Consider the following 71,490-nt stretch of genomic DNA (forward strand, 5'->3'; position numbering starts at 1 on the left):
CATCCGGGCAAAATTACATTCCTGTAATGGCGTCGCTCGGGGTCCCGGGAAATTGCTCCGTGGGCTTTCAGCGGCGGTTTTTATCGCCGGCCGGGGTGTGCCTGGCTGCGGCTCGCCTCTCCTCCGGGACCGTAAAGCTGCTGCTGTGATTTATCCTCCCCTTCTCCCAAATCCGATTAAATGGAGGAGCTCGGGGCCGGGGCGCCGCGGGGCCGAGGGGCGGCGGGAAGGACGGGGCCAAGGAGGGAGGACAAACGGCCCCGCGGAGGGCGGCGGATTTGGCTTTATTTACAGCCGCGGCTTTCTTTTTATTTTTTATTCTTTATGGGGCTTGGTGAGCCTCCCGGCTCGTGCTGCGCCCGCGCGGCTCGGAGGCTGCGGGCTCGGACGGCGCCGGCAGGACGCGAGGCGGCCACGCCGCCAAGGGCGGAACCCACTTTCCACCCAGAGACTCCAGGGTGCCCGGGCAAGAGAAAGCCGGGCTCTCAGACCTCGTATTTCTCCTGCTACATTTTAGGGACCGAACCCCAACCTCCCACGTACGCTACTTAGCACGCATTTCTGAGAAGGCGCCCCGCCCCGCCCCCGTGTGACTGCGCGCATGCTCGGAAAGGGCTCTGCGGAGTGGGCTCGCGTCTGTGCTGGGTCGGCTCCGCCTGCCGTTTCCCTTTTAAACCGCCAGGTGGCGCTGCTGGCCGGAGGCCGCCTCGGAGCTGGCAGGCGGCGCTGTGGCGCCCGGGACCGGCCCTCGACGTGGCGTTCGCTCTATCCGCGGCGGAGCGACTCGGTGGCCCGGGCCGCGCATGCGCCGAGCCTCCCTGTCGCTCTTCCCGCCCCCTCCCCTCTCTGTCTTCTCTGCGCTGGGAGCAGGTAAGGCCTTGGGGCCTCGTGCCCTCTCCGCGCCGCGCAGGCGCGCGGGTTGCGCGGATGCGGTGAGGCCCTTACCTCGCTTGCTCCCACCCCGGTCCTCGCACCCTCCCGAGGTCCCGCTGTGCCCCCCACGTCTGAAAGCTGCCCCTCCCGCATGCCGGTGACCTCCAGCCGCGCGGGCCCGGCGCCATCTTGTGCTCTGGGGGGAGGGCGCCTAGGAGCGGGAGAAAGTCAGATCCGGGAGGGCTGGTTCTCACCTCTCCCGACCCAGCCCAGACGGGCGCTCTTGGCTTGCTCGCTCTCCTGCTCCTTCAGAGTTGTCACAACCCCCCCCCCCATTGCCCCTCCTACCCCGCTTTCTCCTCCTGACTCGTGCCTGAAACCTCCAGATTCGGCCCCAGGACCGCAGGCGCTGCGAGCAATGGAGATGGTGCATCGCCCAAAGCCGCCAACCCCCCTGGTCAGCATCCCTCAATTTAAAAAGTTCATTGTGAGCCGAGCGTGGTTGTGCACGCCTGTAATTCAAGTACTTGGAAGGCTGAGGCAGGAGGATGACAGGTTCGAGAACAGCCTCAGCAATTTAGTGAGGCTCATGGCAACCTAGCGAGACCCTGTTTCAAAATAGGAGCCGGGCGTGGTGGTGCATGCTTGCAGTTTCAGTACCTGGGAGGCTGAGACAGGAGGATCGCGAGTTCTCGTCCAGCTTCAGCAACTTAGTGAAAAACAACCGCAACTTACAGTAGAGACTTTCTTTTTTTAACTCACTAAGTTGCATAGGGCCCCACAAGTTGCTGAGGCTAGCGCGAACCTGCAATCTTGTCTCAGCCTCCCAGGTACTGGAATTATAAACATGAGCCACCATGCCCGGCCCTTCTGAGACCCTGTTTCAAATATAAAAAATAAAATGGGACTGGCGGTGTAGCTCAGAAGTAGAATGCCCCTGGTTTCAATCCCCAATACCATAAATAAATAAAATAGGGCCTGGGTGTGGTGGCATGCCCTTGTAATCCCAGTACTTGGGAGGCTGAGACCAGGAGGATTCAGGTTTGCCCCAGCCTCAGCAATTTGGGATGCCCTGTTTCAAAATAAAGAACTAAATAGGGCTGGGGGTGCAGCTCAGAGGTATAATGCTCCTAGTTTCGATCCCCAAATAGTCAAATAAGACTGGGGGTACAGCTCGGAGGTAGAATGCCTCTGGGTTCAGTCCCCACAATTGAAAAAAAATTTTTTTTCACCATCACACTAATACTCCTTAGTGTGCTGGTGAAAGTCAAGTAGTTTAATAGTCGTTACTTTTGAGAGTAATGAGAGTTCCTTATTGATCTGCCTTGTGCCATTAATTAATGTTGGAAATTAAAGTGTTTTGAGGAGTAATATACTTCCAAGCAATTCAGTAAAAAGATTTTTGGAGACCTCTAGTGTCTTTTTCTTGAGCAGTTACTTCCCAGAAGTACAGACTAGTCTGTAGGAGCTTAGAGTATGACTCTATGGAGAGCACTTGCCCAGTGTGCTCACAGCCCTAGGCTCAATCCCTAACACTGCAAAATATATGTTTATATTAAATATCATTAGGCATAGTAGTACCTGCCTATAATCCCAGGTGGCTAAAGAAGGACTGATTGGAAGTTTGAGGCCAGCCTGGGCAACTTAAGGGCAAAGATGTAGCTTCATGGTAGAGTGTCTGTGGGTTCAATCCCCAATACCACACACACACACACACAAAATGAAGCTGTGGAAATGGGGAACTGGTCTGAAATTGGTCACTAAGTGATTAATGGTTATATGTTCAGACCAGGTGAACATCTTTTTTTTGGTGGGGGGGGGGTCCTGGGGATGGAACCCAGGGGCATTTGACCTCCGAGCTACACTCCCTGCCCTATTTTTTTTTTTTTTTAAATTCTTTATTTTCAAACCAGGTCTCACTGAGTTGCAGAGGGCCTCACTAAGTAGCTGAGGCTGTCCGCGAACCACAATCCTCCAGTTTCAGCCTCCGGAATGCTGGGATTACAAACCTGTGCCACCACGCCCAGCTGAACATCATTTGATTATAAGAAAATCTTAAAAGTGAACTGGGAGTGGTGAGACATGCTTATAATTCCAGTACTTGGGAAGCTGAGACAGGAGGATTGCAGGTTCCAGGACAGTCTCAGCAAATATTGAAACTCATCAACCTAGGAAGACCCTCTTTACAAATAAAATAGGGAGCCAGGCATGGTGGCACACGCCTCCCAGTATTTGAGAGGCTGAGACAGGAGGATCACAGGTTCGCAGCCAGCCTCAGCAACTTAGTGAGACCCTGTTTCAAAATAAAGAACTGAGTCAGGTGTAGTGGTGCACGATTGGAAGGCTGAGACAGGAGGATCGTGCAGGTTTGAAGCCAGCCTTGGCTACTTAGAGGCTCTCAGCAGCTTAGTTAGACCCTGTTTCCAAATAAAATATAAAGTAGGTCTGGGAATGTCACTCAGAGGTAGAAAGCCCCTGGGTTCCATCCCCAGTACCACAAAAAATAAAGAATAAAAAAATAGGGCTGGGGGTATAGCTCAGAGGTAGAATACCCTGGGTTCAATCCCCAGTACCGCAAAAAAGATAAAGATAAAATTTTAGGGTTCAGAGTATAGCCCAGAGGTAGAATGTCCCTCCCAGTGCAATCTTTCTTTTTTTTTTTTTTTGCATTTCTGGGGATGGAACCCAGGAGCATTGTATCTTCAAGCTCTATTCCCAGCCCTACTTTTTGTTCTTTATTTTGAAACAGGGTCTCACTGAGTTGCAAAGGGCCTCACTAAGTAGCTGAGGCTGTCCGCGAACCACAATCCTCCTTGTCTCAGCCTCCCGAATGCTGGGATTCCAAGTGTGCGCCACCACTAAGGTGGAGTTTGTAGAGAAAATCATTTCAGGATCTGAATTTCATCTCTACTGGTCAGCTTTCTCTCTGGGTCAGTGACGTTTCCTAGAATACCTTTTCTACTACTAAGGATGTAGTTTAGGGGGCGAGGACAGTATTTACTCTGTTGCTTCTGTAATTCCAGCTCTCCTGCCAAGGCCCCTCACCCCCTGAAAATGTATGCCTGCTCCAAGTTCCTCTCCACCCCCTCCTTGGTGAGTACTTATCTTTTTTTATTTAGCACCTGCTTTTTTTCTTGGGAGAGTTTCATAAAAGGAGGGCCAGCCGGGCATAGTGGCTCACGCTTGTAATCCCCGTGCTTGGGAGGCTGAGACAGGAGGTCGCACAGGTTCAAAGCCAGCCCCAGCTACTTAGTGAGGCTCTCAGCAACTTAGTGAGACCCTGTTTCCAAATGAAGTATAAAATACTTCTGGGAGTATAGCCCAGAGGTAGAAAGCCTCTGGGTTCCACCCCCAGTATCACAAAAAAAAAAAAAAAAAGGAAGGGCATCTTGTTTCTTTGATATCAAATTGATTCTTCACACCAGGCTGGGTGGGGTGTGAATGAGATTCCGTGGTAGCCTGAAAGAAGAAAGTGAATGCTTGCCAGGGCACCCCCACGTTATCCTTTGGAAGCCAGTTAATTCTTACCAACCATGGCCAACATCACATATCTAATCCTGAAACTATTAAGTTTCTGTAAACAGGAACCCAAGCCAGGTTCAATGGCACACACCTGTAATCCAAGCAACTTGAGAGGCTGAGGCAGGAGGATCCCAAATTTGAGGCCAGCCTCAGCAATGTTCAAGACCCTGTCTAAAAATTAATTTAAAAGTACCAGGGATTTAGCTCACTGTTAAAGCACCCTTGTGTTCAGCCCCTAGTGCGGCAAAAACAAAAATAAACTGGAACCCAGTCAGAAGTGGTAAGCATAGAGTTGATTATAGCTGGGCAGGGTGGCACGTGCCTGTAATCCCAGTGCTTGGGAGGCTAAGTCAGGAGGATCACAGATTTGAGGACAGCCTCAGGATTGTAGCAAGATTTTCAGCAATCTATTAAGACCCTGTATAAAAATTAAAAAATTACAGCCAGGCATGGTTGTGCACACTCATAATCCTAGCATTCAGGAGGCTGAGACCAGAGGATCACCATTCGCGGACAGCCCCAGCTACTTAGTGAAGCCCTCCCCAATTTAGTGAGACCCTGTTTCAAAATAAAGAATAAAAAAAAAAAACAGGGCAGGGGATGTAGCTCAGAGGTCAAATGCCCCTGGGTTCCATCTCCAGAACCAAGAAAAATATATATATATTGCTGGGAGTTAGAATGCCCCTGGGCTCAATTCCCAGTTCCAAAAACTAAAAAGGTGGTTACAGCAGGACGTGGTGGCGCACACTTATAATCCCAGCGCTTGGGAGGCTGAGACAGGAGGATCGTGCAGGTTCGAAGCCAGCCTCAGCTACTTAGTGAGGCTCTCAGCAACTTAGTGAGACCCTGTTTCCAAATAAAGTATAAAATAGGTCTGGGAGTATAGCCCGGAGGTAGAAAAACCCCTGGGTTCCACCCCCAGTACCACTAAAAAAATACATACATACATATATACATATACATATACATATACATATACATATACATATATATATATATACACACACACACACACACACACACACACACGCGCGTGCGCGTGTGTGTGTATAAAAGGTGGTTACATCGTTTGGTCTGGAAAAAATAAATATATATAATATTTTGTCCTGAGTAAGCCTTAGCTAAGAGTTCATTCTAGGAACTTAAATTTGGTTGAAAAGCTAAAATACACATAAGTATATTGTATTTTTACAATACATTGGAAAAGTATTTGGCTCAAAAGCAACATGGAAAAAATTTTAATTAGATGGTTTTGGGCATGTTGATGCATGCCGCCTATAATCACAGTACAAGGGAGGCTGAAGCAGGAGGGTCACAAGTTTGCGGCTAGCCCCAGCAACTTAGCAAGACACTGTGTTTTTTGTTGTGGTGATGGTACTGGGGATGGAACCCAGGGGTGTTCTACCTCTGAGCTATATCCCCAGGTCTATTTTATTGTTCATTTTGAAACAGAGTCTCACCAAGTTGCGGAGGGCTTCATGTTGCTGAGGCTGGCCAGTTTGGCCAGTCTGGCCGTGAAGCTGCAGTCCTGTCTGGGAGGAAGAGGAGATTTTGCTTGTTTGTTTCCAAAAGAAAGAATGATGCCAAGCATGGTGGCGCACACTTGTAATCCCAGCATTTGGGAGGCTGAGACAAGAGGGTTGTAGTTCATGGACCGCCTCAGCTACTTAGTCCCTTTGCAACTCAGTAAGACCCTGTTTCAAAATAAAGAATAAGCTGGGCATGGTGGTTGCGTGCTTGGGAGGCGGAGACAGGAGGATCGCGCGGGTTCGAAGCCAGCCTCTCTGGCTTAAGAGACCCTGTTTCCAAATAAAAAAGTATGAAATGGGTCTGGGAGTGTAGCCCGGAGGTAGAAGGGTTTCCAGGAACCCCAGCACCACCAAAAATAGAAAGAAGGAAGGAAGGAAAAATAGGGCTGGTGGTGTAGCTCAGAGGTAGAATGCCTCTGGGTTCATCCCCAGCTTGGAGTACAGGTGTGTGCCATTGAACCTGGCTTGGGTTCCAGTTTATAGGAACTTAATAGTTTCAGGATTAGATATGTGATGTTGGCCATGGTTGGGGAGAATTAACTGGCTTCCAAAGAATAGGGTGCCCTGTTCTGAGGCTTCGCAAAGAATGCGTGCCCTGGCAAGCATTCACTTTCTTCTTTCAGGCTACCATGGAATCTCATCCCCCCCAACCCAAAAAAAGAGAGAGAAAGGGAGGGAGGGGCATAGTGGCACATGCCTGTAATCCCTGTACTTGGGAGATTGAGACAGGAGAATCACAGGTGTGAAAGCAGGTTCACAGCCAGCCTCAGCAACATAGTGAGACCCTGCTTCCAAATAAAAATGGGACTGGTGATCTGAAAGTCCTTCACGGCCTTCCATGACCTTTTGGTCCGTGTCATCCCACCAGGTCAGGAGCACCTCTCAGCTGCTGAGCCGACCACTGTCTGCAGTGGTGCCGAACCGACCACAGACACTGACAGATGAGGTACCTTGACAGGTGGAAATGGATGATGGTTGGGGGTGGGGTAGGCAGGGTTACCTGCCAGGACCAGTAGAGGGAGTGCTGAGGACAGCCATCTCCTTGGCTTTAGGCGGAGAGAAGTCACCATTGCACATGTTCTAGTGCTCTAGTTTTTGCATGCCTGTGTGTACTACTCCTAATTGTTGTGGCTTAGACTAGCCTACTGGCTTCAGGTCCCGGATACCAGGAACAGGCTAGGGTCTCTCTTACCATTCTAGTCTACACCTGAATGTTGAAGACATTTAAAGGGAGGGAGTGGCGTGTCCTGCCCGGCATGGTGGCGCACGCTTGTAATCCCAGCATTTGGGAGGCTAAGACCGAAAGATCATGGTTCACTGACAGCCTCAGCTACTTAGCGAGGCCCTCTGCAACTTAGTAAGAGCCTGTTTCAAAATAAAAATTAGGGCAGGGGTTGTAGCTCAGAGGTCGAATGCCCCTGGGTTCCATCCCCAGACCCGCAAAAAAGTAAAATAAGATAAAATTCATGTCCTGCCGGGAATCCCAGCATTCAAGAGGCAGAGACTGTAGGATGGTGGTTCACGGACAGCCTCAGCTACTTAGCGAGGCCGTCTGCAACTCAATTAGACCCTGTTTCAGAAATGAAAAACTAAAAAAGAAGGCTGGGGGGTAGAGGTACAGTGCTCCTAGGTTCCATCCCCACTACCACACACACAAAAAAAATTCATGTCCTAGTCAGATGTGGTAGTACTTAAGAGGCTGAGATAGAATTGCAGATTCAAAGACAGCCTCAGCAACTAAGTGAGGCCCTCTTCAGATTAGGCCCTGTTTCCAAATAAAATAATAAAATAGGGATGGGGGCGTAGCTCAGAGGTAGAATGCCCCTAGTGCCACGTACACAAAAAAATACTTAGCAGTATTGTAAGGAGTTTTCCATGGAGTCAGACTCAGACAGTTTTCCATTTTGGGGAAGAAGCCATTGGATTTGACAGCATAGAAGGGTATAAAGGGTAAAAAAGGCTTAGGCAAAGCTGGGATTTGCATAATCCCAGCATTTGGGAGACTGAGACAGGAGGATTGCGGTTCGTGGCCAGCTGCAGCTACTTAGGCCCTTTGCAACTCAGACCCTGTTTCAAAATAAAGAATAAAAAATAGGGCTGGGGGTGTAGCTCAAAGGTAGAATACCCCTGGGTTCCATCCCCAATCCTGCCAAAAATAAAAAAGATAAAAAAGGTTTAGGCAGGCATAATAGATACCTCTCATCTCCGTACTTAGCAGGCTGCGACAAGAGGATTTCAGGGTTCAGGGCCAGCTTCAGCAATTTAGTGAAACCCTGTTTCAAAATAAAGGGCTAGGAGTAGAGCTCAGAATGCCCTTAGGTTCGATCTTTATACAAAAAAAAAAAAAAAAAGATACTTTCAAAGCAAAAAACAGGGTCTCCAAAAATACTTTTACCTTTTACTTGCCTCTTCACAGAGCCTCAACAGCTTGGCAGTCTCGCGTCCCCTGACCTCATGTGTCCCTAGCCGCAGCTTCCAAACCAGCGCCATTTCACGGGACATCGACACAGCAGCCAAGTTCATTGGGGCTGGGGCTGCCACCGTGGGGGTGGCTGGCTCTGGGGCCGGTATTGGGACTGTGTTTGGAAGCCTCATTATTGGTTATGCCAGGTAAGATAAGTTGGGCCATCCATTGGCTCTAAAATGCTTTCCAAATGTCTGAGCAGAAATATTAGGCAGTGTAAACCGGGAGAGGTGGCGCGTGCTTGTAATCCTAGTGCTTGGAAGGCTGAGACAGGAGGATCACAGGTTTGTGATCAGCCTTGGCAACGTAGTGAGACTCTTTTCAAAGTAAAAAATAAAAGCCGGACGTGGTGGCGCACGCTTGTAATCCCCGCGCTTGGGAGGCTGAAACAGGAGGATCACGCAGGTTCGAAGCCAGCCTCAGCTACTTAGTGAGGCTTTCAGCGACTTAGTGAGACCCTGTTTCCAAATAAAATACAAAATAGGTCTGGGAGTATAGCCCGGAGGTAGAAAGCCTCTGGGTTCCACCCCCAGTACCACCAAAAAAATAATAATAATAATAAATAAATAAATAAAAATAAAATAGGGCCCAACTGGGAGTTAGAATGCCCTGGGGTCAATTCCCAGTTCCAAAAAATAAAAAGGTGGTTACAGCTGGGCATGGTGGCGCACGCTTGTAACCCCAGAGCTTGGGAGGCTGAGACAGGAGGATCACATGGGTTCAAAGCCAGCCTCAGCTACTTAGGCTCTCAGCAACTTAGTGAGACCCTGTTTCCAAATAAAGAATAAAATAGGGCTGGGGTATAGCACAGAGGTAGAATGGCCCTGGGTTCAATTCCCAGTACCACACAGAGAAAAGAAATATTAGGTAGTCTAGAGCTATTCTATCCTATGCAGAAGTGGCTTTTTTAACCCCCTTGGGTGAGTGGTACTGGAGATGAAACCCAGGGGCATTCTACATCTTAGCTATACCCCCCAGCCCTGTTTTTTTGGTTTTTTGGGGGGGTTTTTGTTTGTTTTGTTTGTTTGTTCAGGGGGTTTGCAGTACTGAAGATTGAACCCAGGGGCATTCTACCTTCATGCTACTCCCTCCCCACCCTCAGCCCTATTTTTTATCCTTTACTTTGAACCAGGGTCTTTTGAACTAAGTTGCAGAGAGCCTTACTAAGTAGCTGAGGCTGGCTGCAAACCTGCAATTTTCAGCCTCCCAAGTTCTAGAATTACAAGCATGCACCACCATGCATAGCTGAGACCCTGTTTCAAAGTAAAAAATAAAAATAGGGCTGGGGGTATAACTCAGAAGTAGAATTCCCCTGGGTTTGATCCCCAAAATCACACACATAACACACAAAAAAGTGCCATCCTGGTTTAGAGCTGGTTATCATGTGGTGACATTGCTCTCCTCCCATCTCTGGGATTCCCCTCTCTCCCTCCTGGGAACCTGCCTGTGTTGCCGGTCCTGCTGGTTCCTGGCACCTGGGACTATTTGGTCCCCACCAACTCTGGACAACTCACTATTAAAGATAATTAATCCTCTAGAGGCTAGCGAGTTCTCTTGCTGCCTTTGGGGAATAAGGTTATTATTGCAGGCTTGCAGTTGGGAAACCTGACTCTTTCTGCGTGAGATTCTGTTAAAAGTCAGTGGGTTTTTTTGTTGTTTTTTGTTTTTTGCCTTATCCATCAAGATTTCCCAAGGTGTCAGTAAAAGAAGTAGAGAATATGTATGGAAACACCATCAACTTTTTTTTTTTTTTTTTTTTTTTTTTTTTTTTGTAGTACTGGGGCTGGAACCCAGAGGCTTTTCTGCCTCCGGGCTATACTCCCAGACCTGTTTTATACTTTATTTGGAAACAGGGTCTCACAAAGTTGCTAAGAGCCTCACTAAGTAGCTGAGGCTGGCTTTGAACCTGTGCGATCCTCCAGTCTCAGCCTCCCAAGTGCTGGGATTACAAGTGTGCATCACCACACCCCGGTTTTTTTGTTTGTTTTTTTGTTTGGGGTTTTTTTTTGTTTTGTTTTTTGTTTTTTTTTTTTTTTTTTTTTTTTGGTTTTTTGTGGTATTGGGGATGGAACTCGGGCATTCTACCTCAGAGAGACACCCCCAGTCTTTTTTTTTTTTTTTTTTTTTTAATTCTGAAACAAGGTCTCACTGAGTTGCAAAGGGCCTCACTACATAGCTGAGGCTGGCTACGAACCTGGATCCTCCTGTCTCAGCCTCCCAAATACTAGGATTACAAGCGTGCACCACCATACCTGGTTCCCATTCTAACATCTTAAAGCCCAAGATCTTTTGACTATTTTGAAAAAAGAGTTGATCTCTGTGACTCTGGAAGTGTTTTTCTAATTATGTCTATAAAGTCCTAAGATCCTGAGGATATGCCTCAGAGACTGTCTTAGAGAATGAAGGGGAGACGGGACAAATATTTAAAATCCCCCCCTTTTGCACCACTGCAGTTTGCCTTCTGTGTGTCCTGTTTTGGGGTCCTACTTAAAATTTGAAAACACTACTCTCCGAGGTGCTACCACTTTGGATACCTCTTATATCTGTTCAGGCCCTTGGTGTTAAGTGTCCAGGCCTAGAGGTTTTAAGTTACAGTGATAAGAAGATGGTGTTTGTCCCTGGGCTGTGTTGCATAATTTGGGTGAGATGATTCTATCCTGAAGGCCTACTTTGGATGTTTGGCTTCTTTAGTGTGGACTAAAAAGTCAGTCTTCTCTCCGTCTCCCAGGAACCCTTCTCTGAAGCAACAGCTCTTCTCCTACGCCATCCTGGGCTTCGCCCTCTCGGAGGCCATGGGGCTCTTTTGCCTGATGGTGGCCTTTCTCATCCTCTTCGCCATGTGAAGGAGCAGTCTCCACCCCCCCATTCTTCCTCCCGTGTCTTGTCTGCCCTTGTTCCTTTCCCTAGACCTCCCCAAGCAGCCTGGGGAAAGTGGTTGGCTCAGGGTTTGACAGAGGGAAGACAAATAAATACTGTATTAATAAGATGTTTCTCAAGTCTCCTGTGTATTTTTCTTTTCCATGGTTGGCTGAGTGCCTTGGTGAGAGTACAAGTAATGGAAGGTAGTGATGGCTCTAAATTCAACGGGGCTCTGACTGCGCTCATGTTTTTTGTCGTTGGTTTGTTTTTTGTTTTTTGCAGTACCGGGTATTGAATTCAGGGGTATTCTACCTCCAAGTGACATCATCAGCCCTATCTTTTATTCCCTATTTTGAAATAGGGTCTTACTGAGTTTCAGAGGGCCAAAGTAGCCGAAGCTGGCCACGAACCATGGCTCATCCTTGTGCGGCTTCCTAAGTACTGGGATTACAAGCATGTGCCACCATACCCGCTCATTTGTTCTTATTTCTCTATTTCAGGAAAGCTTCATATAAAATCACTTTCCTCACCAGACGCAGTAGCACAAACTTGCAATCCCAGCATTCAGGTAGCTGAGACTGGAGGATCGCAGTTTGCGGACAGCCTCAGCTACTTAGACCCTGTTTCAAAATAAAGAATAAAAAATAGGGCAGGGGGTGTACCTTGGAGGTCAGGTGCCCCTGGGTTCCACCCTCAGAACCACACACAAATTGTACACACACACACACACACACACACACACACACACACACAGTAAAAGGGCTGGGGGTGTGGGTTGAAGATTTAATCCCCAGTATCTCACACACACACATATCCTTTTTAATAATTACCATGTGGCTTGGCCTCTTATTTGTTTTGGAGGATTGAGGTTAGTAGCAATTTACAGTGCTGTCTTAAAGTGATGACTGCTGGGCTTTATCTTTTGGTGGTACTAGGGATTGAACCAAGGGGCATTTAGCCTCTTGAGCTACACTCCCAGCCTGTTTTTATTTTGAAACAGGGTCTCCCTAGTTGTTGAGGTTGCTCTTGAACCTGGCATCCTCCTGTCTCAGCTTCCCAAATACTGGGATTACAGAGGTGTGCCTGATGGGTTCAACTACCACTCTCCTGGCTCAGGCCCTCATTGTCACCCACATGGTCAGTTGCAAAAACCTCTTAACTGGCCACCTGCCTCCAGTCTCTAGCTTTTCTACCCACCACTGGCTGGTGAATCTCCTTAAGTATGGGACTGGTTTTCATTGGCAAGAACAACTTTTTCAGGTTTATCTTTGTGTGGTACTGATGATTGAAACCAGGGGCATCTACCTCCAAGATACATCCCCAGCCCTATTTTCTTTTTATTTTTTTTTGTGGTACTGGGGGTGTAACCCAGGGGCTTTCTACCTCCGGGCTATATTCCCAGACCTATGTTATACTTTATTTGGAAACAGGGTCTCACTAAGTTGCTGAGAGCCTCACTAAGTAGCTAAGGCTGGCTTCAAACCTGTGCGATCCTCCTGTCTCAGACTCCCAAGCGCGGGGATTTCAAGCATGCACGCCACCATGCCCAGCTTCCCCTAGCCCTATTTTATTTTTATTTTGAGACAGGGTCTCACTAGGTTGGTGAGACTACTTGCTGGAGGGTATCCTCCAAACTGCACTCCTCCTACCTCAGCCTCTCAGTACTGGGATTACAAGCAGGTGCCACCAGCCTCAGCTCAGATTTATCTTTTTTTTTTTTTTTTTTTTGGTGGTACTGGGGTTCCTGGAAGCCCTTCTACCTCTGGGCTATACTCCCAGACCTATTTTTATATTTTTTTATTTGGAAACAGGGTCTCTTAAGCCAGCACAGCTGGCTTCGACCTGCGCGATCCTCCTGTCTCTGCCTCCCAAGCACAGGGATTACAAGCGTGCGCCACCACGCGTGGCTCAGATTTATCTTTTTTGAGAAGGAATCTTGCCCAGGCTGGCCTCAAACTTCTGGCAAAAGATCCTGCTGCTTCAGCCTCCTTGAGGAGCCAAAGTAACAGGCACCTTCCAACACCCAGTCACGTTGATCTTTTATTCCCAGACACTATCCCAAAATGAGTCATCTTTTAAATGTTTTTCCCGTCCTTACCATATCTTCCTCCCTTGCCCTTTTTCTGCTCTTCTCTGCTTTCTGAATCTGCTCACTTCTCTTTTTACACTCAGTCTGAAACTGAGCGTGATGGTGTACATTTGTACACCAAATGGATTACAGGTTCGAAGACAGTCTCAGCAACTTATGAGTCCTCATCTAGCAATACCCAGTTTTCAAATAAAAATAAAATTGGAGGCCGGGCTTGGTGGCACAGGTTTGTAATCCCAGCATTTGGGAGGCTGAGACAGGAGGATCGTGGTTTTTTTTTTTTTGGTGGTGGTGGTACTGGGGGTGGAATTCAGAGGCTTTCTACCTCCGGGCTATACTCCCAGGCCTTTTTTATATTTTATTTGGAAACAGGGTCTCACTAAGTTGCTGAGAGCCTCACTGAGTCGCTGAGGCTGGCTTTGAACCTGTGCAATCCTCCTGTCTCAGCCCCCCAAGCACAGGGATTACAAGCGTGTGCCACCACGCCCAGCGAGGATCGTGGTTTGAAGACAGCCTCAGCTCCTACTTAATGAGGTCCTTTGCAACTCAGTGAAACCCTGTTTCAAAAAATAAAGAATAAAAAATAGGGCTAGGGGTATAGCTCAGAGGTAGAATGCCCCTAGGTTCTATCCCCAGTACATAAATAAATAAATAAGGCTGGAGTATAGCCCAGAGGTAGAATGCCCCTGGGTTTAATCCCCAATGCCACAAAAATAGCCAGGCGTGGTGGCACACTCTTATAATCCCAGCATTTGGATGCCTGAGACAGGAAAATTATGGTTTGCAGACAGCCTCAGCTACTCAGTGAGACCCTGTCAAAATAAAGAATCAAAAATAGGGCTGGGAGCGTAGCCTGGAGGTTGAATGCCCCTGGGTTCCATCTCCAGTACCACAAAATAAATAAATTTGGTCTGTAGCCAGGTGAGGTAGTGCACACTTGTAGCCCTAGTACTTGGGAGGCTGAGACAGGAGGATGGGAGGTTCGCAGCCAGGATCAGCTACTTAGTGAAGCCCTATGCAACTTAGACCCTGCTTCCAAATAATAAAGAATAAGCCGGGCACAGTGGAATAAGCTTTGTAATCCCAGCATTTGGGAGGCTGAGATAAGGTGATCACGGTTCACAGACTGGGGGGTGTGGCTCCGAGGTAGAATGCCCCTGGCTTCCATCCCCAGTACCACAAAATAAATAAATGAAGAAAGAATAAAATATAGGGTGGGGGATGTAACTCAGAGGTAAAATGACCCTGGATTCCATCCTCAGTACCACACACAAAAAACCCAATTTGTTATCCTTAGGAGACTTAGCTACCTATTCCTTCCTTCCTTCTTTCTTCCTTTCTTTATTTCTTTTTTTCAGTACTGAGGCTGGAACCCAGGGACGTACTACCTCCAAGCTACACCCCAGCCCTATTTTTTTTTTTTTTTTTTTTTGGTGGTATTGGGGTTCCTGGAAGCCCTTCTACCTCTGGGCTATACTCCCAGACCTATTTTTTATATTTTTATTTGGAAACAGGGTCTCTTAAGCCAGCATGGCTGGCTTCGAACCTGTGCGGTCCTGTGTCTGCCTCCCAAGTGCGGGGATTACAAGCATGCGCCACCATGCCCGGCTCCAGCCCTATTTTTTATTCTTTATTTTGAAACAGGGTCTCACTGAGTTGCAAAAGGCCTCATTAAGTAGTAGCTGAGGCTGTCTGCAAACCACAATCCTGTCTCAGCCTCACAAATGCTGGGATTAAAGCATGGACCAAAGAATTAATAGAAAGATGAGAATATGTGTGTGTGTGTGTGTGTGTGTGTGTGTGTGTGTGTGTGTGTGTGGTACTGGGGTTCCTGTGAGACCCTGTTTCAAAATAAAAATACAAATACAAAAAGTAGAGCAGGGAGTGTATCTCAGAGGTAGAATGCCCCTGGGTTCCATCCCCAGTACCACAAACAAATAAAAGCCATGACTTGGTTCTCTAGGTTACCTAGGTAGAAAGTGATAAAACAGAGAGGAACTTTTTTTTTTTTTTGGTTGTACTGGGGTTCCTGGAAGCTCTTCTACCTCCGGGCTACACTCCCAGACCTATTTTTATATTTTTATTTGGAAACAGGTTCTCTTAAGCCAGCACGGCTGGCTTGGAACCTGCAGCATCCTCCTGTCTCCGCCTCCCAAGTGGGGATTACAGGTATGCATCACCACGCCCAGTGAGAATTTTCTTGTATTCTCTAAAGGCCTAACTTTAGCCAGGTATGGTGGCGCACACCTGTAATCCCAGTTTTTAGGAGGTTCAATGACAGCCTCAACAACCTACAAAGACCCTGTTTCTCAACGAGAAATAAAAAGGGCTGGAGATATAGCTTGGACAGGCTCTGACTTCTGACCTCTCCTGCCAAGAATTGGTGGGAGAGTGGAATATGGTGGTGCCTGTAATCCCACTAATTGGGAGCCTGAGATAGGAGGATTTAAGGCTCAAGACAGCCTCAGCAATTTAGTGAGAGCCTGTTTCAATTTTTTTTTTTTTAATTTTATTTTTGGTGGTACTGGGGTTCCTGGAAGCCCTTCTACCTCCGGGCTACAGTCCCAGACCTATTTTATATTTTTGAAACAGGGTCTCTTAAGCCAGCACGGCTAGCTTCGAACCTGCATGATCCTCCTGTCACCGCCTCCCAAGCGCAGGGATTACAAGCGTGCGCCACCACGCCCGGCTCTGTTTCACATTTAAAAAGACTGGAAGTTTAGCTCAGAGGTAGAAGGCCCCTGGATTCAATCCCCAGTACCAAAAAAAAAAAAAAAAAAAGATTTTCTAGGAAGTATCGATATATTTAAAAATAATAGCCCTCTCTTGCTCACTTGAATTCAACCTCTGTTGAAGGAAATGCTGGCCCATTCCCTTCCTGAATCATCAGGTATCTGTTTTTCTTTCCTTGATCTTTAACTTGGGTGCTAGGAGAAAGCAACGCTCCTTGGCGGTGTGTTTTGTTCTCTGAATGGCGAGATGGTTCTGCAAGACGCTTGGAGGTAAATTTATTCAGGAGGAGTCAAGGCAAGCCGAGTCCTCTCAGCTTCAGGCCCCAGACATCTGTCAGCAGCCAAGGTCACCAGCCACTTGGGGAACAAGAGTGCTATGTTTTAGTAGAAAAACACTGTTCAAGAGCACATTTTCCGAGGATCTCTCCAACTTTGATAACATTATGGTCACAAAAGCTTTCTGTTTGCTTGTCTGTTTTAAAAGTGACACAGGAGCCGGACGTGTTGGTCCACACTTGTAATCCTAGTACTTGGGAGGCTGAGACGAGGATTACAGGTTTAAGGACAGCCTCAGCAATTTAGTGAGGCTCTCAGCAACCTAGTGAGACCCTGTTTCCAAATAAGAAATAAAAAAGTTGGTCTGAGGATGTAGCTCAGAGGTAGAATGCCTCAGGGTTCATTTCCCAGTACCCCCACACACACACAAAAAAGTGGCACATGAGCTGGGCATGGTGGCACACACTTGTAATCCCAGTATTTGGGAGGCTGAGACAGGAGAAGTGCAGTTTCAAGGCCAGCCTCAGAAATTTAATGAGGCCCTCTGCAACTTAGACTCTCTTTCAAAATAAAAAGTAAATAGGTCTGGGAGTATAGTTTAGAGGTAGAATGCTCCTGAGTTCTATTCCCAGTCCCACAAAAAAGTAAAAATAAAAGTGGCACACGAAAGGCTGGGTGTGGTGGCACACACCTAAAATCCAAGTAGTTGGGAGGTTGAGACAAGAAGATCACAGGTTCCAGGGCAGCCTCAGCAACTTAGCAAGACCCTCATGGACTTACCAAGACCCAGTTTCAAAATAAAAATTAAAAAGGGCTGGGGGCTTGAAGGTAGAATGCTCCTGGGATCAATCTCCAATACCCAAAAAAAAAAAAAAAAAAAAAAAAAAGGCACATGATTTTTGGGGGGTGGGAATGGGGGCATTCCATCTCTGAGCTATTCCTCTTTTTACTTTTTACTTTGAAACAGTATCTTATTAAGTTGCTAGGGCGCAATACTGTCTCAGCCTTCCAAGTACTAGGGCTCCAGGGCTGTACCACCATGCCCAGCAAATAACACATGATGTGAAATCAGGAGACTTCCGCTCTAATATCTCTTATAGCACTGATCACTTTGACACTGAGCAGATCACTAACCAGTGATCTAGGACCTCTGTTTCTCCACACCTACTAAATAAGGATAATAACACTCATCCCAGCAATTATGTGACTATATACAAAGGTGCCTTGAGTGTTTGGAAAGAATAGTGCCATCAAAATTCAATGTATGAAGCCAGGCGTGGTGGCGCACGCTTGTAATCTCTGCATTAGGGAGGCTGAGACAGGAGGATCCGGGTTCTATAACAGCCTCAGCTACTACTTAGGCCCTTTGCAACTCAGGAAGACCCTGCTTCAAAATAAAGAATAAAAAATAGGGCTGGGGATGTAGCTTGGAGGTAGAATGCCCCTGAGTTCAATCCAGAGTCCTGCAAAAAAAAATTCTTGTTGGAGCCAGGCTTGGTGGTACTCGCCTGTACTTGGGAAGCGAGTACTTTGGGAGGTTGAGACAAGAGAATAGCAGGTTCAAAGCCAGCCTCAGCAGCTCAGGGAGGTTTGCATCAACTTGGCGAGACCCTGTTCCCAAATAAAAAATAAAATAAAACTGGGTGTGGTGGCACATGCTTGTAATCCTAGTACTTGGGAGTCTGAGACAGGAGGATCAGAGTTTTGTGGTCAGCCTTAGGAACTTTGTAAGGACCTCTACAATTTAGTGAGACCCTATTTCAAAATAAAGAATAAAAGCCAGGCGTGGTGGTGCATGCTTGTAATCCCAGCATTTGGGAGGCTGAGACAGGAGGATTGTGGTTCTCAGACAGCCTCAGCTACTTAGTGGAGCCTTCTGCAACATAGTGAGACCCTGTTTTAAAATAAAGAATAAAAACTAGGACAGGGGGCGTAGCTCAGAGATAGAATGCCCCTGCCTTCCATCCCCAGTACGCCCCCCCCCCCCCGCCACACACACACAATTAAAAAAATTGGGCTGGAGGTGGAGCTCAGAGGTAGAATACCTGTGAATTCAATCCCTGGTACCACTAAATAAATAAATAAATAAATAAATAAATAAATAAATAAATAAATACAGGGCTGGATATGTAGCTCAGAGATAGAGGTAGAATGCCCCTAATCCTCAGCACCACAAAAAAGAGGAGGGGCCTGGTAGCGCATGCCTATAATCCCAGTATTGGGGAGGCTCCAGGACAGCCTCAACAATTTAGCAAGACTCAGCAACCTAGAGACCCTGTTTCAATCTAAAAAATAGGGCTGCAGGTGTTGCTCAGAGGTAGAATTCCACTGGGCTCAATCCCCAGTACCCACACACACACACACAATTGACCTGCCGGGCATTCTGGTGCACGTTTGTAATCCCAGCATTTGGGAGGCTGAGACTGGAGGATGACGGTTCGCGGACAGCCTCAGCTACTACTTAGTGAGGCCCTCTGCAACTCAGTGAGACCCTTTTTCAAAATAAAGATTAAAAAATAGGGCTAGAGGTATAGCTCAGAGGTAGAATGCCCCTGGGTCCCATCCACAGTAACACACACACACACACACACACACACACACACACAGAATTTAAAAAAAAAAAATAGAGCAAAGGGTATAGCTCAGGTTGAATACCCCTGGGTTCCATCCCCAGACACACACACACACACACACAAAAAAAAAGTTGACCTTTCTGCCTTCTAACTGATCTGAATCTAATATATCTCAGGAAGGCTAGCCAGGAAAGATATCTAAAGCAAAAACAGATGCTACACTCATTTACTTTCACTATTTCATTTGTGAATTCGGTACTTTTCTCTTTCCTGTTCAAAAACCATGACTTTGCCAGGCATGGTGTCGCACACATGTAATCCCAGTACTTGGGAGGCTGAGACAGTAAGATGGATTCTCAGGTTCGCAGCCAGCCTCAGCTACTTAGTGAGGCCCTCTGCAACTTAGTGAGACCCTGTTTCAAAATAAAGAAAAAACTGGGTGTGGTGGTGCATGCTTGTAATCCCAGCATTTAGGAGGCAGACCGGAGGATCGCAGTTTGTGGACAGCCTCAGCTACTTAGTGAGGCCCTCCGCAACTCAGTGAGACCCTGTTTCAAAATAAAAATACAAAATATATGGCAGGGAGTGTAGCTCAGATGTAGAACGCCCCTGGGTTCCATCCCCAGTACCGCAAACACTACCATGACTTGGTTCTCCAGGTTACCTAGGTAGGAAGTGATAAAACAGAGGAATTTTTTTTTCTTTTTTTTTTTTGGTGGTACTGGGGTTCCTGGAAGCCCTTCTACCTCCGGGCTACACTCCCAGACCTATTTTGTACTTTTATTTGGAAACAGCGTCTCCTAAGCCAGCAAGGCTGGCTTCGAACCTGCACGATCCTCCTGTCTCTGTCTCCCAAGCACGGGGATCACAAGCGTGCACCACCACACCCTGCAAAGCAGAGGAACTTTTTTTTTTTAACTTTATTTTATTATATTTATTTTTTATTTTATTTATTTTTATTTTTATTTTTTGGTGGTACTGGGGGTGGAACCCAGAGGCTATCTCTGGGCTGTACTCCCAGACCTATTTTATATTTTATTTGGAAACAGGGTCTCACTAAGTTGCTGAGAGCCTCACTAAGTAGCTGAGGCTGGCTTTGAACCTGTGCGATCCTCCTGTCTCCGCCTCCCAAGCACGGGGATTACAAACTGCACCACCACGCCCACAGAGGAACTTTTAACCAAAGCTCCTTGCATTATCCCACTCTGCCTCCTGGGGCCAGGATGCCACTGTAGGCAAGGGCAAGAAATCTGGACAGTCTCTGAGGTTTCTCAGTGACGGCAATTGATGTGTTTTTCCTACAGTTCCTCTCCCTGTAGTTATCTTGGAGACAGGTGGCATTTTGCCTACGTTTGTCTCACCCTACTGCTCATTGCTCATTGTCTGGGTTTCTGGGCAGCCTCAGCCTTAGCTGGCTCACTCTGCCCCTGAGATGGATATTTTTAACCGTGTGGATTACAGCCTTCCAGGAATTGAGTAGCTGCTTTTACAGAAAGGAACTCTGCATACGTTGCTGGGGAGATGATGGTGTGTGTGTTTGTGTGTACGAGACAGGATAGTTTCTGACCCTAAATAGACCTGTAGCCCCTTTGTACCCCTGTGGTTTCTCCTCTGCCTCTCCCAACAGCTGGAGCAGAGTTTCCAAAACATAGCTGCAAAGGGTAACAAACAGCTAGCCCATAACTCCCTTAGCAACACTCGAACAGTCAATAGGGATTTAAGGTAGGGAGAAAGTTTAGCTCAGGGAAATTCTGTGTAGTGCAAAAGACAAGATTTTCAGAAAGCAGCTTGGCCCTGTATAGTCAACCAAATTCAAAGTTGCAAAATCCTGGGTTCAAGTTACTGAATGGCTTTTGGTTAGCTTCCTGTGCTTCAAGTTCCTTCCCCGTATCAAATGGAAGACTGTCTGCTTCCTTGAGGTGTTAGAGAAATAAGTGAAACTGGGCTGGCTGGCTGGCTTGCTTTCTGGAATGGAACCCAGGTCTACCACTGAGCTTTACTCCCAGCCCAAAGTTAGGTTGTTGTTTGTTTTTGTGTGTGTGTGGTACTGGGGGTGGAACCCAGGGGCTTTCTACCTCTGGGGTATACCCAGACCTATCTTATAATTTATTTGGAAACAGGGTCTCACTAAGTTGCTGAGAGCCTAAGTAGCTGAGGCTGGCTTTGAACCTGTGCGATCCTCCTGTCTCAGCCTCCTAAACACAGGGATTACAAGCATGTGCACTACACCCACCTCCAAAATTAGGTTTTAAAACTACTTGTTGCCAGGCGTGGTGGCACACGCTTTTAATTCCAGAATTAGGGAGGCTGAGACAGAACGTTCGAGGTTCAAAGACAGCCTCAGCTGCTACTTAATGAGGCCCTTTGCATTCAGTGAGACCCTGTTTTAAAATAAAGAATAAAGCCGGGCATGGTGGTGCACCCTTGTAATCCCCGCCCTTGGGAGGCAGAAACAGAAGGATCGTGTTGGTTCGGAGCCAGCCTCGCTGGCTTGAGACCCTGTTTCCAAATTTAAAAATATAAAAAATAGGTCTGGGAGTGTAGCCCGGAGGTAGAAGGGCTTCCAGGAACCCCAGTACCACCAAAAAAATAAAAGAAAAGAAAGAAAGAAAGAATAAAAAAATAGGGCTGGGGTTGTAGCTCAGAAGTAGAATGCCCCTGGGTTCATCCCCAGTACTGCAAAAAAAAAAAAAAAAAAAAAAAAAAACTTATTGCAGCAAGTAGTGAGATTCTCATTAATCTAGCAAGACCCTGTTTTGTTTTGTTGTTTTTTGTTCTTTGTTGTTGTTGTTTTTACTGGTCTGGGGATGGAAGCCAAGGGCATTCGACCTCTGAGCTACATACCCTGCCCAATTTTTTTTTTCTTTATTTTGAAACAGGGTCTCACTGAGTTGCAAAGGGCCTCACTAAGTAGCTGAGACTGTCGCGAACCACGATCCTCTGGTCTCAGCCTCCTGAATTACAAGCTTGTGCCACCATGCCCAGCTAAGACCCTGTTTTAAAATAAAAATAAAATAGGGTTGGGGGTATTACTCAGAGGTAGAATGCCCCTGGGTCTAATCCTCAATACTAAAAATAAGTAAATAAATAAAACTGCTTGTTATAGAGCTAGATTCTGTAAATTATCTCTAGCTCTTATGTTTCTTAGTTACCAATTTACCAGGAGTAACTTAACACTAGGAATCTCTGCCAGTACTAAAATTAGACTCTACCACTCTTCCTTTTCCCCCTCTTGCTTTTGTTTTTGGGACATGGGGGAAGACATCTGTGCTGTTGGAGTTAAAAATAAAGACTAAAGAAAAAATTCTCTGCCCTGGATATTTTCTTTTTTTCTTACAGTTCTGGGGATTAATCCCAGGGGCACTGTACCATTAAACTATACTCCATCCCTTTTTATTTTACTTTGAGATGAGAGCTGGGGTGTAGCTCAGTGGTAGAGTCCTTGCTTAGCATGTACCAGGCCCTAGGTTCAACTCAGTACTTGTAGGACCAGAGCGGAGCCATGACAGGCTTCATCCATACAGCAAATGCTAGGCCTGAGTTTCAGTTTCCCAGTAATACAACTAACAGTTAAGTGCCAGTTTTGGCACCTGGATCAGGAGGAAAAACTCCCAACCAACCTCAAGAGGCACGAACCAAATGGGAGGCACCAAGTATCCTGTCCAGTTGCTTGTGATAACAGCATCAAAGATTCCTTTGGGTTTAAAGATAACTCCTTTGTAAATCACAGCCCGAGTGACTGAAATGTAAATCACAGCCCGCCGGAATGAATGAAATGCACAAAACTGCCTTGGAACAAAGACTCGGGGTCCTTGTCAAAACTCCACTGCGGCGGTGGCGCACGCTTGTAATCCCCGCACTTGGGAGGCAGAGACAGGAGGATCGCGCAGGTTCAAAGCCAGCCGCGTGCACTGGCTTAGGAGACCCTCTTTCCAAATAAAAATGTAAAAATAGGTCTGGGAGTGTAGCCCGGAGGTAGAAGGGCTTCCAGGAACCCCAGTACCACGAAAAAAAAAAAAAAAAAAAAAAACTCCACTGCGTTGGAGGACTTGGACCCTACCTCGAGCTAGTTCCCCAATAAACCCCTCCTTCCTGCCTTTGCATTATTGTGTGTTGGTGGACTCTCTCCCCCTGAGATCCCAGACTTTGGGTATAACATACTAAATATATGCACACACACAGACATACACATATGTATATTATCTTATTTTGAGACATGGTCTTTCACTAAGTTTCCCAAGCTGGGCTCAAAAAACATGATCCTCCTGCCTCGGCCTCACAAGTAGCTAGGATTACAGCCATGTGTCATCATGCCCAGCCTGCCCTGGATTTAAAATCTTTTGTGAAAATGGACCTGAGGAAGCCTGGGGAATAGGAGAGAATGGAATAAACAGAATTGGAGTGATGGGAAGCTAGACTCCTGATCTCTCTGACTCCCCCACCTCCTCCCAGCCAGATAGTCTTTCTGAGGTTTCCTGTCCCATCACAGAAGGGCCTGGACTTAGTCCTAAGTGTGCGGACACCCTCTCTAAGGGTGGGAAGTTTGGGTACCGGGCCCTTTTCCTGCCCAGAGACATGGGAAAAAGGAATAGGCCAGGAGGGATGCAATCTTTTCCAGCTGCAACCTAGAGAGAAAAGGAACAAATTCTTCACCAGAGAAGATTGTGTAAACAGTGCCTTTGGCTGGAGCCACAGAGTTGGGGAAGCAAAGAAAGGGATCTTTGTTCTCCCCTATCCCGGCCAGAGCACAATCGTAGAGTTGGGATTGTTTGCTTTGGCAAGTGACTCCCTGCCTGGAAGGACCAGGCGTCCCAGAGACTAGTGAGGCCTCTGCTGGGTTTCCCCATGGAGCTGGGGAGAGGACAACCCCCGCCTAACCCTTTACCTAAGGAAGTGGGGGGGGGGGCTCAGCACACACGCTCTCCTCCAGCTTCGTCCACCTTCCTTTCCTGCCCGTGCCTTGCAGTCTGTTAGTTTAACCGGCCTCACTCTTCCTACCTTTGAGGGTGCTTTGGTTCTTGTATGTGTGTGTGTGTGTGTGTGTGTGTGTGTGTGTGTGTGTGTGTGTGTGTGTTACTAGAGATGGGAACCCAGGGACATTCACCCTCTGTGCTACACTCCAGCACTATTTTATTCTTTTTTATTTTGAAAGGGAGCCTCACCAAGTTGCTGAGGCTGGCTTTGAACCTGTGATCCTCCTGTCTAAGCCTCCCAAGTACTAGGATTACAAGTGTGCACCATCAAACCCAGTACTGTTCTAGTATTCTATCCCAAAAGAGGCGACGTTATCACAGAGAGCAAGACAATACTAGGGCTTCTCTCTAAGGAATCCAGCAGTAAAAAGGGATTCCAGGCACTCTCGCCTCTTGCCTCTTGCTGGGCGTGGCGGCGCACGCTTGTAATCCCTGCGCTTGGGAGGCTGAGACAGGAGGATCACACAGGTTCGAAGCCAGCCTCTGCTGGCTTAAGAGACCCTGTTTCCAAATAAAATATAAAATAGGTCTGGGAGTGTAGCCTGGAGGTAGAAGGCCCCTGGGTTCCATCCCCAGTACCACCCCCCCCAAAAAAAAAAGGGATTCCAGGGTCTAACCTTTGACTTTTATCTAACCTTTGACTTTTAGGTTGTATTATATTTAACCCAGAGCCAGATGCGGTGGCACACACCTGTAATCCCAGTAATTGGGAGGCTGAGATAGGAGGATCACAGATTTAAGGTCAGTCTCAGCAATTTTTGTTTCAGTACTGGGGAGGGAACCCAGGGGCATTCTATTTCCTAGCTACACCCTCATCTCTACTTTTTATTCTTTATTTTGAAACAGGCTCTCCCTGAGTTGCAAAGGGTCTCACTAAGTTGTAGCTGAGGCTTTCCGCGAACTGTGATACTCCCGTCTCAGCCCCCCAATGCTGGGATTACAAACCTGTGCCACCACACCCGGCCAGTCTCGGCAATTTAGCGAGCTCCTCAACCACTTCACAAGACCTTGTAACAAAATAAAAAGGTCTGCCAGAGCCAGGCGTGGTTGACAGGATCATCGTGGTTCAAGGACAGCCGCAGCTACTTAGTGAGTCCCTTTTCAACTCAGTGAGAACCTGTTTTAAAATAAAGAATAAGGCCGGGCGTGGTGGTGCGCGCTTGTAATCCCTGTGCTTGGGAGGCTGAGAGAGGAGGATCACACAGGTTCAAAGCCAGCCTCAGTACTTAGTGAGGCTCTCAGCAACTTAGTGAGACCCTGTTTCCAAATAAAATATAAAATAGGTTTGGGAGTATAGCCCAGAGGTAGAAAGCCTCTGGGTTCCACTCCCAGTACCACCAAAAAATAAAATTAAATAAAGAATAAAAATGTAGGTCTAGGGGTGTAGATCGGAGGTAGAATGCCCCCTGGGTTCCATCCCCAGTACCACACACACACACACACACACACACAAAAGGTCTGCTGGTCATGGTGGTGCACCCTTTTAATCCCAGTACTTGGGAAGCTGAGACAGGAGGCTCGCAAGTTCACACCCAGCCTTAGCTACTTAACAATGCCCTCTGCAAGCCGGGCATGGTGGCGCACGCTTGTAATCCCCATGCTTAGGAGGCTGAGACAGGAGGATCACAGAGGTTCGAAGCCAGCCTCAGCTACTTAGTGAGGCTCTCCGCAACTTAGTGAGACCCTGTTTCCAAATAAAATATAAAATAGGTCTGGAAGTATAGCCCAGAGGTAGAAAGCCCCTGGGTTCCACCCCTAGTACCACCAAAAAAACAAAACAAAACAAAAAAACCAATGCCCTCTGCAACTTAACAAGACTCTATTTCAAAATAAATAATAAAAAATAGAGCTGGAGGTGTAGCTTGGAGGTAGAACACCCTGGTTTCGATCCTCAGTGTTATGGTTTGACGCCCTTCACCACGCCGCAGAGTAGCGCAGCGGGATGACCCGAAACACAGTCAGCCCCGCGTGGGCACCAAATATGTCACAGTGAAATATGCTCGGTGTGTGAGGGGAGAAATAATTCCCCCAACACAACCGCACAAACAGAAAAACCGCAGGTTCTTGTCCTGCGCTAAGGGTAGGTATACATAGCTCGGACAGTTACTGAAGATTTAAAGAAGTTTATTAAAAAGATAGGAATACAGAAGACATTTACAGCCCCAAGCCATTCTGGCATGGGGGGGCGACTTGAGTGAATATACCCAAAAGACCCCCGCGTGCTGAGTGTTCTTATCCTGACCAAGTCTGCGGCAGGTCCTTTGATATGCAGATATGTTGCCCTATCTGTAGCCCAGTTTTTTGCTGTCTCCATCCCAGCCGGGGCAGCCTTGTCTCTGGGCACAGACCTCCACACCTTTTGTTACCCTCCCAAGATGTGTTAAGTTGCTTCTCTGGGATCTGGGATTTCCTCCCATCCTTGAGGCAGTTTGTCTCTCTTTAGAAATGTAAAGAGGCCCTTTTCCCTGGCTCCTGGCTTTCTTTACTTCTCTTCAGAAATGTAAAAAGGCCCTTCTTCCTGACAATCCTGGCTTTCTTTAGTACAAATGATATAATTTCACAATTGGAAATCTTTCCCAATACTGGTACATTAATACATTTTGAAACCTCTTCCCAATACTAGTACACTCAATACAAAAAAAAAAAAAAAAAAAACCTATATATAGAAACCTGATAGTTACAGTCAGTTCTTTCAAAATTCTCCAAAACCAGGCGTGGTGGCTCACGGTTGTAATCCCAGCACCCGGGAGGCTGAGACAAGAGAATCTCACTTCCAGGACAGCCTCAGCTACTTAGTGATGTCCTTTGCAACTCAGTGAGACCCTGTTTCAAATTAAAGAATAAAAATAAGGCTGGAGCCGGGTGTGGTGACGCACGCTTGTAATTCCCGCACTTGGGAGGCGGAGACAGGAGGATTGCACAGATTCGAAGCCAGCCGCGTGTGCTGGCTTAGAAGACCCTGTTTCCAAATAAAAATGTAAAAATAGGTCTGGGAGTGTAGCCTGGAGGTAGAAGGGCTTCCAGGAACCCCAGTACCACCAAATAAATAAATAAATAAATAAATAAATAAATAAATAAATAAATAAATAAATAAGGCTGGAGGTGTGGCTAGGAGGTAGAATGCCCCTGGGTTCCATCCCCAGTACCACACACACACAACAACAAAAAATCCCTAGATTTGTCCTTTTTTCTTTTTGTGTTACTGTGGATTGAATCCAGGGGCATTCTACCTCTGAGCTACACCCCCAGCCCTATTTTTTTATTCTTTATTTTGAAACAGGGTCTCACTAAGTTGCAGAGGGCCTCACTAAGCAGCTGAGGCAATCCTGGAATCTGCAATCCTCCTGTCTCAGCCTCCCAAATGCTGGGATTACAAGGGTGCACCACCATGCCCGGCTTGTCCTACTTTTCTTGATTAACATTACTCTCTCACAAATGTAAAGTAACAATTATATAGTACCTGAATATACCAGGTGCTTCACAAATGTCATTTAATTTAATCCACAGGAACACCCTAAAATGTGTATATAATTGCCCCATTTTACATAATCATTTTACAGAGTAGGATATGAAGGGATTAGTAATATTAAATAATTTGCCTAAAGTCACATAGATGGCATAGTTTACTAGGGCTGCCATAACAAAGCACCACAAAGTGAGCAGCTTTAGCAGTAGAAAGCTATCATCTCATTTCTGGAAGCTAGACAGAAGTCCTAGATCATAATGTCACAGGAGCTGGGTGTGATGGCACATGCCTGTAATCCCAGTACTTATGAGGAGATAGAAAGGAAATAGGCAGATAGGGAAGAGGCCTCATAGAAAAAGCTAATTTCCTAAATTTCCTAAGTTTCCTGAGGGGCGACAAATACCTGAAATTCCAAAGGCTCTGAGATAAGATGGACCAGAGCTTCACAAAGCCATCTGTTTACTAATCAACAAACTCAGGAGCCCCTCACCAGCAAGTCTGAAAGGAGACCCTTCAAAGGACTTTCAAATGTCCTATGCAAATTCTGAGAACTGCTTCCCAGAATTCTCCTTTTGGAATCCCAAAGTCACCACAACCAAAAGAGGTCGCAAACGGTCAGGCCTTTGCCCTAGTCGGACAGCAAATGCGACTTTTCCCTCTCGGGACCCCCTCCCCTTTTGGGGAGCTGTTCTCTCTCTTGCAGATCGTGTTGGCCCTGAGAGAAGGCAGAGTGCAACTGATGGCATGTGGCCCGGGCTGCTCTCGGGTAGTGACCTGAAGGCCTCTGCTGGACATCAAGGCTGACCAGGGCCCCTAGGGGTGACCTACACCTCTTTTCTGGCAGATCGTGTGGACTCTGGGAGAAAGTAGTTTGCAACTGATGGCACTTGGCTCGGGCGACACTCGGGTAGTGACCTAAAGGCAACTACTGGACACCAGATGACCCGACAGCCCGAGTGGTGTTCTGCCTCTTTTCCTATTTTCTTCTAGCAGATCACGTGGACTCTGGAAGAAAGCAGCCTGCAATTGAAGGCAATTCGGCTTGGGCTACTCTCAAGTATTGTCCTGAAGGCAGCTGCTGGACCCCAGAGTTCCAGCCCCTTTAGGCGTGTTCAGCCACCTTTCCCCATTCCCTGCTGCTTCCAATAAACCTTTTACTCCCCTTCCTGAGATCTGTGGGTGTCATTCTTCGCTCACTGAAGACAAGAACCCTGTACGGAGATGCCGAGTTTCTTCTCAAGAAACTGTTTCATCTATGATGAAACCCCAGGTTTCTTCTCAAGAAGCCCCCCCACCCCCGTTTCATCTTGGGAGGCTGAGACAGGAGGATTACAGTTTCCAAGACAACCTCAGCAAGTAGTGAGACTCTCAGCAACCTAGTGAGACACTGTTTCAAAATAAAAATAAAATAGTGCTGGGGGTGTAGCTTGGAGGTAAAACATGCCCTCTGGATTCAATTCTCAGTAAATAATAATAATAATAACAACAACAACAATAATAATAATAATAATAATAATAAGAAGAAGAAGAAGAAGAACAACAACAACAACAACAACAACAACAACAACAACAGCAGCAGCAGCAGCAGCAGAAACAGGGCATGGTGGCACACACCTGTAATTCCACAATTTTGGAGGCTGAGACAGGTGGATTGCATATTTGAGGTCAGCCTCATCAATTTAGCAAGACACTCAGCAACATAAGGAGACCCTATTTAAAAATTAAATAGAAGCCAGGTATGGTGGTGCATGCTTGTAATCCCAGCATTTGGGAGGCTGAGACAGGAGGATCATGGTTCGAAGATAGCCTCAGTTACTTAGGCCCTTGGCAACTCAGTGAGACCCTGTTTCAAAATATAGAATAAAAAATAGGGCTCAGGGTATAGCTTGGAGGTAGAATGCCCCTGGGTTCCACCCCCAGTGCTGAAAAAAAAAAATTAAATAGAAAAATTGTTTAGCCGGGCATGGTGGTGCATGCTTGTAATCCCAGTATTTAGTAGGAGTCTGAGACAGGAGGATCTCAGTTCATGAACAGCCTCAGTTACTTAGGCCCTTTGCAACTCAGTGAGACCCTGTTTCAAAATAAAGAATAAAAAATAGGGCTGAGGATGTAGCTTGGAGTTAGAATGCCCCTGGGTTCCATCCCCAGTACCATAAAAAATAAAACAATAAAATATAAATAAATAAATAAATAAATAATAGGGCTGGGAGCCTGGTGTGGTGGCGCATGCTTGTAATCCCCTAGCCCTATATTTTAATTCTTTATTTTGAAACAGGGTCTCACTAAGTTGTGGAGTGCCTCAGTTAAAAGTAGCTGAGGCTGGCCTGGAACCTGTGATCCTCCTATCCTCTTCAGCCTCCCAAGTACTAGAGTAAAAAGGGTACACTACAACGCCTAGCTAACATTTTTTTCAGTCCTGGGGATGGAACCAAGGGGCATTGTACCTCTAAGCTACACCGCCAGCCCTATTTTTTATTCTTTATTATTTTTGAAACAGGGTCTCACTCAGTTGTGAAGGGCCTTGCTAAGTAGCTGAGGCGGTCCATGAACCACGATCCTCCTGTCTTAGCCTCCCAAATGCTGGGATTACAAGTGTGAGCCACCTTGGCCGGCTTAAAAAAATTTTTTTAAAGGGCTGGGTGTAGCCGAGTGTGGTGACACACACCTGGAATCCCAGTACTTGGGAGGCTGAAACAGGAGGATCCCAGGATCAACCTAGTAATACCCTATTTCAATTAAAAAAAAAAAAATAGGGCTAGGAGTATAGTTCAGAAGTAGAATGCTCCTAGGTTCAATTCCCAGCACACACACAAAAAAGATGAACAGTGTCAATAGGATGGGCTCTTTCTGAAGGCTGTGATTTAAATTTATGCCTATATCCTAGCTTCTAGTGTTTTTTTGGCAATCTTTGGTGTTCCTTGGTTTATAGACCTACGCTTAATCTTCATATGGCTCTGTCCTGGTGTGCATGTCTGTGTCCAAACTTCCTTTTTTAATTAGGACACTAGTCATACCAAATTAGTATAACCTTGTTTTAACTAATTACATCTATAATGATTCTATTTTCAAAGTCACATTTCAGCCGGGCGTGGTGGCGCACGCTTGTAATCCCTGCGCTTGGGAGGCTGAGCAAGAGGATCGCACAGGTTCGAAGCCAGCCTCAGCTACTTAGTGAAGCTCTCAGCAACTTAGTGAGACCCTGTGTCCAATTAAAATATAAAATGGGTCTGGGAGTATAGCCCGGAGGTAGAAAGCCTCTGGATTCCACCCCCAGTACCACCAAAAAAAAAAAAAAGTCACATTCCGAGGGTTAAGGAGTTAGTACTTCAACATGTGAACTTGAGGGACGTACAGTGCAATCTGTAACAGATGATAACTTGCTATACCAATATTGAACTTGGATCCATCTGACTCCAAAGTCATTTATATTCCTTTAACTATACTATGCTGCATCCTGAAAATCAGAAAGTTATTCAATCCCTTCTTCAACCCAAAGTCTATAGTACTGCTATTAATTATCTTCCTAAAATGTGGGTTTGATCAGTCACTGGGCTATTTAATCTTTTAATGACTTCCACTGGCTAAATGGACTTCAGAGTCCAGATTCCTGGCAGTATGTAGAGCCCCTTTTTGTTTTTTGGTACTGGGGATGGAACCCGGGGGCATTCGACCTCCAAGCTACACCTCCAGCCCAATTTTTTATTCTTTATTTTGAAACAGGGTCTCACTAAATTGCAGAGGGCCTCACTAAGTAGCTGAGCCTGTCTGCAAACTGTGATCCTCCTGCCTTAACCTCCCGGATGCTGGCTCACAGGTTCAAAACCAGCCTCAGCAACTTATGAGATCTTGTTTCCAAATAAAAAAATAAAATAGGAGCCGGGTGTGGTGGCGCACACTTGTAATCCCAGCATTTGGGAGCCTGAGACTGGAGGCTCGCGGTTCGCAGACAGCCTCAGCTACTTAGTGAGGCCCTCTGCAACTCAGTGAGACCTGGTTTCAAAATAAAGAATAAAAAATAGGGCAGGGGGTGTAGCTCTGAGGTCAAATGCCCCTGGGTTTCATCCTCAGACCTACAAAAAATAAATAAAATAAAATAAAATAGGGCTGGAGGTGTAGCTCAGAGGTAAAATACTTCTGGGCTCAGTCTCCAGTACCACAATAAATAGATAAATAAATAAATAGGACTAAAGGTGTAGCTTGGAGGTAGAATGCCCCTAGGTTTAATTTCTAGTACCAAAAATTAAAATAAAATAAAAATGAAAATGAGCCGGGCATGGGCGCAGGCTTGTAATCCCAGCACTTGGGAGGCTGAGACAGGAGGATCGCACAGGTTCGAAGCCAGCCTCAGCTACTTAGTGAGGTTCTCAGCAATTTAGTGAGACCCTGTTTTCAAATACAATATAAAATAATAGGTTGGGGCATAGCCCAGAGATAGAGGCCCCTGGGTCCATAAATAAATAAATAAATAAATAAATAAATAAATAAATAAATAAGGCTGGGATTGTATCCCAGAGGCAGAATACCCCTTGGTTCAATTTCCAGTGCCACAAAATAAATAAATAAAAGCCAATGGAGCCCAGCGTGGTGGCTAATCCTAGTACAAATCCTAGTACTTAGGAGACTGAGATAGAAGAATATCAGGTTTGAAGACAGAGTGCCAGTATATGATACTTAGCAAGACTCTATTTCAAACAAAATAGGACTGAGGGTATAACTTAGTGGTTGAAAGTCCCTGGGTTCAAATCTCATTATACCCCCACCACACACACACACACACACACACACACACACACACACACACACACCTATCAGTGGCTTCCCCTTGGACTTAAAATAAAATCTGGAACCAGGCATGATGGTGAATGCCTATAATTCTACTTTGGATCACAGGTTCAAGGACAGCCTCAGCAAGTAGTGAAATGTTCAACCTAGCAAAACCTTGTTTCAAAAATAAAATAGAGCTGGTGTGTTGCTCTGAGGTAGAATGTCTTTGGGTTCAATCCCCAGTAACACACACACGCACACAGTGATTCCAGACAGATTCAAAGACTTAATTGAAAAGCTGAAGCAATAAAAATCTTGGAAATGCCAGCTTGGTGGCACAAGGTGGTAATCCCAGTACTTGGGAGGCTGAGGCAGGTGGATTGCAGTTCAAGGACAGCCTCAGCTACTTAGTGAGGCCCTCCACAATTTAGTGAGACCCTGTTTCAAAATAAAAAAAATAAAAAAAGCTGATGTGGTGGCGCATACTTGTAATCCCAGCATTTGGGAGGCTGACAGGAGAGGATTGTGGTTCGCAGACAACCTCAGCTACTTAGTGAGGCCCTTTGCAACTCAGTGAGACTCTGTTTCAAAATAAAGAATAAAAATAGGGCTGGGGGCGTAGCTTGGAGGTAGAATGTCCCTGGGTTCCATCCCCAGTACAAGAAATAAAGAAAGAAAGAAAGAAAGAAAGAAAGAAAGAAAGAAAGAAAGAAAGAAAGAAAGAAAAGGAAAGGAAAGGAAGAAAGAAATTGGGCTGGGAGTGTACCTTGAAGGTAAGAATGCCCCTGGGTTCAATCCCCAGTACCACAAAATAAATAAATAATAAGGTCAGTTGCAGCTACTTAGTAAGGCCTTTCACAATTTAGTGAGACCCTGTTTCAAAATAAAGAATAAAAAATAAGGTTGGCCTGGGCATGGTGATGCATGCTTGTAATCCCAACATTTGAGAGGCTGAGACTGGAGGATTATGGATCTTGAACAGCCTCAGATACTTAGTGAGGCCTTCTGCAACTTAGTGAGACCTTGTTTCAAAATAAAGAATAATAAAAAAAAAAATCACATGCTTGTAATCCCAGCTTTGGGAGGCTGAGACTGGAGAATTGTGGTTCGTGGACAGCCTCAGCTACTTAGTGAGGCCCTTTACAACTCAAACTCTATTAAAAAAAAATAGAGCTGGGGATGTAGCTCAGGGGTACAATGTCCCTGGATTCTATCCCCAGTACCACAAATAAAATAAAATAAAATAAAAATAAAGAGCTCAGAGCTAGAATGTTCCTGGATTCAGTCCCCAGTATCACAATAAACAAACAAACCAAGGCAATATGCTATTGAAGAAAATATTGGCAATACACAAATAGAATAGAAAAGACAAGAAATAGACCTACACATAATCTATTAAATTTCAGCAAAGGTGTCAAGATAATTAAACAGGAGAAAAGAAGGACTAGGGATATGTCTCAGGATAGAGCATTGTCTTATATTTCCAAAGCCCTGGGTTTGACCCCCAGCAACACACACACACACACACACACACACACACACACACACACACCTCATTCCAAATAGGAGCAAGGATATAAACTTTTCAACAAATGGCTCCGAAGCAATATGCAAAATATTATATTGGTCTTCAATTTGAATTATTTATAATAAATTATTTCAAAGTGTTAAAATGTATTGTAAATATAAATATGAGACTCTAACCTCAGGTTTGGCAAAGATTTTTGTGTGTGTGTGGGTCTGGGGATGGAACTCAGGGGGCACTCGACCTCCGAGCTACACCCTCTGCCCTATTTTTATTCTTTATTTTGAAACAGGGTCTCACTGAGTTGCAGAGGGCCTCACTAAAGTAACTGAGGCTGTCCACCAATCGCGATCCTCTAGTCTCAGCCTCCCAAATGCTGGGATTACAAGCGTACGCCACCATGCCCAGCTGGCAAAGATTTTTAAACAAAAATAAAATGTTGTCAGGCTCAGTGGCATATTCCTATAATCCCAGACTCAGGAAGCAGAGACGGGAGGATAGCTAATTTGAACCCAGACTGAACAACTGAGCGAGACCCTGTCTCAATATAAAATAAAGCCGAGCCTAGTGGTGCATACTTGTAATCCCAGTACTTGGGAGGCTCAGACAGGAGGATTGCAGATTTGCAGCCAGCCTCAGCAATTTAGTGAGACCCTGTTTCAAAATTTAAAAAACAACAATAAAATAAGGCTGGGGTGTAGCTCGGAGGTAAAATGTCCCTGGGTTCAATTCCAATACCACTAAATTAATTAACTGACTAATTAATTAAAATAAAAAATAAAAACGGGCATGGTGGTGCATGCTTGTAATCCCAGCATTTGGGAGGCTGAGACATGAGGATCCTGGTTCAAAGACAGCCTCAGCTCCTACTTAGGGCCTTTGCAACTCAGAGAGACCTTGTTTCAAAATAAAGAATAAAAAATATTGCTGGGGGTGTATCTCTGAGGTAGAATGTCCCTGGGTTCCATCCTCAGTACCGCAATAAATAAATAAATTAATTAATAAGTAAATATAAAGCCAAGCTGGTGTGGTGGTGCACGCTTGTATTCCCGGTACTTGGGAGGCTGAGACAGGCAGATCATAGGTTTGAGGACAGCCTCAGCAAGTAGTGAGGCTTTCATTAACCTAGTAAGATCCTGTTTTAAAATAAAAATAAAATAGGACTGGTGGTGTAACTCAGAGGTAGAATGCCCCTAGGTTCAACTCCCAGTACCAAATAAAGAAATAAAGCAAGCCAGTGTGCTGGTGCATGTCTGTAATTCTAGTACTTGAGAGGCTGAGGCAAGAGGATCACAGCTTAGCAACTTATCAAAGACTCCGTTTCAAGGTTTAAAAGGGGAGGGGGGTTAGGGCTATAGATGCCTCTGAGTTCAATCCCCAGTACCAAAAAATAATAAATAAATAAGGCTGGGGATGTAGCTCAGTAGAAAGTATCCCTGATTTTAATCTCCAGTATTACAAAAGAATTGACTTAGCAATTATGAAGGCTAGGAAGTCCTACAATCTGCCTTTTGTTTTGTTCATGTGATACTGGAGATGAATCCAGGATGGTCTACCTTTGAGCTAAATTTCCAGTCCAAAGCTGGGCGTGGTGGCACACGCTTGTAATCCCAGCATTCGGGAGGCTGAGACGAGGATTGCGGTTCACAGACAGCCTCAGCTAAATAGTGAGGCCCTCTGCAACTCAGTGAGACCCGGTTTCAAAATAAAGAATAAAAAATAGGGCAGGGTGAGGCAAGGCCGGTGCTAGGGCCTTCGAGGCCAGGATCGGAGCCTGCCGAGGGATTAGGCTGGTGCTGGGGCCAACGGCTGGCATTGGAGCCTGCTGTGAGGTAAGGCCGCTACTGGGGCCTCCGAGACCGGGATTGGAGCCTGCCGAGGGGTGAGGCCGATGCCAGGGCCAGCGAGGCTGGGATTGGAGCCTGCCGTGAGGCAAGGCCGGTGCTGGGGCCTCCAAGGCTGGGATCAGAGCCTGCCGAGGGGTTAGGCCAGTGCTGGGGCCAGTAAGGCCGGGATTGGAGCCTGCCATGAGGCAAGGCCGGTGCTGGGGCCTCTGAGGCCGGGATCGGAGCCTGCTGAGGGGTTAGGCTGGTGCCAGGGCCAATGGCTGGCATCGGAGCCTGCTGTGAGGCAAGGCCGGTGCTGGGGCCTCCGAGGCCAGGATTGGAGCCTGCTCAGTGGTTAGGCCGATGCCGGGTCCAGCGGCCAACATTGGAGCCTGCTGTGAGGCAAGGCCAGTGCAGGGGCCTCTGAGGCTGGGATCGGAGCCTGCCGAGAGGTTAGGCTGGTGCCGGGGCCAGCGGCCAGCATCGGAGCCTTCCATGATGTAAGGCCGCTACTGAGGCCTCCGAGGCCAGGATCAGAGCCTGCCGAGGGGTTAGGCCAGTGCTGAGGCCAGTGAGGCTGGGATTGGAGCCTTCCATAAGGCAAGGCCAGAGCTGGGGCCTCCGAGGCCAGGACTGGAACCTGCCGAGGGGTTAGGCCAGTGCTGGGGCCAGCGAGGCCGGGATCAGAATCTGCCATGAGGCAAGGCCAGTAAGGGGCCTCCGAGGCCAGGAGAGGAGTCAGTCGAGGGGTTAGGCCGGTGCCAGGGTCAGTGAGGCCGGGACGGAGCATGCCTTGAGGCTAGGACGGTGCTGTGGCCACCGAGACCAGGATCGGAGCCTGCCGAGGGGTTAGGTCGATGTGGGGGCCAGCGAGGCCTGGATCAGTTCAGCGGGTAGCCAGGCCACTACTGGGGCCGTCAAGAGTGGGATCGGTACTTGCAATGCGGCATGCACAGAGAAATATCGCAGAAAATAAAAACCAGATGCTTCCCCTAATCAGCAATAACTAGGAGGAAAGGAGCAACAGGAAGAGGTTGAGTTATAGAAAGGGCCCTATAGTGAAGCAATTAAGGTGACCAATCAGAGGGTATGGAATAGGGGAGGATGGAGCCTCCTTAAAACGCAGGAGGTACATAAACAAATGTATCAAAGTTAATCACCAAACAAGCATTGGGTTAAGGGAGGGGGAGGGAATGGGATGGGGAGTCGATGAGGGCTGATTGGATGATGTGTGCTTTTATATCCTCTCAAGTCTTGTATTCCAATGTGATGTATGATTATAATGCACCAATAAAAATAAATTAAATAAAAAAGAATAGGGCAGGGGGTGTAGCTCAAAGGTCGAATGCCCCTGGGTTCCATCCCCAGACCTGAAAGAAAAAAAAAACTTCCAGTCCTATTTTATTTTTTATTTTGAAACAGGTTCTTGCTAAGTTGCTGAGGGCCTCACTAAACTGCTATGGCCATCCTCAAACCTGTGACCCTATTGTCTCACCCTCCTAAATACTGGGATTACAGGCATGCAATCGAGTTTACAGTCTGCCATTTGAAAGCTGAAAATTCAGTAGAGTTCTGGTTTAGTTCCAGTTTTAGTCCAAAGGATAATCAGTGGTTAAGTTTCAGTCCAAATCCAGTGACCTAACAACCAGAAAAAAAATCAAAGGTGTAAATTCTTGTTTTAATGCAAGAAAAGACCTATATTCCAACTCAAAACCAGGCAGAAAGTGAATTCTCCCTGATCTGCCTCCTGCTCTAGTCAGACCTCCAACAGATTGCGTGAGGCCACCAACTCTGCAGAAAGCAGTCTGCTTTACTTAGTTTGTTTTGTTTTGTTTTTGTTTTGTTTTTGTTTTTGTTTTGTTTTGTTTTGTTTTGATATTAATCCCATCCAGAAACATCCTGAGAGATGCACCCAGAATAATGATTAACCTCATGAGCCCTCTGTAACTTAGTGAGACCCTGATTCAGAACACAAAATAAAAATAGGGCTGGCAATGTAGCTTAGAGGTAGAATGCCCCTGAGTTTAATCTTCAATATGACAATAAATAAATAAATAAATAAATAAGGTTGGGGGTGTAGTTCCCAGAGGTAGAATGCCTCTGAGTTCAATCTCCAGTATTTTACACACACACACACACACACGCACGCAGAATACTCATGACAATTACAGTCTTCATTTCTGTAACTGCTCAAGTGGTGGTTCTAGTTGTTATTTATAACTACCATCTTCCACTACCCCTTTGTATTCATTTTGACTTATCCGCTCTGGTTTTTTACCTGGTAGAGTAACCCAAACCTCTATTCCTGAAGGGCCTGGGCCATTAGTGGTCCTGCCTGGACTTGGGTATTGTAGTTTTTCCATTCACCTTAAACATAAGGCATGCTAATACTAAAAGATGCCCTAAGGGAGCTCCTGTAGTCTAGACATACTCTTTTTATTCTTTTTTTTTCCTCTCCTCTCCTTTTTTCCTTCCTTTCGAACCCAGGAGTGCTCCACTACTTTTTTTTAACTTTTTTTTTTTTTGGGGGGGGTACTAGGGATAGAACCTAGGAGCATTCTACTTCCGAGCTACACCCTCAGCCCTATTTTTATTCTTTATTTTGAAAGAGGGTCTCACTGAGTTGCAAATGGCTTCACTAAGTATCTGAGGCTGTCCGAGAACCGCGATCCTCCTGTCTCAGCCTCCCAAATGCTGGGATTTCAAGCACGCTCCACCACACCTAGCCTTTTTATTATTTATTTATTTATTTATTTATTTATTTATTTATTTATTTTATGGTCCTGGAATTCTACCTCTGAGCTACACCTCCAGCCCTATTTTGTTGTTGTTTATTTGCTTGTTTGTGGCTCTGGAAATTGAACCCAGGGATATTCTACCTCTGAGTTATACCCCCCAGGCATATTTTATTTTTATTTTTTACTTTTATTTTTTTATTTTCATTTTATTTATTTAATTTATTTATTTGTTTATTTGTTTGTTTGTTTGTTGCAGTACTGAAGATGGAACCCAGGGACATTCTATCTCAGAGCTATACCCCTAGCCCTATTTTTTAGTCTTTTTTTTTTGTGGGTCTGGGGATGGAACCCAGAGGCATTCAACCTTCGAGCTATACCCCCTGCCCTATTTTTTATTCTTTATTTTGAAACCGGGTCTCACTGAGTTGCAGAGGCCTCACTAAGTAGCTGAGGCTGTCCACAAACCGTGATCCTCCGGGTCTCAGCCTCCCAAATGCTGGGATTACAAGTGTGAGCCATCATACCCGGCTAGTCTTTTTTTTTTTTTTTTTTTTTTTTTTTTGAAACAGTGTCTCACTGAGTTGTGAAGAGCCTTGTTAAGTAACTGAGGCTGTCCACAAACTGTGACTCCAGTCACCACCTCTCAAATGCTGGGATTACAAGCATGCATTACTACACCTGGCTTTTTATTTTATTTTATTTTATATTTATTTATTTATTTTTATTTATTTTTTGTGGTACTAGGGATGGAACCCGGGGGCATTCTACCTCTGAGCTACATCCCCCACCCTATTTTTTATTCTTTATTTTGAAACAGGGTCTCACTAAGTTGCAGAGGGCCTAAGTAGCTGAGGCTGTCTGCGAACCATGATCTTCCTGTCTTAGCCTCCCAAATGCTGGGATTACAAGCGTGCACCACCAAGCCTGGCTCAGCTCTTTATTTTTATCTATTTATTTTGCAGTACTGGCATTCTACCAGTGAGCTACACACTCAGCCCTATTTTTTTTTTTTAATTCTTTTGAAACAGAGTCTCACTAAGTTGAGGAGGGCCTCACTAAGTAACTGAGGCTGGCTCCAAACCGTGATCCTCCTGTCTCAGCTTCCCCAATGCTGGAATTACAAGTGTGTGCCACCACGCCCGGCTTTTATTTTTACTTTGAAATAGGGTCTCACTAGGTTGATGAGAGTCTCACTACTTGCAGAGGCTGTCTTCAACCTGCTATCGTATCTTAGTCTCTCAAGTACTGGGGTTATAATTGTATGCCACCACGCCTGGGTTGGTTTTTGATTTTTGTTTTTCAGTACTAGGGATTGACCCCAGGGGCATTTTACCCAAGCGACACCCAAGCTGTGTGTGTGTGTGTGTGTGTGTGTGTGTGTGTGTGTGTGCATGCGTTTGTGTGTGCGTGTGTGTGTTTAAGAAGCAGGGTCTTACTAAATTGCAGAGGGCTGTTGGTAAATATCAAGGCAAGGAGTGCACAGCTGGACAGCAGGAACAGATTTATTTGGGGATAAATCTGGGAGGAGGCACCTGACTATTAGAGAGAGTTCACAAGAGTCAGACTATGGGCTTTTTATGGGCCCCTGTCTTACAGACAATGGGCTTTTTAGGAGGGAGGGATAGTTACACAGTTGTGACTTTTTCCCATTAGTGATCTTGACAAGGGGGCAGACAGATAGGGTTTTTTTATTTTTATTTTTTGGTGTAACTGAGGTTCCTGGAAGCCCTTCTACCTCCAGGCTACACTCCCAGACCTATTTTTATATTTTTATTTGGAAACAGGGTCTCAGAAGCCAGCGAGACTGGCTATGAACCTGCGCGATCCTCCTGTCTCCGTCTCCCAAGTGTGGGGATTACAAGCGTGCACCACCACGCCCGGCGAGAGACAGGTAGGTTTATGGGCTGGGGCAATGGATGGTGAGGGTCACTTTTCCCACCACTGCTGGAGTCTTTGTTTTCCACCTCTTCTGGCCAGGCCTTACAGTCAGACCTCACAGTGCCTACAAGGGCCTCACTAAGTAGCTGAGGCTAGCCTTGATCCTGCAATTCTCCTGTCCCAGCCTCCCAAGTACTGGGATTACAAATGTGAACCACCATGCCTAGCTTTTATTTTACTTTTTTTTTTTTTTTAATTTTACAGTCCTGGAGATGGAACCCAGGGGCATTCTACCTCCGATCTACACCCTCAGCCCTATTTTTTTATTCTTTATTTTTGAAACAGGGTCTCATTGAGTTGCAAAGGGCCTCACTAAGTAGCTGAGGTTGTCCTCTCAGCCTCCCAAATGCTGGGATTACAAACATGCACCACCACGCCCAACTTACTTTATTTTATTTCACTGTGGTACTAGGAACCCATGGGAATTCTACTACTGAACTACATCTCCAGCCCCACTTTTTTTTTATTCTTTATTTTGAAACAGGTCTCACTAAGTTGCGGAGTGCCTCACTGACAAGTAGCTGAGGCTGGCTGCAAACCTGCGATCCTCCTGTCTCAGCTTCCCAAGTACCAGGATTACAAACATGTGTCACCAGCCTTTTTTTTTCCTAAGTTGCCCAGGCTAGCCTCTAACTTGCAGTCCTCCAGCCTCAGTTTCTCACATCGCTGAGATTATAGGCATGTGCCACAGTGCCTAGCCCTAGCCCTACTCTTCCTCTCCTCCACTGTGGAATGGCAGCCTGGTTTCTGTTAGATGGCCAGGACTGATCACCCCCGCCAGCACAGGAATGCCCTGTTTGTCGGTTTTTTCAGAGGCATGAGGAGTCCATGCAGCAAGTGACCAGGTGGAAGTCTTCCAGTTCAGTGGACTCATTGTTGTGTTTCCTCATGTAATATACACAAATGAGGAACATATTCCCTCCAGAATCCAAACAGACCCATTCAGCATTATGCTCCTTTCTTGGATGTAGAAAAGGCCAAATAAAACTACTTATCCTTTACCTTAAAAGGAATATTTCAACATGCCCCATGCCCGTGGGCTACTAGATATTTCACTGAATTATAACATTTGGTTATATTTATTCTCTACCTTCTGCCATGCAGTTTTAAGTTTAGAGTGGTTGCTATTTCTTTCTCACTAGGTTCAATCAGTATATTTGTGTCAATGCAATAGATACAAGCATGATATCTCATGGAAGGAAAAGACCATCAAGAAAGATCTTCATGAATCAATTATTATTATTATTATTATTATTATTATTATTATTAATTATGGTACTGGGGATTTAATTCAGGGGCATGCTACCTCTGAGCTATATCCCCAGCCCTATTAAAAAAAAAATTTTTTTTTTTTTTTTTGCAGTATTGGAGTATTGGGGATAGAACCCAGGGAGATTCTACCTCTGAGCTACATCCGCAGCCCTATTTTTTATTTTTTATTTGGAAATGGTCTCACTAAGTTGTGGAGGGCCTCACTAAGCAGCTGAGGAATGCCATGAACATATGATCCTCCTCCTGTCTTAGCCTTCCAAGTACTGGGATTACAAGCATGCGCCACCACGCCTGGCAGCCCTATTTTTTTTTTTTTTGAAACATGGTCTCACTAGGTTGATGAGAGTCTCACTAATTGCAGAGGCTGTCCCTGAACCTGCAATTCTCCTGTCTTAGTCCCCCAAGTACTAGGATTACAAGTATGCACCCACCACATTCGGCTTATGAACTAAATTATGACACAGGGCTGGAGAGTTGGTATAAATTGATATATCTTTGAGATAGAATATTGACAGCTAAGCCGGGCGTGGTGGTGCACGCTTGTAATCCCACCATTTGGGAGGCTGATACTGAAGGATCATAGTTCGCAGACAGCCTTACCTACTTAGTGAGGCCCTGCACAACTCAGTGAGACCCTGTTTCAAAATAAAGAATAAAAAATAGGGCAGAGGGTGTAGCTTGGAGGTCGAATGCCCCTGGGTTCCATCCCCAAACCGCAAAAAAAAAAAAAAAAAAAGAATAAAAAACAGGACAGGGGGTATAACTCAGAGGTCAAATGCCCCTGGGTTCCATTCCCAGGCCTACAAAAAAAAAAAAAGAAGAAGAAGAAGGAGGAGGAGGAGGAGGAGGGAGAGAAGGAGGAGGAGAAGAAGAAGAAGAAGAAGAAGAAGAAGAAGAAGAAGAAGAAGAAGAAGAAGAAGAAGAAGATGATTGACAGCTAAAAGCAAACTGCTTCTGGTGGTCCTGACGGGAGTGAGAAAAGAACACTTTCTAGGTCAACAGCTGCCTACCAGGTCCCAGGTATGTCTGTGTGCTCAAGTAGTGGAGTCCTATTCTGTACCGCAAGCTGCAATTGGCAGCACCACCTAGTTAAGCTTACAATAATCCACTGTCATTTTGCAAGATCCATCTGTCTTCTCCACAAGCCAAATAAGCGCCGTTAAGTGGGGATTTGTTGGAATCACTGCTTCTGTATCCTTCAAGTCCTTGGTGGTGACACTAATCTCTGCAATCTCTCCAGGAATACCCTATTGCTTTCTCCTTCCTTCCTTCCTTCCTTCTTCCCTCCCTCTTCTCCTCTTCTTCCTTCTCCTTTTCCTCCTTTTTCTCTCTGTCTCTCTCTCTCTTTTTCCCTGGTACTGGAGATTGAATCTAGAGGCATTCTAACTCTATGCTACACCCCCTTTTCTTTTTCTTTTCTTTTCTTTTCTTTTCTTTTCTTTTCTTTCTTTCTTTTTGTTTTTGTTTTTGTTTTTGTGGTACTGGGGATGGAACCCAGAGCCTTTCTACCTCCAGGCTATAGTACCAGACCTATTTTATATTTTTTTATTTGGAAACAGGGTTTCACTAAATTGCTGAGAGCCTCAGTAAGTAGCTGAGGCTGGCTTCGAACCTGCACGATCCTCCTGTCTCAGCCTCCCAAGTACTGGGCTAACAAGCATGGATCACCACACCCAGCTATTTTTTTGTTTTGAGACAGTCTCACTAGGTTGCTGAGGCTGGTCTTGAACCTGCAATACTACTATCTCAGCCTCCCAATTACAGGCATTTGACATTTGACTCCATGCACAGCTCTGTATTGCTTTTATTTATTTATTCATTTATTTATTGGTACTGGGAATTGAACCCAGTGATATTCTACCTTCAAGCTACACCCAGCCCTTTTTTTTGGGGGGGGGCTTGGGAATGGAACCCAGGGGCATTCAACCTCTGAGCTACACCTCCTGCCCTATTTTTTATTCTTTATTTAGAAACCAGGTCTCACTAAATTGCAGAGGGCCTCACTAAGTAGCTGAGGCTGTCCACGAACCACGATCCTCAGGTCTCAGCCTCCTGAATGCTGGGATTACAAGCATGCACCACCACGCCCGGCCCCAGCCCTATTTTTTATTCTTCGTTTTGATACAGGGTCTCACTAAGTTGCAGAGGGCCTCACTAAGTAGCTGAGGCTGGCTATGAACCTGGGATCTTCCTGTCACAGCCTCTCAACTACGGGATTATAAATGCGTGCCACTATGCCCAGCTTGAGATCGCTTTTGATTTACTACTGTTTCAGTCAGCATTCTCACTGTTGTGACCCAAAATACCTGATGACCACAACTTAGAGGAAGCAAGATTTACCTGCCCACAGTTCTGGAGGTTTCAATCCATGTTAGGCCCGGTCATGTCTGTTGGGCTTAGGACATGGTGACAGAAAGCAGGACGGGGAGGACATGAGGGTCTGCTCGAAAGACCATATCCCCAGTGACCCATCTCTGCCAGCCACACCTTACCTGCCTACCTTACAACCCAATACATTTATTGATCTATCAATGGATTTATCCACTGATGAGATTAGACCCCTCACAGTTCAATCATGTCCCCTTTGACCATTTTTGCTTTGTCAATACATGAGCTCTTCCACGGAACATTCTATATCCAAACATAACAAATACTTTCCTAAGTAGAGTCTGTTTTAATGTGTCCCAGTTGATTTCTTTTCTTTTCTTTTTTTTCCCCTGTGATACTGGGGATGGAACCCAGGGGCATTCTACCTCTGAGCTATACCCCCAGCCTTATTTTATTTTTATTTTTGAAACAGTTAAGTTGATGAAAATCTCAGTACTTGCTAAGGCTGTTCTTGAACCTGTGATCCTCCTGTCTCAGCCTCCCAAGTTCTAGGATTACAGGCATGTGCCACCGTGCCCAGCTCACCACTTGATTGTTTTCTTTTGGGATTTTGGGGGGCCTGGGGTCTGAACCTAGGACTTTGCAATGCTGGGCATGTGCTTTACCACTGAGTTACAGCCCCAGTTCCTCCATTTGACCTTTGCCACCATAAGAGTCCTCACCCCACAGTCCAGAAGCCAATGTGGGGATTCTTCCAGCTACTAAGAATATCTACTGTAATTATGCATTCTGGAAATGGAAAAATAACTACATGATTAGTTTGGGACCTACTAAACTCAGACAGGCCTAAGCTAAAATGCCATTTTTTACTTGACCATCACAATCCCCACTCTGATTGTGGGGATTTGGGGCCTTCTAGAATTAGTATCTGATCAAAGGTAATGGGCAGTAGTTCCCAAAAGATTTAATCATTTCCTTTTCCCCAATGCATAATCAACTTGGTAAGAGGCCATAGGTTCCATTGGCTAAAGCTGGGAAAAGTCAGGCATGATGGTGCACGCTTTTAATCCCAAGACTTGGGAGGCTGAAACAGGAGGATCTCAAGTTCAAGGACAGCCTCAGAAATTTAGGAGGTTCTCTGGAACTTGATGAGACCCTATTTAAAAAAAAAAAAAAAGAACTGGGGGCAGGGCTTAAAGGTAGAATGCCCTGGGTTCAATCCCTAGTGCCTGATGGTAGTGCATGCATGTAATTCCAATACTTGGGAGGCTGAGACAGGAGGATCGCAGGTTCAAGGGCAGCCTCAGCAAGTAGTGAGAGTCTCATCAACCTAGCAAGACCCTGTTTCTAAATTAAAATAAAATAGGGTTGGAGATGTAGCTTGGATGGAATTCCCATGAGTTCCATCCTCAGTGTCACACACACACAATATAAAGTTTTGGTAGTGCACCGGGTACTCCCTTTCATTCAGAGTTCTGGGTCTGTATGCTAGCTTAAGTCTGGGACTTTATTGAGAGGCTGTGATTCTCTGTGTTTATTATTTAGGTTAGACTTTTATTTACTTTATCTAGAACTTTTCTGCTTATACATGTAAGTAAGAATTTAGTGAATTTTTGAGTTGGGCATGGTGGCACATGCTTATAATCCCAGTACCTGGGAGGCTGAGACAGGAGGATCACAGGTTCGCAGACAGCCTCAGTTACTTACTGAGGCCCTCTGCAACTTAGCAAGACCCTGTTTCAAAATAGGGCTGAGGATGTAGCTTGGAGGTAGAATGCCCCTGGGTACAATTCCCAGTACAAAAAAAAAAAAAAAAATTAGAGCCAGACATCGTGGTGCACACTTAAAAACCCAGTACTTGGAAGAGTGAGACAGGAGGATCATGGGTTCGATGCCAGCCTCGACAATTTAGCGAGGCCCTCTGCAACTTAATAAGACCCTATTTCCAAATAAGAAATAAAATCAGGCTAGAGGTTGAGCTCAGAGGTAAAATGCCTTCTGGGTTCAATCCCCAGTGACACACACACACACACACACACACACACACACACACACACACACATTAGAATCATAAGAAGGGTCTATTTATAAAGGAATAAGCAGGTACAGAAAAACTACAGAAATAGTACATTAATAGGAGGGTAGAAACAGCAGAGAAGCTGTTCCAAGTTTTTTTTTTTCTTGGTGGTACTGGGGGTGGAACCCAGAGGCTTTCTACCTCCAGGCTATACTCTCAGACCTATTTTATACTTTATTTGGAGACAGGGTCTCTCTAAGTTGCTGAGAGCCTCACTAAGTAGCTGAGGCTGGCTTCGAACCTGTGCAGTCCTCCTGTCTCAGCCTCCCAAGTGCGGGGATTACAAGCGTGTGCCACCACGCCCGGCCTAGAAGCTGTTCCAATTCTGAGGCCAAAAGGTAGGAAAAGGGTAACAAAGAGTTATTAGAAAGATAAGACAGAGCCGGGCGTGGTGGCACACGCTTGTAATCCCAGCATTCGGGAGGACAGCCTCAGCTACTTAGTGAGGCCCTCTGCAACTCAGTGAGACCCGGTTTCAAAATAAAGAATAAAAAGTAGGGCAGGGGGTGTAGCTCAGAGGTTGAATGCCCCTGGGTTCCATCCAGATCGGCAAAAAAAAAAAAAAAAAAAAAAAAAGAAAGAAAGAAAAAGAAAAAAAAGAAAAAGAAAAAAGAAAAAAGAAAAAGAAAGATAAAACAGAAAGTCATGCTTGTAATCCCAGCATTTGGGAAGCTGAGATAGGAGGATCGCGGTTCGCGGACAGCCTCAGCTACTTAGTGAGGCCCTCCGCAACTTAGTAAAACCCTGTTTCAAAATAAAGAATAAAAATTAGGGCAGGGGGTATAGCTCAGAGATTAAATGCCCCTGGGTTCCATCCCCAGACCCGAAAAAAAAAAATTTGTAGCTCAGAGGTAGAATGCCCCTGGTTTCCATCCCAAGTAGTAGATCCCAAGTACTCAACAAGTAGTGAGATTTTCACCAACCTAGGGAGACCCTGTTTCAAAATAAAAATAAAATAGACCTCAAGGTATAATCCAGAGGTAGAAGGCCCCTGGGTTTCAACCCAGAACCATCAAAAGAAAAAAAAAAGAAAAAAGAAAAAAAGAAAAGAAAGAGAAAAAAGAAAAGAAAAAAGAAAGAAAGATAAAATTTCATGAAGATAGGATCGCATTTCACATTGGTAGACACCGTGGTCCTCCAGGGATCCAGGGACAGTGTACACCTGAGGCCACGGGAAATAAGTACTCAAGCCTTATTGCCTCTCCTTTCTCCAAACTCTTACTGGGGTTCTGCATGGGCTAAAGCCAGAGGACAAAGGAGTCACCCAATTCTGACAACGCAGGACACTAGAGTAATGGGGAGAGTGGATCTGGAAGAGCAGGTGAATGATATTTGGTATACATTCTACTAGAACATATGGAGTGAGTGCCCATTTGAGCCAGTACTAATTCAGGCACTGAGGATACAGTGAACATGGCAGAGTCCCTGATTTATGCGCTTACATTCAAATGTGAGGAGACATATACTCGTTTTATAGGCGGGCATGACTACACCCAGCTTATAATTTTTTTCTTTTTTTTTTTTTTTGTGGTACTGGCGATGGAACCCAGGGGCAGTCTACCTCCAAGCTACATCCAGCCCTATTTTTTTATTCTTTATTTTGAAACAGGATCTCACTGAGTTGCAAAGGGCCTCACTAAGTAGCTGAGGCTGTCTGAGAACTGCGATCCTTCTGTCTCAGTCTCCCAAATACTGGGATTACAGGATTGTGCCACCATATCCGGTGCCAGCTTATAATTTTTTTTTTTTTTTTGGTGGTACTAGGGATGGAACCCAAGGGCCTTCTACCTCCGGGCTACACTCCTAGACCTATTTTATATTTTATTTGGAAACAGGGTCTCTTAACCCAGCTGAGGCTAGCTTTGAACCTGCGCAATCCTCCTGTCTCAGCCTCCCAAGTGCGGGAATTACAAGCGTGGGGCACCACGCCCGACTATAATTTTTTTTTTTAAGGAAAGGTTTAGACACAGGACTGCAGTCCATTATTGTTATAACAAAATGTCTGAAGCTGGGTACCCTTTTCTTTCTTCTTTGTGGTACTAGGGATTGAATCCAGAGATATTTTACCTCTGAGCTACACCCTAGCCATTTTTTATTTTTATTTTTATTTTTTTTAGTACTGGGGATGAAATCCAGGGACATTCTACCTCCGAACGACACCCCCAGCCCTATTTTTTTATTTTTTATTCTGAAACAGGGTCTGAGTTGCAAAGGGCCTAAGTAGTAGCTGAAGCATGCCCCACCACACCCGGCTTTTCCCAGCCCTATTTTTTATTCTTTATTTTGAAACAGAGTCTCACTGAGTTGCAAAGGGCCTCACTAAGTAGCTGAGGCTGTTCCTGAACTGCAATCCTGTCGCAGCCTCCCAAATGCTGAGATTACAAGAGTGTGCCACCATGCCCAGCCTCATTTTTCATTTTATTTTTTAAAATTTATTATTATTATTTATTATTATTATTATTATTATTATTATTATTATTAGGTGGTACTGGGGTGGAACCCAGAGGCTTTCTACCTCCGGGCTATACTCCCAGACCTTTTTTATATTTTATTTGGAAACAGGGTCTCACTAAGTTGCTGAGAGCCTCACTAAGTAGCTGAGGCTGGCTTTGAATCTGTGGAATCCTCCTGTCTCAGCCTCCCAAGCGCGGGGATTACAAGTGTGCGCCACCACGCCCAGCCTCATTTTTTATTTTTTGGTGGTACTGGGGTTCCTGGAAGCCCTTCTACCTCTGGGCTACACTCCCAGACCTATTTTTACATTTTTGTTTAGAAACAGGGTCTCCTAAGCCAGTGCGCGGCTGGCTTCGAACCTGCGCGATCCTCCTGTCTCTGTCTCCCAAGCGCAGGGATTACAAGCGTGCGCCACCACACCTGGCTCCGGCCTCATTTTTTATTTTGAAGTAGAGCCTCACTAAGTTGTTGAGAATCTCATTAAGTTGATGTGGTTGGTTTCAAACCTATGATCCTACTACCTCAGTCTCCCAAGCACTGGGATTACAGACTGTGTCACCACACCCCACTGAAGATGGGAACTTAAAAGTTTATTTAGCTCACTGTTTTGGAGACTAAAAATCCACGCTCCTGTGGTCCCATCTGTTCATCCTGTACATAGGACCTCATGGCAGATGGCCTCTCACTGACAGGAGCACATGCAGAGATCATGTGGAGAGAGAGGAAGCCAGAGAAATTCAGGGGCCAGGTTTGCTCTGTGTGTGTGGGTGGGGGGGGGGTCACTGAGGATTGAACCCAGAAACATTCTGCTTCCAAGCTACATCCCCAGCCTTTTTATTTTTTTAATTTTTCATTTACAGTATTGGAGATTGAACTCAGGAGCATTCTATCTCCGAGCTACACCTCCAGACCCGTTTTATTCTTTATTTTGAAACAGGGTTTCACTAGGTTGTGGAGGGCCTCACAATTTACTGAGGCTGGCTGCAAACCTGCGATCCTGTTTCAGCCTTCCAAGTACTGAGATTTACAAGCGTGTACTACCATGCCTGGCTCCACAGCCTTTTATATTTTATTTTAATTATTTGTGGTACTGGGGATGAAACCTAGGGGCTTAATACCTGCTACACCCCTAGTCGTATTTTATTTTTTTTAATTTTGAAACAGGATCTCCCTAGGTTGATGTCTCACTAATTACTGAGGCTGTCTTTGAACCTCCTGTTCTCCTGTCTCAGACTCCCTAGTACTGGAATTACAAGCCACCACACCAGGCTCTTTTATTTATTTATTTATTTATTTATTTATTTATTTATTTATTTATTGCGGTACTGGGGATAGAACCCAGGGTCATTCTACCTCCAAGCTACACCCCCAGCCCTATATTTTTATTCTTTATGTTGAAACAGGGTCTCACTGAATTTCAAATAGCCTTATTAAGAGCTGAGGCTGTCCTAGAATCATGATCCTTCTATCTCAGCCTCCCAAATGCTGGGATTACAAGCAAGTGCCACCACTCCTAGCTTTTACTTTTTATTTGAAACAAGGTATCACTAGGTTAATGGGCGTTTCACTACTTGGTGAGGCTGTCCTTGAATATGTGATCCTTCTGTCTCAGCTTCCCAAGGATTTGGATTACAGGTATGTGCCACCTTACTAGGCCAGACCATTTATTTATTTATTTATTTATTTATTTATTTATTTATTTATTATTTTCCTCCACCTCCTCACCACACTGAGAACCAACATTCTAGCACATGATAAACCTTTGAGGGATGCACTCAAACCATACAGAACCACAGCAAAGACCATGTTTGGCAGTGTGAGGAAAGGTGGGGAGGTAGTGTTTTTAGAAAATAATGAGTGAAGGGAGAGCGGGGCATGGTGGCACATCCCAGTACCTGGGAGGCTGAGACAGGAGGATCATAGGATCATAGCCAGCCTCAGCTACTTAGTGAGGCCCTCTGCAACCTAGAGAGATTGTGTTTCCAAACAAAGAATAAAAAATAGGGCAGGGGCATAGCTCAGAGGTAGAATGATTCTGGGTTCAATCCCCAGTTCTGCAAAGAAAAAGAAAAGAAGAGAAAGGAAAAGAAAAGAATGAGTGAAAGAAGAGTGGTAACTTAGAGGAGGGTGGTAGCAATGAATGTGGTGAAGAGTGATTATATACTTCAAAGGTATACTAAAGCTGAGTGTGGTGGCACACACTTGTAATCCCAGCATTTGAGAGGCTGAGACAGGAGGACTGCGAAGGTTTGAAGCCAGCCTCAGCTACTTATTGAGGCCCTTTGCAAATCAGTGAGACCCTGATTCAAAATAAAGAATAAAAAATAGGGCAAGGGGTGTTGCTAAGAGGTAGAATGTCCCTGGTTTCTATCCCCAGTATGAAAAAAAAAAAAAAAAAGGTAGTGAACTAGCTGGTGAGGACACTATTTATTTATTTATTTATTTATTTATTTATTTATTTATTTATTTTTGCAGTAATGGGGATTGAACCCAGGGGCATTTTACTTCCAAGCTGCAACCCCAGCCCAATTTTTATTCTTTATTTTTATTTTTTTGGTGGTACTGGGGTTCCTGGAAGCCCTTCTACCTCTGGGCTACACTCCCAGACCTATTTTATATTTTTGAAACAGGGTCTCTTACGCCAGCGCGGCTGGCTTCGAACCTGCGTGATCCTCCTGTCTCCGCCTCCCAAGTGCGGGGATTACAAGGGTACGCCACCATGCCCGGCATTATTCTTTATTTTGAAACAGGGTCTCACTAAATTGCAAAGGGCTTCCCAAGTAGCTGAGGCTGGCCACGAACCTGCAATCCTCCCGTCTCAGCTTCCCAAATACTGGGATTACAAGCATGCACCACCATGTCTGGCTTTGGACTGCACATCTTTAATATTAGTACTTGGGAGGCCGAGACAAGGATGCAGGTTCCAGGTCTGCCTCAGCAATTTAGTGAGGCCTACAGCAATTTAGTGAAACTATATTTAAAAAATAAGTAAATAAAAATGGCTGGGTGTTGTTCATAGGTTAGATGCCCCTGTGTTCAGTCCCCAGTAACACACACACACACACACACACACACACACACACACACACACGTAGAGGGTAGAAGATTTGCTACTTTGACGGGATTGGTGACACTGGGGAAAAGTAAACATCAAGGATGATATTAAACAATTTAGCCTAAAAACAAATGGAAGGAAAAACACTTGGAAGGAGTGACATCAGCAAAAATGATGGAGTAAGAATCTCCCCACTAGCCAGGCGTGGTGGCGCCCGCTTGTAATCCCAGTACTTGGGAGGCTGAGACAGGAGATCTGGGTTTGTGGACAGCCTCAGCTACTTAGTGAGGTCTTCTGCAACTCAGTGAGACCCTATTTCAAAATAAAGAACAAAGAATAGGGCTAGGAGTGTAGCTCGAAGGTAGAATGCCCCTGGATTTAATCCCAGCACTGCAACAAACAAACAAACAAACAAACAAACAAACAAACAAAAAAGAGCTTTGAAGCAAGGGGTGGTGGCACACGTTTGTAATCCCAGCATTTGGGAGGTTGAGTCAGGAGGATCACAGTTCATGAACAGCCTCAGCTACTAGTGAGGCCCTTTACAACTCAGTGAGACACTGTTTCAAAATAAAAATAGGGCTTGAGGTGTAGCTCGAAGGTAGAATGTCCCTGGGTTCCATCACCAGTACCTAAAAGAAACAAACAAACAACCATCTGCAAAACTTTCAGGATCAGCTTTTTTTTTTTTTTTTTTTTTTTTCAGTACTGGGGATGGAACCCAGGGGCTTTCTATCTTTGAGCTACACCTCCAGCCTTACTTTTATTTGCTACCTAGTTGAGGCTGTCCACAAACTGCAATCCTCTTAAAAGTGTGCGCCACCACACCCAGCAAGGATCAGCCTTGTTTTTTTGTGTGTGTGTGGTACTGGGGGTGGAGGCCAGGGACATTCTACCTCCAAGCTATACACCCTTAGTCCTATTTTTTATTCTTTATTCTGTAAAAAGGTCTCATTGAGTTGCAAAGGGCCTCACTAAGTAGCTGAGGCTGTCCGAACCGCGATCCTCCTGTCTCAGCCTCCTGAATGCTGAGATTACAAGCGTGTGCCACCACGCCTGGCTGAGCATCAGCTTTTTGAGTACTTTAAAAATTAAAAGCTTCAAGCCAGGCGTGGTGGCACACGCTTGTAATCCCCATGCTTGGGAGGCTGAGACAGGAGGATTGCACAGGTTCGAAGTGAGACCCTGTTTCCAAATAAAATAGAAAACAGGTCTGGGAGTATAGCCCGGAGGTAGAAAGCCTCTGGGTTCCACCCCCAGTACCACCAAAAAAATAAATAAATAAAAATAAATAAAAATAAAAAATTAAAAGCCTCAGCCAGGTGTGGTGACACAAGATTGAAATCCCAGCATTTGGAGGATCTGAGATAGGAGGATCATGATTTATAGCCAGCCCCAGCTACTTAGTGAGGTTGTTTGAACTCAGTGAAACTCTGTTTCAAAATAAAGAATAAAAAAATAGGCCCAGCAATCAGGAGGCTGAGACTTGAGGATTTTGGTTTGCAGACAGCCTCAGCTAATTAGTGAGGCCTTCTGCAGCTCAGTGAGACCCGGTTTCAGAATAAAGAATAAAAAAAATAGGGCAGGGGCTGTAGCTTAGAGGTCGAATGCCCCTGGGTTCCATCCCCAGACCCCCCCCCCAAAAAAAATAGGGCTGGAGGTGTAGCTGGGAGGTAGAATGCCCCTAGGTTCCATCCCCGTACCAAAAAACAAAAAAACAAAAAATAAAAAATAAAAATAAAATAAAGGCTTATAGCAAAGAGGTGAGTGTTTATTCATGAAAAAAAATAGTTGAATCTCAGAACAGTGAGATTTGTGGCACATTAACTTGTCCTTTTTTCATCTTTTCAATTCCACAGTAGCCTTGAAAATGATTACCTTGCAGTCACAATGAAAGTAGCAGTTTGGCAGCCAGCAGAGAGGTAGAATAGAGCTGGAGTCCTTCCAAGCCCCACTCACAGACGACCATTCTTATCTGCCGGGTGGAGCTTCCCTGGGTGGCCCCCTCAGCCTCTCTGGGGTTTCCAGGGCTCTTGTAAGGGTACCTGAAGCACCAAGCCAGTGCTGCAGTTACCACAGTTCTAGCTTCAGCTCCACCATGTTTCCCTGGACCAAAAACCCACTCACTTTTCTCAAGCTTGAAGCACTCGGCAAACAACAGCAAAGAAGAACCACCAGAAGCATGTACCTGGTGTCCATGACACATGCAGAAATGCTGTTAGCCAGTGCAGCCATGTTCTCCATCGCTGAAGGCACAAGTCCATCAACAACAGGACAAGCTGGAACAGAATGGGCCCCTTCCCTGTTGACAGAGTCATCTTAAAGGAATGGGGATTTCAGCATGTCCTGGGGGCTCACACCTAATCCCGGTACTCAGGAGGCTAAGGCAGAAGATTGTAGGTTCAAGGATAGCCTCAGCAAAGACTATCATCAACCTAGCAAGACCCTATTTCAAAATAAAACAAGGTGTGTGTGGTGGCACAGGCTTTTTTATTTTTATTTATTTATTTATTTTGGTACTGGGGGTGAAACCCAGGGGCTTCTACCTTTGAGTGACACCCCTAGCTCTATTTTTATTCTTTTTTTTTTTTTCAGTACTAGGGACAGAACCCAGGGGCATTCTATCTCTGAATGACATTCCCAGCCCTATTTTTTTTTTTTATTCTTTATTTTTAAACAGGGTCTCAATGAGTTGCAAAAGGCCTCACTAAGTAGCTGAGGCTGTCCATGAGCCACACGCACTACCACACCCAGCTCTGGTGCATGCTTTTAATCCTAGTGGTTGGGTGGCTGAAACAGGAGGACCACGGGTTCGAGTACAGGATTAGTAAATAGTAGACTCTCATCAACCTAGTCAGACCCTGTTTCAAAACAAAATAATAAGCCGGGCGTGGTGGTGCACGCTTGTAATCCCAGCGTTTGGGAGGCTGAGACCAGAGGATCGCAGTTCGCGCACAGCCTCAGCTACTTAGTGAGGCCCTCTGCAACTCAGTGAGACCCTGTTTCAAATTAAAGAATAAAAAACAGGGCAGGAGGTATAGCTCGGAGGTCAAATGCCCCTGGGTTCCACCCCCAGACCCACAAAAATTAAATAAATAAATAAATAAATAAATAAATAAATAAACCTAGGTGTGGTGGCGAAAGCTTGTAATCCCAGCATTCGGGAGGCTGAGACCAGGGGATCGCAGTTTGTGGACAGCCTCAGCTACTTAGTGAGGCCCTTTGCAACTCAGTGAGACCCAGTTTCAAAATAAAGAATAAAAAATAGGGATGGGGGTGTAGCTTAGAGGTAAAATGCTCTTGGGTTCCATCTCCAGTACTAGAGAAAGAAAAAGAATAAATTACCAAAAAAAAGAAAAAAAAAGACTGGGAAAGTAGCTCAGAGGTAGAATGCCAATGGGTCAAGTCCCAGTGCCACACACCCCAAAATAAAAATAAATAAAAGATACAATAAAACCAGGCTGGGGTATAGCTCACAGATAGAATGTTCCTGGGTTCAACAGCCAGGCACAACCACCACCGCCCCCCCCCCAAAAAAAAAAAAAGACTGGGAGTATAATTCAGAGAGGTAGAACATCATCATGTCCAACCTTACAATGCTTTCTTTTTGGTTTTGTGTGTGTTAGCATTGAACTCAGAGGGCTTCTACCTCCAAGTTACACTCCCAGCCCTAATTAATTAATTAATTAATTCAGGAGGCTGAGACAGGAGGATCACACAGGTTTGAAGCCAGCCTCAGCTACTTAGTGAGGCTCTCAGCAACTTAGTGAGACCCTGTTTCCAAATAAAAAAAAAATATTAAAAAATGGGTGTGGGAGTATAACCTGGAAGTAGAAACCATTTCCTTTTGGTGGTACTGGTTCCACCCCCAGTACCACCAAAACAAAAACAAACAACAACAAAAAAAAACAAGTAGAATGTCCCTGGGTTCAAAACCTTGGGGGAAAAAAAAAGCCTGGGAGTTTAGAGGTAGAACATTACTGTGCCTAACCTTACGATGCTTGTTTTTGGGTGTGTGTGTTGGCACTAGTGATTGAACTCAGGGGCGTTCTACCTACGAGCTACACTCCCAGCCCTATTTTGTTTTTATTTTGAAACAGGATCTCACAAGGTTAGAGTCTCGCTACTTGCTGAGGCTGTCCTTGAACCGGCTAGCCTCTTTTCTCAGCTTCACCAGGCCTGGCTACAATGTTATTTATTTATTTATTTATTTATTTATTTATTTATTTATGGCGCTGGGGTTTGGTCCTAAAGGCATTCTACCTCAGAGCCCGATTTTTAAAATTCTTTATTGTTATTATTATTTTTTGGGGGGAGGTGGTACTAGGGGTGGAACTCAGGGGCTTTTTTACCTCTGGGCTATACTCCCAGACCTATTTTTTTTTATATACTTTTTTTGTTTGTTTTTTTGCAGGTCTGGGGATGGAACCCAGGGGCATTTGACCTCTGAGCTACACCCTCTGCCCCATTTTTTATTCTTTATTTTGAAACTGGTTCTCACTAAGTTGCGGAGGGTCTCACTAAGTAGCTGAGGCTGTGTGCAAACCGCGATTCCCGAATGCTGGGATTGCAAGTGTGTGTCACCACGCCCGCCAGGCTATACTTTATTTTGAAACAGGGTCTCACTAAATTGTGGAAGGCCTAAGTAGCTGAGGCTGGCCACAAACCTGGATCCTCCCGTCTCAGCCTCTCGAGTACTGGGATTACAAGCGTGCGCCACCACGTCCGGCTCTACTACAGTGCTCTTACTGGGCATGGAAGCGCGCGCTCTCTCTCTCTTTCTTTCTCTCTCTCTCTCTCTCTCTCTCTCTCTCTCTCTCTCTCTCTCTCTCTCTCTCTCTCTCTCGGTGTGGTGGCGCACACTTGTATAATCCCAGTTCTTAGCAGGCTGAGACAGGAGGATCACAGGTTCAAAGCCAGCCTCAGTTACTTAGTGAGGCCCTCCAAAACTTAGTGAAAGTCTGTTTCAAAATAAAGAATAAAGAACTGGGCGCGGGTGTAGCTTGGAGGTAGAATGCCCCTAGGTTCCATCCCTAGTACTGAAAAGAAAAACAAAAACAAAAACTGGGCATGGCGGTGCGTGCCCACATCATCTCATTCCCTGGAATAGCTGCTTCTCCTTTTGGCTCTCCACCAGTACTGACACCTGTAATGACTCCATTTCCTATCCTTTCCCCGTCCCGCCTGCCCTCGGCCCTCGGGTCCCAGATCCGGCGGCCGAACACGTGTGACCTGTGTGTACAGCTCGGGCTCCCCGGCCCAGCCCGGCCCACAGCGCGCCCCGCCCCTCGGCCCCCTTCCAGCTCGGTCCTCCCGGAGCGCGCCCTCCCTCCCTCCGACATCTCGCGAGAGGTGAGCGCGCCTGGCCGGACGGGAGGAAAGTATCTGCTCCGCTGAGGGGGGAAAAGGAGGAGCTGGAGACAGATTGTGGGACCGAGCGCGGGCGGGCGGGAGGCGACGGAGCTACCAGCGGGTGAGTCCTGTTAACAGCAGCTAGTGCAAGAACTGACAGGAGGCTTCCCTTCAACTCTGGCCAGTCACAGCGTCCCGGGCCAGGGTCTCCCCTCCCAGTCCGTGTTGGACGGGGGCGCTGAGGCGGTGGCCGGGCCCTGTCTGAGGAAGAGGGTGGGGCATAGGCTAAATCCGACCAATAAGAGAGAAGGAGGCCGTGAGTGGCGGCGATCAGCACTAATGGGAGGTCGCTTTTACCTTGCGGGGTGCCGCCCCTCTTCTCTCCCCCCTCCCGCCTCCTTCCTTTTGGGGGAAGGCGGGGCCAGAGGCCTGAAGTGTGGGGAGAACTTGGGGTAAGTAGCCCCGGGGGGCACAGGGCGTGGCAAGGAGAGGGGAGTTGAATCCTGAGGGAAGTGTAGTCTAGTCTAGTGGAGCCTAATGGAAGAATGATGAAATGGGAGAGAGAAGGACTCCAAAACTAGATCAGAGACTCAGGACTTCCCCAGGAGTGGAGTTAGAGACTTGGCATTGGCAAAGGCAGGAGTAAGGCCAGAGGTAGGACTGAGTAGGTGAAAACCGGGACCTTGACCAGGTGAAAACACGTCTTAGGTTTAGCTAGAAAGATGAGTAGGGGGAGATCGTTGGAAATTAGAGTTATGGCATTCCAGTGGAATTAGTGAAAAAGAATATCAGAGACATGATAGCAGAGAGAAAGTATGGATTTGGAGCATATTAAGTGAACTAGCTTAGGAAGACGGTCTGGGTGGGTTGAGTCACCCGAAGGCATGACTTGGGGAATGTTATGGAAGTTGAGAGGAAGGTGTTTGGAAGGGAATTGGCTGGCATATAGGTCTTTAGCCTAGGTATGAGAAGGAGGCTAGGATGTTGATTTAGGCCTTCTGCGCCTAGACTGGTGACTAGCCTGCAAGAATGCTGGGATAGGGTTTGGGAAAGAGAAAAATAAAATATTTATCACTACTTTTGATTTTCTTTCTCCCTCTATTCCCGTCCCCAAAACTTCATCTATTCCAAAACACAGGGATGTGGGCTTGGGACTTGAGTAGTCCAAGTCGGAGCCCCACAGGGACTTATATGTTGCTTTGAATTTCTTGTTATGTACTCTCACTGGTGTGTTTACTGCCCAGAACACCTCCTACCCAGATTCCCACGTTACTACTTTTCTAACTTTAAAAAGTTTGTTTTCTATTTAATGGAGGGTGTCTTAGTATCTTTGAGAGTCCTGGTTTATTAAGGGTAGGTTTGTAGAAGTGTGCAGATTTCTTCAGCAAGCTCACTTGATTCTTATGTTTAAAAATTTGCAAGAGTTTCTGCAGAAATGTCAGTCTTTATAGACATTCTAAGCATGAATATACAATATGAAATTTTGCTAAAAGTGATTTACCTACTCATTCTTGAACAGTTATTAAATGGATGGTTGCATTTGGTTTTGATTAGCTTATTTTTTTTCATTATTTGTGTTGCTGGGGATGAAGCCTAGTGCTTTGTACACAATAGGCAAGCATACTACCACTGAGCTACATTCCCAGCCCTATATTTGTTATTTAATTTTTTTATTTAATTGTGTGTGTGTGTGTGTGTGTGTGTGGTACTGGGGTTGAATCCAGGGCATTCTACCTCTGAAGTATAGCCCCCCAACCCTTTTAAAAAAAAAAAAATATATATATATATATATATATATATTGGAACAGAGTCTCATTAAGTTGCTGAGACTGGCCTTGAACCTGTTATCCTTCTGTGTCACCTTCCTAAATACTGGGATTACAGATGTGTGCCACCAAACCCGGCCCTACATATTTTTATTTATTTATTTATTTGTATTTTGTTGGTGTTGGGGATTGAACCCAGGGGCATTCTATCTCCGAGGTACAACCCAGCCTTTTTTAATTGAAAACAGTCTTGTTAGGTTGCTGAGAGTCTCTGAGGCTGACCTCGAACCTGCAATCCTCAGCCTCTCAAATACTAACTGGGGTTACAGTTATGTGCCACCGTTCCTGGATTCCTGTAAATTTCTAAATGGTGTAAAGAAAATAGACATATATTTCAGGAAAGAAAAAACTCTTCAGTTTTTTCATTTGCATCCAGAGCCAGAATTGGGGAAATCAAACACAATTTGTATTTAAATATGGAAGATGTAAGGTTGGTGAAGGCTGTTGCGAAATGTAACATGTCTGTAAGAAAAGAAGCTAAAGAAATGTTTGGCAGCTATACTAAGTAGTCTTACCAGTTCCTTTTTAATTCCGTACAGAAAAAGGATAGGCCTTTGCCCTTTGTTTAGCAGCTATGTATCGTTCAGTAATAAATTAGACTAATACAGATAATATAACTTCTTGCTATTACATAGATTGTTCTTTTCTGCTGTTTTTCTTCTACTTTTTTTTTTTTTGGTGGTACTGGGGGTGGAACCCAGGGGCTTTTCTACCTCTGGGCTATACTCCCAGGCCTTTTTTATACTTTATTTGGAAACAGGGTCTCACCAAGTTGCTGAGAGCCTCACTAAGTAGCTGAGGCTGGCTTCAAACCTGTGCAATCCTCCTGTCTCAGCCTCCCAAGTGCTGGGATTACAAACATGCGCCACCATGCCTGGCTATTTTTTTTTTTTTAATGGGGAATTGAATTCAGGCAGTCTTACCTACAAGCTACCCCTCCTAGCCCTTTTTTATTATTTATTTATTTATTTAAAATTTTTATGGTACTGGGGATGGAACCCAGGGGCATTCTATCTCTGAGGTACACCCCAGCCCTATTTTTTTTTTTTAATTCTTTATTTTGAAACAGGGTTTCACTGAGTTGCAAAGGGCCTCACTAAGTGTAGCTGAGGCTGTCCTCGAACTGCTATCCTCCTGTCTCAGCCTCCCAAATGCTGGGATTACAAACATGCGCCACCATGCCCGGCTCTTATTCTTTGTTTGTTTGTTATGTTTTGTTTTGCAGTACTAGAGATGGAACCCAGGAGCATTCTACCCTCCAAGCTACACCCCCAAGCCCTATTTTTTTATTATTTATTTCAAAACAGGGTCTCACTAAGTTGCAAAGGGCCTCACTAAGTAGCTGAGGCCTTCCATGAGCCGCAGTCCTATCTCAGCCTCCCGAATGCTTGGATGACAAGCGTGCGCCACCATGCCTGAGTTATTTTTTGTTTTTGAAATAGCGTCTCTATAGGTTGCCTAGGCTAGTCTCGGACCTGTGATCCTCTAGTCTGTCTCCCATGTACTGCAATTCCACACACATGCCACCATGCCCAGCTTCTTTTACTTTTGAGAATTGAATTAATGTCTAAAATATCAGTAAGGCTAATACATGGAGAGAAAAGAATATTTAGTTTTGTATGAACCTTAGATTTCTAGCAGTCAGTCAAAAGTTTCCTTCCTGGGTAGGAAGTTGTCCCTGTAGCACACTGAGAACAATTAATTACTGAACATTTAGAGTTAACTACTGAATTGGATGCAGTATTTCACATTAAGCACATTGCCATTGGACATTCAGAATATTTTCAGTTTGTTTGGCAGCAACACAAAAAAATATCCAATGAGAGAACAAGGTTCCTTGTTTTTTTTTTTTTTTTTTTTTGGTGGTACTGGGGTTCCTGGAAGCCCTTCTACCTCCGGGCTACACTCCCAGACCTATTTTTACATTTTTATTTTTTATTATTATTATTTTTTTTTGGTGGTACTGGGGTTCCCGGAAGCCCTTCTACCTCCGGGCTACACTCCCAGACCTATTTTTACATTTTCATTTTGGAAACAGGGTCTCCTAAGCCAGCGCGCGCGGCTGGCTTCGAACCTGCGCGGTCCTCCTGTCTCTGCCTCCCAAGCGCGGGGATTACAAGCGTGCGCCACCACGCCCGGCAAGGTTCCTTGTTTTATTTTTTATTTTTATTTATTTTTTCTTTTGGCGGGTCTGGGGATGGAACCCAGAGGCATTTGACTTCTGAGCTACATCCCCTGCCCTATTTTTTATTCTTTATTTTGAAACAGGGTCTCATTAAGTTCCAGAGAGCCTCAGTAAGTAGCTGAGGCTGACCGCGAACAGCAATCCTCCAGTCTCAGCCTCCCGAATGCTGGGATTACAAGCGTGCGCCACCACGCCCAGTTAGTTCCTTTTTTTAGTCTTCCGATATAAAATCTGTGATGGCTTTAATTTGGGCATTATTAAGTATAAGATTTTTTTATTCTTTTTTTTTTTTTTTTTTTGGTGGTACTGGGGATGGACCCCTTCTAACCTCCGGGCTACACTCCCAGACCTATTTTATTTGGAAACAGGGTCTCTTAAGCCAGCGAGGCTGGCTTTAGAACCTGCGTGATCCTCCTGTCTCCGCCTCCCAAGTGCGGGGATTACAAGCGTGCGCCACCACGCCCGGCTAGATTTTTTTTTTTTCTTCTCACTAGTGTTACCACCTAGAAAGCTAGAGAGTGATGACACTGCTCATCTTTCTACTTGTGGATTTAAGTTTACAGCCGGGCATCATGGCGCACGCTTGTACTCCCAGTACATGGGAGGCAGAGACAGGAAGATCACGAGTTCATGGCCAACCTCAGCTACTTAGTGAGGCCCTCTGCAACTTAGTGAGACCCTACTTCAAAATAAAGAATGAAAGCCAGGCATTGTGGCATATGCTTGTAATCCCCGCTCTTGGGAGGCTGAGACAGGAGGATCGCACAGGTCTGAAGCCAGCCTCAGCTACTGAGTGAGGCTTTTAGCAACTTAGTGAGGCCCTGTTTCCAAATAAAATATAAAATAGGTCTGGGAGTATAGCCCAGAGGTGGAAAAGCCCCTGGGTTCCACCCCCAGTAACACACACACACACACACACACACACACACACACACAAAGAATGAAAAATAGGACTGGGGGTGTAGCTCGGAGGTAGAAAGCCCCTGGGTTCAATCTCCAGTACTGCAAAAAAAAAAAAAAAAAAAAAAGTTTACATACTGTAGTAATTTCACTGTTGTAATTTTTTGTTGTTGTCGTATTGGTGATTGAACCCAGAGGCATTCTATCTCTGAGCTACACCCTCACCCTATTTTATTTTTATTTTGAAGCAAGGTCTCCCTAGTTTTTAAGAGGTTCACTACTTGGCTGAGGCTGTCTGCACACCAGTGATACTCCAGTCTCAGCCTCCCAATTACTGGGATTAAAGGTGCCTCACTCTGTGCTGTATATGATTTTAAAATGATTTTAAATGATTTTAGCTAAAGCTACTCAATCTTATTCTCTTTCCTCTCCTCACTTCTAACCAAAAATGAAAATTGTTTTTTAAACCAACTCTTAAGCTACCACTTTGCCTCAAGTAAAGTCCCTGGCTCTGCCTGAACATAGCTGCTCTTAAGTTACTGTTTTGTGCATGTCAGGACTGAGCTTTTCCTAAGCTGTAGTGGGAGGGAGTCAGTGTTACCACAGCTTCCTATCCATGTCTGATAAGGAGGAGCCTTCTTGCAAGGAAGTTTTAGGTGGAGCAAATAGTACTGGCCTGTGTGTCTAATAAAGACAGCTTTCAGCCGGGCATGGCGGTGCACGCTTGTAATCCCAGCATTCGGGAGGCTGAGACAGGAGGATCGCAGTTCGTGGACAGTCTCAGCTACTACCTAATGAGGCCCTTTGCAACTCAGTGAGACCCTGTTTCAAAATAATAAAGGAATAAAAAATAGGGCTGGGGATGTAGCTTGGAGGTAGAATGCCTCTGGGTTCCATCCCTAGTACTGAAAAAAAAAAAAAAAAAAAAAGACAGCTTTCAGCCAGGTGTGGTTGCACAAGCCTGTAATCCCAGTACTTGGGAAACTGAGATAGCAGGATCGCAGGTTTGAGGACAGCTTCAGCAAGAACTGAAACTCTCATCAACCTAAGTGAGACCTTGTTTCAAAAAATTAAAATAAAATAAAATAAAAATAGGGCTAAGGATGTAGCTCAGAGGTAGAATACCTCTGGGTTCAATTCAGTAAAACACACACATACACATATACACACACACACACAGTAAATAAACACATTTTTCTTTCTTCTTTTTTTTTTTTTTTGGTGGTACTGGGGTTCCTGGAAGCCCTTCTACCTCCGGGCTACACTCCCAGACCTATTTTTGCATTTTTATTTGGAAACAGGGTCTCCTAAGCCAGCGCGCACGCCTGGCTGGCTTCGAACCTGCGTGATCCTCCTGTCTCTGCCTCCCAAGCGCAGGGATTACAAGCGTGTGCCACCACGCCCGGCTTCTTTCTTTCTTCTTGGAACACTAGTTCTAACAGTCTGACATGTAAATTGTCCCAATTCCTTGATAAAGGTACTAACATCAAGTTACTGATGTTTCTTTGAGAAAAACAAATGCAGCATTCATAAAGGAAGAGAAAGTTAATTTATTTTCTTGTTGGTATCTCTGAAAATGATTCTTTGATTTTGGAGTTCATGAAAAAGTTTATCAGCTTAGTAATATATCAGCTGGGTGTGGTGGCACATGCCTGTAATCTCAGTACTTTAGAGGCTGAAACAGAATCACAAGTTTGAGAACAGCCTCAGCAAGTAGTGAGAATCTCATCAACCTACAAGACTCTGTTTCAAAATAAAAATAAAAACAAAAGTAGGACTGGGAGTATAACTCGGAGGTGGAATGCCCCTGGGTTCAATCCATAATACCATACATACACAAAATAAATTAGTCAAAGGAAACTTTCTTTTTTTTTGCGGTACTGAGGATGGAACCAGGGACATTCCATCACCGAGCTACACCCCCAGCCCGATTTTTTATTCTTAAAAAATTTTATTCTTAAAAAAATTCTTATTTGAAACAGGGTCTCACTGAGTTGCAAAGGACCTCACTAAGTAGCTGAAGCTGTTCACGAACTGCAATCCTCCTGTCTCAGCCTCCCAAATGCTGGGATTACAAGTGTGTGCCACCACGCTTGGCATAGTTCTGTCATTTAAAGTGACAGTAAGTCACACGTGGTGGCACATGCTTGTAATCCCAGCATTTGGAAGGCCGAGACATGAGGATCATCGTTTGCAGACAACCTCAGCTACTTAGTGAGGCTCTTTGCAATTCAGTGAGACCTTTTCAAAATCAAGAATAAAAAAACCCGGGCATGGTGGCGCACGCTTGTAATCCCCGCACTTGGGAGGCAGAGACAGGAGGATCACGCTGGTTCGAAGCCAGCCTCTCTGGCTTAAGAGACCCTGTTTCCAAATAAAAATATAAAAAATAGGTCTGGGAGTGTAGCCCAGAGGTAGAAGGGTTTCCAGGAACCCCAGTACCACCACCACCAAAAATAAAAAAAATAAAAAAAGAATAAAAAAAGATAGAGCTGGGGGTGTCGCTCGAAGGTAGAATGAACCTGGGTTCCATCCCCAGTACCGCAAAAAAAAAAAAGAAAAAAAGAAAAAAAGAAAGTGACAATAAATGTACCTAGTTCCTTGTCATCATGGTAGGCTTTATTTTTTGTTTGTGGCACTGGGGATGGAACCTAGAGGCATTCTACCTCATCTACATCCCAGCCCCGTTTTATTTTTTGTTAGGAAAGGTCTGGCTAGGTTGATGAGAATCTCCCTACTTGCTGAGGCTGTCCTCTAACCTGTGATCCTCTTATCTTAGCCTCCCAAGTGCTGGAATTATAGGCGTGTACTACTATGCTAAGCCTACATGGTAGGCTTTAAGTATTTATTTATTCTTTTGGAATTAGGTATTGAAGCCACTGGCATTCTATCTCTGAGCCTCAGCCCTATTTTATATTATATTATATTTATTATTATTATTATTATTATTATTATTAATTATTATTTTTTGGTGATACTGGGGTTCCTGGAAACCCTTCTACCTCCAGGCTACACTCCCAGACCTATTTTTATATTTTTTATTTGGAAACAGGGTCTCAAAAACCAGCGCAGCTGGCTTTGAACCTGCGCAATCCTCCTGTCTCTGCCTCCCAAGCGCAGGGATTACAAGCGTGCGCCACCATGCCCGGCCTATATTTTATTTTGAAACAGGGTCTCACGAAGTTGCAGAGGGCCTCACTAAGTAGTTGAGGCTGGCTACAGACCTGTGATCCTCTGAGTACCGAGTACTGCGATTACAAGCATGTGCCACCTCACCAGGCTTCAAATGACAATTTTAATAAAGTCAGACTCGTCATCTGCTTGGTTGCCTGAGATTTTAGGATTCCTTATCTAGAGCTGAACATAACATCTCCGTTAAAATAACATCAATACATGGGGGGCTTCTTTTCTTACTTTACTTTATACTGTTATTCATAAAAATCTAAGGTCACATTGGTTTGTCTATTTGTTGTTGTGTTTATTGTGATTCTGGGGATTGCATCCAGGGCCATACTACTTCTAAGCTATACCTCCAGCCCTATTTTTTTTTTTTTTGGTGGTACTGGGGTTCCTGGAAGCCCTTCTACCTCCGGGCTACACTCCCAGACCTATTTTTACATTTTTATTTGGAAACAGGGTCTCCTAAGCCTGCGCACGTGGCTGGCTTTGAACCTGAGCGATCCTCCTGACTCTGCCTCCCAAGCGCGGGGATTACAAGCGTGCGTCACCACGCCCGGCCTCCTCCAGCCCTATTTTATTTTATTTAATTTTTGCAGCACTGGGGGTTGAACCAGGAGCATTCTACCTCATAGCTGCATCCCTAATCCTATGTTTTAGTCTTTATTTTGAAACAAGGTCTCAGTAAGTTGCAGTGGGCCTTATAAATATCTCAGGCTGGCCGCAAACCTGCAATCCTCTTGTCTCAGCTTCCCAAGTACTGGGATTACAAGTGTGCACCACCATGCCCAGCTCCTATTTTATTTTTAATTTAATTTATTTAAAAAAATTTTTGTGGTACTGGGGATTAAACCCAGAGTCATATACCTTCGAGCCATACCCCTAGCCCTATTTTATTTCTTGTTTGAAACTTAACTATTGCCTTTAGAACAGTTGTATTGTAGCTTACATACACACACACACACACACACACACACACACACACACACGAGTTTTCATTTGAAATTGTAGTTTACTTGTATGGTGGTCCAAGTTTGCCAGGCTGTATACTGGAGGTAAAATGGTACTACAAACCAAATAAAGCATCAAAAGACATCTCTAGGGACTAAGACTTTGTATTGGCAGCCAGCAACTTTCCTGCTGTTAAATTTAGACCTGACAGTTGAATTTATGTTTGAGCAATTTTAGCTGATAAATGCATTTTTAAAACACCTTCCTCTTTTGGGGTTTTAATTTTTACTTTCATTTTTTAAAAAATTGAAAATTGTTAATGGAAATGTTAGTGTGGATTAAAGTGGCATATTATTAGGCAGGAACGGCTGCATTTTTAAAGTATATATGCTTATCATTGTTCTGTTAGTTATGAATTTTGGAACGCAGAGGATAGACTTAATGGCCCTTCAAGGTCCTTTCTAGTCTAAACATTCATAAATAGAAGTCTAAGCCAAGTGTGGTGGTACATGCCTGTAATTCCAGTATATAAGAGGCTATGGTAGGAGGATCACAGGTTTGAGAACAGCCTCAGCAAGTAGTGAGACTCATCAACCTAGTGAGGCCCGCTTTCCAAATAAGTAAAATGGGGCCTGGCGTGGTGGCGCACACCTGTAATTCCAGCATTCAGGAGGCGGAGACCCCGAGTGTCCCAAACTGAGGGAACTGAGGATTGTGGTTCATGGACAGCCTCAGCTACTTAGTGAGGCCCTTTGCAACTCAGTGAGACCCTGTTTCAAAAATTTAAAAAAGACAAAAGAAAAAAGCCAGGCGTGGTGGCGCACGCTTGTAATCCCTGTGCTTGGGAGGCTGAGACAGGAGGATTGCACAGGTTCGAAGCCAGCCTCAGCTACTTAGTGAGGCTCTCAGCAACTTAGTGAGACCCTGTTTCCAAGTTTAAAAAAAAAAAAAGGGTCTGGGAGTATAGCCTGGATGTAGAAAGCCTCTGGGTTCCACCTTCAGTACCACCAAAAAAGACAAAAAAAAAAAAAAAAAATAGGGCTGGTGAGGTGATATAGCTCAGAGGTACAGTGCCCCTGGGTTCCATCCACAGTACCGCAAAAAAAAAAAAAAAAAAAAAAAAGAGGGAAGGAAGGAAAGAAAGAAAGAAAAAATGGGGCTGGGGTGTATCTCCAAGGCAGAGTGCCTCTAGGTTGAGTCTCCAGTAACACACACACACACACACACACACACACACACACACACACACACAGAGAGACTTCAGTTCAAGAAACTTACTATTGAAGAATCAGGAAGAAAAATAGACTTAAAGAAAATGAAATTTAAGTGATTCTACTAACCCAGTGGGAATGGATAGACAAAAAATAAGGAACATAAATGATGAAAAAAAATAATTTCTTTGAACTTAAATCAACAACATATTTTGCATTGGTGTCATTTCATCTTAAAATTATATATACAATCTCCAGGTGTGGTGACACACATTTGTAATCCAAGCATTCAGGAGGATTGCAGTTCAAAGACAGTCTCAGCCACTACTTAGTGAGGCCCTTTGCAACTAACTCACTGAGACCGTTTCAAAATAAAGAATAAAATAATGGGGCTGAAGGTGTAGCTCAGAGATAGAATGCCCCTGGATTCTATCCCCAATATTGCAATATCTATATCTATCTATCTATCTATCTATATATATATATATATATAATTAAAATATGCATTGCTGGGCGTGGTGGCGCACGCTTGTAATCCCTGCACTTGGGAGGTGGAGACAGGAGGATTGCGCAGGTTCGAAGCCAGCCGTGCTGGCTTACGAGACCCTGTTTCAAAATATAAAAAAATAGGTCTGGGAGTGTAGCCTGAAGGTAGATGGGCTTCCAGGAACCCCAGTACCACCAAAAAAAAAAATTATATATTCACACATAGATATTTATATTTATTTATTTTTTGCCCGCCTACATTGCAGTGAAGCAAAATTCAGTTCTAATTTGAAAGGAAACATTTGCTGTATAGCTTCCTTGGTGAGGAAGGGTGAGTGTTACAATTAAGTGACAATGGTGTGGAAAGATATATTTATTTAGTTCTTCAAAGTTTGTAGGCTGCCATTTAGGAAAGGTTCTTAACTTAGCTAAAGGTGAGTTTGTGTAGTAGCCTCATGAAGACCTAAGTGATCAGAATAAAGCTCATTATAGCCGGTGTGGTGGCACATGCTTGTAATCCCAGTGTTTGGGAGGCTAAGACAGGAGGATCACGCAGGTTAGAAGTTAGTCTTAGCTACTTAGTGAGGCTCTCAGCAACTTAGTGATACCCTGTTCCCAAATAAAATATAAAATGGGTCTGGGAGTGTAGCCTAGAGGTAGAAAAACCCTGAGTTTCATTTCCAGTACTACTACTACACTATAAATAAATAAATAAATAAATAAATAATAAAACTCATTACAAACTCTCAGCTTTATTAAATTTTTCTCATCTTTTGATAATTTTAATCCTAAATGTTTCCATATATTTGAAACCAGATTTTGCAAAATGTTTTTATTTTTTGTTCAGTACTTCATTCCTCTTTAATAAGCGTTTATGAAAGCCTAATGGGAGGCAAAACTTAGTTTAAAAAGTAATTTAATGGCCGGGCGTGGTGGCGCACGCTTGTAATCCCCGCGCTTGGGAGGCAGAGACAGGAGGATCGCGCAGGTTCAAAGCCAGCCACGCGCGCTGGTTTAGGAGACCCTGTTTCCAAATAAAAAAAATGTAAAAATAGGTCTGGGAGTGTAGCCCGGAGGTAGAAGGGCTTCCAGGAACCCCAGTACCACCAAAAAAAAAAAAAAAAAAAAAAAAAGTAATTTAATGTTGGGCGTGATGGCACACATTTGTAATCTTAGTACCTGGGAGGTACTAAGGTACAGGAGGATCACAGGTTCACAGCCAGCCTCAGCTACTTAGGCCTTCCACAATTTAGTGAGCCCCTGTTCCAAAATAAAAAATAGGGCTGGGGAGCCAGTTGTGCTGGTGCACGCTTGCAATACCAGCATTTGGGAGGCTGAGGACAGGAGGATTGTGGTTCGAGGAAGGCTCAGCTACTTAGTGAGGCCCTTTGCAACTCATTGAGACCCTGTTTCAAAATAAAGAATAAAAATAGGGCTGGGGCTGTCACTCAGAGATAGAATATCCCTCTGAGGGATATCCTCATTACCTCAAAAAAAAAAAAAAAAAAAAGTTCATGAGCCTCTGTGGTAACAGTGTTGTACTTTTATAGCTCCGCCTTCTCACAAAACCTACTTGTTTTCTTTTAGTGGAATTGCCTTCAATTATCAATTATCTCTTTATCTTCTACAATGTGTCTTTCTGATATAGGCAGGTAAGTGCTATATGCCAAACTAGTCAAATTTTATTTATTTATTTATTTATTTATTTATTTATTTATTTATTTATTGTGATACTAAGGATTGAACTCAGGCATTCTACCTCTGAGTTACATCCCTAGTTGTGTGTGTGTGTGGGAGGTGCTGGGGATTGAACCCAGGGGCGTTCTACCTCCTAGCTACACCTCTAGCCCTATATTTTATTCTTTCTTTCTTTTTTCTTTTTCTTTTTCTTTTTTTTTTTTTTTTTTTTTTTGTGTGTGTGTGGTACTGGGGGTGGGACCCCAGGGCATTCTACCTCCTAGCTACACCCCCAGGTCTATTTTTAATTTACTTTGAACACGGTCTTAATAAGTTGTGGAGGACCTCACTAAGTAGCTGAGGTTGTCCACAAGCTGCGAGTCTCCTGTCTCAGCCTCCCAAATATGGGATAACAAGTGTGGGCCACTACGCCTGGCTTATTTTTTATTTTTATTTATTTATTTATTTTTTGTGGTACAGGAGATGGAACCCAGGAGCATTCTATTTCCAAGCTACACCCTCAGCCCTATATTTTAGTCTATTCATTTTTGAAACTGGGTTTCACTGAGTTGAGAGGGCCCTAGCTAAATGGCTGAGGCTGTCCGCGAACCAAAGTCGTCTGGTCTCAGCCTCCTGTATGCTGGGATTACAACCGTGTGCTACCATGCCCGGTTTATTATATTTTTGAAACAGTGTCACTGAGTTGCAAAGGGCATAAGTAGCAGAGACTGTCCACAAACTGCTATCCTCCTATCTCAACCTCCCAAATGCTGGGATTACAAGCGTGTTGCACCAAACCCGGCTTTCATTCTTTAATTTGAAACAGGGTCTCACTGAGTTGCCGAGGGCCTCACAAAGTAGCTGAGGCTGGCTGAAAACCCTGATCCTTCTCTCAGTCTCCCAAGTATTGGGATTACAAGTGTGCGCCACTACTACTGGCTCTCAGCCCTATTTTTTATTCTTTATTTTTTGATAGAGTTTCACTAAGTTTTAGAGGGCCTCAGTAGCTGAGGCTGGCAACAAACCTGAAGTCTTCTTTGTCATCCTCCCAATTCCTGGGATTACAAATGTGCACCACCACACCCCGCTAAACTAGTCATTTTATTTGGAGCCAGGTGTGGTGGTGCATGCCTATAATTCCAGTACTAGGGAGGCTGAGACAGGAGGATCACAGGTTCGAGGCCAGCTTCAGCAGTGTTGAAAGACTCTCAGTAACCTAGCAAGATCCCGTTTCAGATGAAAAACTAAAAGATGTTAGGGGTGAATTTTGGAAGTTGAATGTCCCTGGATTCAATTCCCAGTACCACAAAAAAGAAAAACTTTTTTTTATTTATTAATTTGAGACTTAAAACTAAATGCACTAGAAAAAATACCTATTTTCAGATTAAAAGAAGGACAGTGTCACCATCCTATGAAGTACATTATGATGTGAGGCTATAATGCACCAATAAAAGTATTTTAAAAAGGGGCAAGCTGTGGTTAAATTTCAGTACTAGAGTGTGTATTTAACATATATAATCTTTAGCACCAAAAACCAAGCAAATAAACATAGCCATTCTTTTTTTTTTTTTTTTTTAATTATTACTGGGGATGGAACCCAGAGGATTCTACCTCTCAACTACAGTCCCAGCCCTATTTTTTATTTTTGAAACAGGGTTTCACTGAGTTGCAAAGGGCCTCACTGAGTAGCTGAGGCTGCTGCAAAGCATGATCCTCCTGTATTAGCCACCTGAATGCTGGGATTACAAGTGTGTACCACCATTCTCAGCGTAGCCGTTCCTTTTTTTTTTTTTTTTTTTTTGGTGGTGGTACTGGGGGTGGAACCCAGAAGATTTCTACCTCCGGGCTATACTCCCAGACTATCTATCTATCTATCTATCTATATATATATATATATATATATATATATATATTATTTGGAAACAGGGTCTCACTAAGTTGCTGAAAACCTCACTAAGTAGCTGAGGCTGGCTTCGAACCTGTGCGATCCTCCTGTCTCAGCCTCCCAAGCGCAGGGATTACAAGCCTGTGCCACCACGCCCGGCTGCCAGTCTTTTTTAAATAAGAATATGCTTGACTGTTGTAAAATCAAGATTATTTATTTATTTTGTGCTACTGATGATTGAACCCAGAGGCATTTTGCCTCTCAGCTACAACCCCAGCCTAATTTTATTTATTTATTTATTTAGTCACTGGGGATTGAACCCAGGGTATTCTATCTCCAAGCTATAGCTGCAGCTCAGTTTTATTTGTCATTTGGAAACAGGGTCTCTTCTCAGTAGGTACCTGAGAGCCTTGCTAAGTTGCCAGGGCTGTCTTTGAACCTGCAACCCTCCTGTCTCAGCCTCCCAAGTACTGGGATTACAGCTGTGCCCTGCCATCATTCTCAGCT

At 44.9% G+C, this 71,490-nt stretch overlaps 1 protein-coding gene across 2 annotated transcripts; it reads left to right on the forward strand.

The window, feature by feature from the left end:
• The first annotated feature begins 861 nt into the window (after nucleotides 1-861).
• On the forward strand, nucleotides 862-11,322 carry ATP5MC2 (ATP synthase membrane subunit c locus 2). 2 transcript variants are annotated; one of them, XM_080705249.1, is made up of 5 exons: nucleotides 862-870; nucleotides 3,897-3,966; nucleotides 6,793-6,870; nucleotides 8,341-8,534; nucleotides 11,117-11,322. In XM_080705249.1, the coding sequence occupies exons 2-5, from the start codon at nucleotides 3,928-3,930 to the stop codon at nucleotides 11,229-11,231; spliced, it is 426 nt and encodes a 141-aa protein (XP_080561375.1). In that variant the 5' UTR covers nucleotides 862-870; nucleotides 3,897-3,927; the 3' UTR covers nucleotides 11,232-11,322. The 2 variants fall into 2 exon arrangements, with proteins under 2 accessions (XP_080561375.1, XP_080561374.1); XM_080705248.1 differs by lacking the exon at nucleotides 862-870 and adding an exon at nucleotides 1,300-1,330.
• Nucleotides 11,323-71,490: the final 60,168 nt, after the last annotated feature.

Source organism: Muscardinus avellanarius (genome assembly GCF_963383645.1).
Source record: "Muscardinus avellanarius genome assembly, chromosome: 11".
Classification (NCBI taxonomy): Eukaryota; Metazoa; Chordata; class Mammalia; order Rodentia; family Gliridae; genus Muscardinus; species Muscardinus avellanarius.

Coding starts and splice junctions, on each gene's coding strand:
- ATP5MC2 (XM_080705249.1), top strand. CDS start 3,928: ATGTATGCCTGCTCCAAGTTCCTCTCCACCCCCTCCTTG. Junction 6,871..8,340: donor CACAGACACTGACAGATGAG/GTACCTTGACAG, acceptor GCCTCTTCACAG/AGCCTCAACAGCTTGGCAGT. Junction 8,535..11,116: donor CTCATTATTGGTTATGCCAG/GTAAGATAAGTT, acceptor TCCGTCTCCCAG/GAACCCTTCTCTGAAGCAAC.